Here is a 61,722-nt window from a genome sequence, read left to right as displayed (position 1 = left end):
TATTAAATCTAGAAAGATTCATAAAATTTATAATATCTAAGACTAAGACTGCTTTATTGATCCTTACGGAAATTTGTTGTGATTACAAGGACTCTTTTCTCATATAAAGACAACACAACAAAAAAAATACACATAAATACAACAGACAACATAAAGAGTTCATTCAGTGACTACACACAGGTATCTTGGTGCATTTCATGTTCCCTGATCAATGAGTGGCGGTGATAGAGTCTGACCGAGTGAGGTACGAACGAGTTTTGTACCGCTCCGTTCTTGTTTTGATTGACAGCAGTCGCCCACTTCGCGACGACCTGACGTAGGCCTAGTTCTGATGGAGCGGGTGGCCGTTAAATTGCCTTCCAAGATTTTTTAAAGTTCCTTTAAATGTTGTAATATTGTGAGTGTAATTTTTGATGCTTTTTAAATGATATTTTCTAGACGTCGCAACAGTTTAGATGAGGCGTTGCCTTGCCAACAAATTATTCCGTATGTTAGCATAGTCGCGCCGTAAAAAGTCTCAAGGATCTTCTTGTTTAGTTTAAAGCTATTGAGTTTGTATAGAAAAAAGAGTCGCTGGGCTGTTTTCTTTGTCAGATAATGCCTAGATATTTATATGCCTTTACTTGTTTTATAGATGTAATGTTTATTTGCAGTTCACGTATAGTTTTTTTTTCTTTCTAAAATCTATTATAAGTTCTTTAGTTTTTGTTACATTCAGTTCTAGAAAGTTGTCGGTGCAGCAGTTTGTAAACTCTTCGATACTGAGTTTCGTCTCCTGAAATAAGACCGACTATGTCAGTATCATCAGCGGATTTAATGAGTTTAACTGCTTCTTATGTCATTAGTGTAAAGAGTGTACAGTACAGGTGTACAGTACAGGAGAAAGTACACAACCTTGTGGAGCACCCGTACATAGTACTCGAGTTGACGATTTGGTGTTGTTGACTTTAACATACTGGGGCCGTTGGGTTAAAAAGTTTAGAATCCATGCTTGTACGTAAGGGCTTAGGCCTACATTTAAGTTACTGAGTTTGTTTATCATTAGATGTGGCTGTATGGTATTGAAAGCCGAGGAGAAATCTACGAAGAGGACTCGTGCATATGTTTTGGGTAGGCTATATCGAGATGCTTATAAAGCTGGTCCAGGTAGATCTATAACCAGAAAACAAAATCTAAACATCGATTTTTTCTTAATGTTTATATTCTAGATCTAGGCTCATAATATAAAAAAAGTAATAACAATGTCTAGGACGATAAATGGAACTTTATAAATGTATATAGATATAAAAAAAAAGACAACTTTGAAAATTTGATTTGTGGTGCTACAAAACGCACACAAATAATCATATAACTTTTTAAAACAATGACACTTGCTTTATAATCCTTTATTTTGTACACCTGATACACACACACAAAGCATGCTATTTTTTCCCTCAATGTATGAAAATCTAAGGCTTCGATCATATATGGTTCTGATTGAATAGAATATATTGCATTCAGTTTTTGTTTTTAAAGAAAACTCAGGTGTACGTCAACTCAAACAGTCTTATGCCATGCAGCTATTGTTTCTATGTACCGTACGTAAATTCTAATGACCTTTATATTTGCATAAATGCACAGGGACAAAAGTAAATTCTATTTGCAGAAGAATATGCTTTGATGTCAATATAGATCTACAAAACAATAAAAACAAACACTAATGGGAACTCGAAGAACGCAGAGGACATATGATGATAATTAACGCAGACAATATCGTTGTGTGGTGTTGGACGATTTAAGCTATTTTCTTGCCGTTTAAGCCTGTCTCAATTACTTATCCCGCAGCCTTGGTAAAAGATTCACAGTTGTCTCTTTTGGAAGCCACCATACATGCTGCCAGGTTTAGTTTCCCTCATCTGATGACACGACAGTCACGACCAAAATGGCTGGAGTTTTGAAAAGTATCTCGAATCATGTTTTAATAATATAGGATGATTAAATACAACTGGTGCTTTGGAAATTAATTTCAGTTAAGGAGTTTTTGGTGCTATTGGCGAAGTATTTCCCAATAGGCCTGCACATAGCCTCATTATGGCGCCTTCAAAGCTTCCATTGCGTTATACTGGGCGAGCTTTTCTTTTCTTTTTACCCTGTCTAACAAGTCCGACACGCCTTTCCACGAAGAGGGTCGTCATCAGAGATCCATGGTTGGAGTGGCGGCCCTGAAACGGAATTGTGGCAGTTTAAGTACAAGAATATGAAGAAACTTCCCGTTGTTAGCAAAAATGTAAATTGTTGGGTACCCGCAAGGAGCGGTGCCATTTTGGATTAATCGCTTAAATCGGCCTTAGGCCGGCCCTATGTATAGGGCAGCCTTATTTTGTTAATAATTACCTGGATCAGTTTTCGCGTAATCATGATTAACTTTAGTTAAAAAAGGGGGTATTGTTGATGTCGATAGTCATCGGTAAAAAAAGCGTTAGATAATAAGTTGAAAGTTGTATATGGACAGTAGCCCATTAAAACAAAAATAAATACGTCATCGTCAAAATTTCTGGATGCTGTTTGGCCGAAATAACCGTATAGCACATTAACTAGTTCAATAGAGACCAATCGTTATAATGACCTCAACTCGCAACCTGTGTAGACCAAAAGCTCGTTGCTATGTCACAGATCGTGACGTCAGAAAGAGATGGCATGTAAAGGTCATTGAGAGAATGGGAAATAGTTATTTAGGAGATTAAAGTGTTAAGGGATATCTTGTGATACTGTTCGTATCCAAAAATAGTGTACGTATATGACATTAAATACCGCAGAAATTTTAATTTCTCAGAAAGTATCCCCTTCGAAAGTCAAGAACACACTATATTTCTTTATTAATTTTTATAAAAATATTTTTTTTTAAAGTTGCATTTATGTAACAAAAATATAAATGAACTATAACTCTATCATGTAGAAATAACTTTAATCTTGCAACTGGTTCAAACTTGATCAATGCGCGTTTTCCTATTCGAATCCGATTTAGAAAAGAAATGATGTTTAATTGGTCGTATCCGGCTATTTAAAACCTAAAATGTCATGTTAAGAGCTTGCATAGTAAAAGGTATATAGATGCCGGCAAGGCTTCCAAAATATTGAGTAACAAGTCCTAGTTGATGAGATCTGATCTGGATTGCGAAGCTGAAGGTGACAAGGAAATCTACGATAGCGGGAATCAGGTGTGATTGCCCCACTAGCCACCTCCTAGGGCCGCTACTGCTCTGGTGGCTAAAAAAAAGGCAACCGTTCCTGGGTAAGCGAGATAATAGAAGCGACACTTACCATGACCTTGTGATAGAGGCGACATAGGCGGCTACAGTAAACCTTGTAGGAAAGAGAAGACATAGGCGGCTACAGTGAATTCTGCAGGCAATATTTTTAAGATCTAACAACCGAGTCTGACATGTAGGCCTATGTTCATATTAACATAAACATTCATTTTTACTTTGAGCAATCGCCTTCCTATAAAGTTAGTACAATGTATTCCCATCAGATTTAAACGCTTTAAACATAAAATAGGCATTAAAATTAAACAGGGCAGACCTCAGGATGTGGTAAGTAGACTCATGTAAGTTATATTACATAGCATTAAAAAAGAGGCAACAGAAGAAAAAAAAACGCAGCATACAACAATTTAGCTAAGGCCGCCCTTGTTTAATGTGGGCTTATCTGTAAAGGTGAAAAAAAAATGTTTAAAGCTGTGACAAGAATTGACACTTTGTATAATTAAAAGTATTACTGCGTGTCATTGTCATACAGTTACTTCCTAGTCCGACTGTATAGTTACAATTTATGAGAACGAATGAGAAAATAATGTATTTAGCAAAGCATTTTTATTTTATTTTGTTATTTTATGTAACTGGTAAGTGTCTGTTCAAAGCTATTGCTTTTAATTATTATAGAGAATAACAGATAAAATTATTTCATTTTATCTCAACCTCTTTTCTCCTCTCTCTCTCTTTCTCTATTATTCTTTATCTCCTTTCTCTCTTTTGTCTTACACTTTTCTTCCTCTAATATCTCTTTTTTTCCCCACATTTAGGTAAATCTTTCTTTCTCTTGCACTTTTTCTATTTTATTTACCCCGTGTTTCTTTCTATTCTTCACAACTGTCTATTTTTTTGTCCTTTTCTCTCTCCCTTTCTCTGTCATTTAGCCTCTCCCTTTCTCTGTTATTTAGTCTCTCCCTCTCTCTCTCTCTCTCATTTAACCTCTCCCTCTCTCTCATTTAGCCTCTCCCTTTCTCTCTCATTTAGCCTTTCTCTCTCATGTGTTTCTTTCTATTCTTCACAACTGTCTATTTTTTTGTCCTTTTCTCTCTCCCTTTCTCTGTCATTTAGCCTCTCCCTTTCTCTGTTATTTAGTCTCTCCCTCTCTCTCTCTCTCATTTAACCTCTCCCTCTCTCTCATTTAGCCTCTCCCTTTCTCTCTCATTTAGCCTTTCTCTCTCATTTAGCCTCTCCCTCTCTCTCTCACACTCATTTAACCTCTCCCTCTCTCTCATTTAGCCTCTCCCTCTCTCTCATTTAGCCTCTCCCTCTCTCTCATTTAGCCTCTCCCTCTCTCTCATTTAGCCTCTCACTCTCTCTTATTTAGCCTCTCACTCTCTCTCTTATTTAGCCTCTCTCTCTCTCTTATCTAGCCTCTCCCTTTCTCTCTCATTTAGGGCCTCTCCCTTTCACTCTCATTTAGCCTCTCCCGCTCTTTTATTCAGCCTCTCCCTTTCTGTCTCATTTAGCTCCTCCCTCTCTCTCTCTCTCATTTAGCCTCTCACTTTCTCTCTCGTTTAGCCTCTCCCCCTATCTCTCATTTAGCTTCTCCCCCCTCTCTCTCATTGAGCCTCTCCCTCTGTCTCTCATTGAGCCTCTTCCTCTCTCTCTCTCTCTCATTTAGCCTCTCCCTTTCTCTCATTTAACCTCTCCCCCTCTCTCTCATTAGCCTCTCCCTTTCTCTCTCATTAGCCTCTCCCTCTCTCTCATCTAGCCTCTCCCTCTCTCTCTCATTTAGCCTCTCCCTCTCTCTCTCTCTCTCATTTAGCCTCTCCTTCTCTCTCATTTAGTCTCTCCCTCTCTCTCTCATTTGGGCCTCTCCCTTTCTTTCTCATTTAGCCTCTCTCTTTCTCTAATTTAGCCTCTCCCTCTCTCTCTCTCATTTGGGCCTCTCCCTTTCTTTCTCATTTAGCCTCTCTCTTTTTCTCTCATTTAGCCTCTCCCTTTCTCTCTCATTTAGCCTCTCCCTCTCTCTCATTTGGGCCTCTCCCTTTCTTTCGCATTTAGCCTCTCTCTTTCTCTCTCATTTAGCCTCTCCCTCTCTCTCATTTAGCCTCTCCCTTTCTCTCTCATTTAGCCTCTCCCTTTCTCTCTCATTTAGCCTCTCCCTCTCTCTCTCATTTAGCCCCTCTCTCTCTCTTTTGCTTTAGTTCTCATCTTTTCTTAAGACTAGAAATAATTGTATAGACTTATGTTTTTATGCCCTATGCTAAGTGCAATTTCAATATTTTAATAGTCAAATACATTTAAAATCTACAAATCATATTTTAAATAACAATATACATTTGTAAATAAAAAAAATAGTGTCTTCTAACTAAACTAAAATTATAAATTCAAGATGCTAAAATATTGAGAGGGTAAAACTGTCTACACGTAACAGCAAAATAGAATCTAAGTAATTCATAAACTGCTCATTTTTTAAATAGATAATATTGTAAATACTTACATACAAATACAAATACAAAATAATATTGCAAGTAATGCTCTAATCAGATCAGTTGTCTTTATTAATAAAATGAAAGGATAATAAAAAAAAAAAACCTGCCAATAAAACAAAGAAAAAGTCATATTCTGTTTGTACGCTTTCTTTTTTTTTAGTTGTATCTCCAACTTTTCCTTTGTTCTTATAAATTATCTTATGTTGAGAAAAAACGCCGCTAGACCCACTGAGGCTTATCAGACACTTTCAAACCCATAAAGGACAATAAAAGAGACAAAGTGAACATTAAAAACTAGGCTTACAAAGTATTTAATGAAAAATGTTAGTAATTATATATTAATTATTGTGTTAACTACTTTATTTCATTGGCGAAGTATGTGTCAATATTTTAGACTAAAAATGAATTGCACTGAAGCCTTGACTACTATGATCATTTAATAATAATAATAATAATATGTATAATATGGAATGATAGATAGATAGCTAGATAGCTAGATAGATAGCTAGATAGATAGATAGATAGATAGATAGATAGATATAGATAGATAGATAGATATAGATAGATAGATAGATAGATAGATAGATAGACAGATAGATATAGATATAGATAGATAAAGATAGATCTAGATAGATAGATAGACAGACAGATAGATAGATAGATAGATAGATAGATAGATAGATAGATAGATAGATAGTTAGATAGATAGATAGATAGAAACATTCCTTCTGTTAATTCTTTACTTTTTGTCATTGTTATAGAAATCAGTGCTCTCAAAATAGAAGCAAACAATATTACTCTGGGTCTGACGAGATCTTTAGACGTCTCATGTATTTTAAAGAATGAATCAGTTCCTTCAATGTCTCGCCTGTACTCCCTGTCTCTGTTACACTCCAAGACGTCTCAAGAACCAAAGTTCCAAGAAATAGCTTCTGTCAACACCATAGATGGACTCATCGAATATATTGACGAAAAGTCATTGAACACTTCTGGACAAATTAACAGCAATGGTTTTTCGTATCTGAACTTGACCTTTAGAAACCCAACCAAAAACAATACTGGTGTATATAAATGCGAGGCCTATGGGTTCAACAGCAGAAGCCGACCCGTAGATATCTCATCAACAGCTCTAGTTCAGGCTGAGTCTCCAGATATCAATGAGGTTATTACTGAAATCAAAAAGCTCAGGGACAGTTATGAGTCTTTGAAAGGAGAATTAGGTCTATTCAACAGCCGACACAAGGCTGCCAAGAATGAATTCTTTATTGAATCCTCAGAACTAAACGGAAAGAAGTATCTGCTTACTAAGATGGCAACATTCTATTTCCCAAGTTTTGCACAGGCAATGTGTAGTCTCTACGAAGGATACTTAGCCGAAATAGACTCGTTGGCTGAATTTGAGTTTGTCCGAAATTTTATTATTTCCAAAGGATCCCATTTTTCTAATGTGATGACGGGGGGAACAGATGAAGAAACGGAAGGGATTTGGATCAACAGGCACAGTAAGACACCAGTTGCTTCATTCTGGGCTCCAGGAGAACCCAATAATCTGGAAAATGAAGATTGTCAAAATTTTTACAAATTTCAAAATTGGTACATGAACGACGCTCCATGTTCTGTTAGTAATTCGGTTGAAGTTGGTTTTGTTTGCGAGATACCAGTATAGTACATACTTATCTTTCATTGCAGATTTGATAGACAACTATGTCGCTATCGTAGGCTTCTTTTTATGTTACTTTAATTTTAAGGTATATGTTTGGTATTCACAGTAAGTTTGTACACATTATGGCTCTGACACCCAATCTAGCACAATTATTTATTTTACCTGACAACACAAGAATCAGTAAAAAAAAACAACAACCAATTAGTTAGTCAACTATTGCTAATAAATTAATTTATGTTGTATCTCAAGCAAGGGAATGAAATAGTAGTTGACTGAATTAGTCCCCTTTATAGTAGACCGCCGTCCCAGGCCTAGTGAACACAAACATGAAATAGAAACAACTGTACAATCTTCCATGTCCATAGAACGCTTACCTCATAAGCCTGAGAAGGTTTTAGCTTACAAGTTCGCATTCAGTTGATATAAGCTTTGTAAAAACAATCATGACAACATTTGTTAATACCTTGACTTTAAGGATGCGTGGGCTATTATTTGGGACTAGGAAGTTAGCCACAAAACATCTAAGTCCTTTTACAGAGTAGCTAGCATGTCCCTTAGTCCTTCCCTAGGCGACATGACTAGAGCAATGACAAGTCATGATGTCACTCTTTAGAATTCAGAAGTAAATGTCAATTTATCATTCGCCTTTGTGGACTAAACAAATTCCTGCTTTAAAAAATTCTAAACTTCCTTTGAGATTTTAGTTCGTGACCCTCGTTTAAGTATTAAGAGTGACCCAAGGTCTACACAACTATCGCCACTTTCTCCCACATTTATGTAGCCACTTATCTAAGGGGAAGAACTCAACATTTACATCCATATCTCACAATACTGTAAGATGCATTTCCCTTTTCGCTATCAAGTCAAAATTAATTAATTACCACTATTTAAGTCAACATTTTTTTTTACTGATTCACCTTATAATACAACCCCCCCCCTCACACACACTGTTGAGCACATGACCCTCTCATCTGCACCTTGGGCTACTTGAAAAAAAAAGACACCTAATTTCTACTTTGCATGTTTCATTTTCGGACATTTTCATTTCAACATGAACATTTATTAACTTAAAATAGAAAATACTAAAAAATATTAAAAGGCGATGTAAAAAAAATGTTTTATTTAGTGTACATAATTATAATACATTTTTATCAATATTTAATAAGAATTTTTTACAAGGATTGATAACGAATAGTAATAAAAGCTTGTCTTCAAGTCTGAGGATAAAGGAAGAGTGCAGTGTTTAACTTGGCTACACAGACCCTTCAATGATCTACATATATTGCCACTTGGCTACACAGACCCTACAATGATCTACATATTTTGCCACTTTGCTACACAGACCCTACAATGATCTACATATTTTGCCACTTTGCTACACAGACCCTACAATGATCTACATATTTTGCCACTTGGCTACACAGACCCTGCAATGATCTACATATTTTGCCAAATCTAATGCTGACAAAGAAATTAGAAATAATAATTTATAAAATATCTAATCATATAATGTTGAATTTCACTTTTTCATTGTAGACATTCTTTTCAATTCCACTTTTTCAAGTGGAGCCATTTGGCTCTTGCTATGACGTCGTTGCTGTAGTCATTACCGGTGGAGCCACTGTCAAGGCCTGCCCAAGACTTAACATTCTTTACCCCAAAGTTGTACGCTGCAACGCCACCTATAAAATAATTTGTGAAAGTTAACCCGGTATATAATTGAAATGTATGAGGTCAATATTGTCATGTCAGTCTAGCAGTTAGAATGGGAAACTTTTGACACACATCACTGACACACATCACTGAACTTTAAGGGCAGATCGGGACCTAGGAAACTAGATATGTACTGACGAATAAAATAAAGTTATCTTATTTCATAAGTTACAGACGTTCCTTTAAAAGTAAAGATTATCCTTGTCCATGTGTTAATCTAATCTTACTTACTTAGACTTAGGTCCTCCCGCGCCGTTCGGCGCATTGAACGCAAGCAGTCTCCATAAAGATCTGTCATTGGCAATGTCTGAAGCCTCTTCCCACCTGGTATCTACTGTTCTGAGGTCCTCCATGAAGGTGTGTCGCCAAAATAATACGAGGACGTCCCTGTTTGCGCTTTCCTCGCAACTCTTGGTGTGCGTAATTCATTTTGTCGTAGAACAGGGGTTCTCAACCTGTGGGTGGCGACCCCCATGGGGGTCGATTGACGATTTGCCAGGGGTCGCCTAAGACCATCCAAAATATGGATTGTTTTTGTCTATTCTCCTATTGCTGTGTGTGTGTGGGGGGGGGGGAGTCGCGGCAGAGTGGGGGATTGTAAAAAGGGGTCGCCGAGCTTAAAAGGTTGAGAACCGCTGTCGTAGAACATGTCCCGCAAACTTCATGCGACGCTCTGTCACAACCTCACTAAGTATTCGACTCCCAGTTCGGCATTGGATTTCCTTGTTTGAGACCATAAGACTTAAACTCTAATAAGGCAGTGGTTTTCCTGGCTGATTCAAGCAACCCGTTCCAAGCTTTAATGAAGAAAGAGGACTTCTACACATTTTCCTTAGCAATTGTGTCTTTATTTTTGTATTGTTCGGAACATTGCATTACTTTGTACGTTATATTTTAGTGTTATATATATACATTACTCATTGGCGTAGCTAGGGTGGGGGAGGATGGGGGAGAATTTGAAAATTTGAGGGGGGCCTCCAAATGAGTGTTTTTAAAATTAAATATTACGCAAAAATGCAGGGGCCCCCAAAGAGGTAAAGCCCCCCTCCCGGGCCCCCAAAATAATGGCGAATTCCTAGCTACGCCCCTGTTTTAGCTACTTTACTTTCTAGTCTTCTGTCCTGAAGACTGTGACAACTAACTTAATTATTGTATAAAAAAAACACTAAAACTGTAAGATTATTTTACAAAATGCAAAGATATTTCTCAAGCTAAATGTTTGCGTAAAAATGGTATTTTTAAGTTAAAAGTATAAATCTTTAGTCAAACCATAGAATTATCTTGTAGTTATTTAATTAAGTTAAGCCAAAGACTTGCTTTGTAGTTGATAAGTTATAGACTTACCTTGTAGTTGTTTAGCTGCTGGCCACTTTCTATGTTTCTTTTTAACCTTAAAGAAAGAAATGAAGAAACGATATTGACAATTATTTTCAGGATTACGGACATCTTTAACGGTATCTTAAGCATGTGGCTCATGTGTGGCTGATTTGCCAAAACCGCTAGGCTGTGACTTGGCTAATTAGTTCCAATCCAGACTCGAGCCGATTCAAAAGTGATTTGACCATAGCTCACTTAACATGCTGTTAGCATGAAATAAGCGTTTTATAAAAGCAATTATAACAAGGTTACAAAGAGAGTTTGTGTAGAAACATAAACTCATAATCGGCCACAGAAGTGGTCCGCTCAGGTAGATAAAAAGGCAGGTTTCAATATTTTCAGAAAGAACATCAGAAACTATGAACTATTAAAACTATCAATAACTACAACCTTATCTCCATCGAAAAAAAAAATACGTGCCGATACTGTTGTATTGATAATTCGAATAAATCAATTAGATAATCATTCTTATCTTCTTATCTTATATGATACAGACGTTACTTCAAAAAAGAAGATGATTACGTCCTACGCGTCATGCATTTAGTCATGCATGTTAACCAATGACTTAAATTCAGCCAAGTCACTGGTTTTCCTGGCTAGCTCAGGCAACCCATTCCATGCTCTAATAGCACTAGGGAAGAAGGAGTGTTTGTACAAATTTGTCCTAGCATCTGGGACGAGGAATGTGCCTTTATCTTTGTGTCTTTCAGAGTATTTTATTAAATTTTGTTTTTGTATTTGAAGATTATGGTTCAGTGTTTTATGTATGATTGCTACTTTACTTTTGAGCCTTCTGTCCTGAAGGCTTTCTAAATTTAGTGATTTTACTAAAGGTGTTACTCTAGTCAAATGTGAATATTCGTTTGTTATGAATCTCACTGCTCTATTTTGTGTCTGTTCCAGTTTTTTTAATGTTTTCTTGAGTTGAGGGGTCCCAAACGGAGGATGCATATTCTATTATTGGCCTAACCAAGGTTAAATAACATTTTAGTTTTATGTTCTTATTTGATTTATAGAAATCTCTTTTAATAAATCCTAATGCTTTGTTTGATTTTTTTGTAGTTTCATCAATATGTGGATTCCATGACAGTTTTTCATTTATTATAACACCTAGGTATTTTGCGTTTTTAGTCTGTGTTACTGGTTTGCCATGAATAAGATAAGTGGAATTAATTTGTTTTAGTTTTTTTGTTACTCTTAACAACTGACATTTTTCTGGGTGAAAAGACATGCTCCAATTTGATTCCCATTTCTGTAATTCATCTAATTCTCTTTGTAAAATATCTGTGTCTTGTGTTGTTTTTATTGTTCTATATATTATGCAATCGTCTGCAAATAATCTGACTTTTGTTCCTGAGGTAATGCAATTTGGTAAATCATTTATGTAAATTAAAAATAGTAGTGGACCCAACACTGTTCCTTGAGGTACACCTGAGTTTACTGTTATCGGTGTTGATTTAGAGCCATTTATTATTACAGTTTGTTCTCTCCCTATCAGAAAATCTTTAATCCACTGATGCAGTGAACCATTAATGCCGAAATATTTTAATTTTTTAAGCAAACTATGGTGGTGAACTTTGTCAAAAGCCTTAGAAAAATCTAGTAAGGTAGCATCTATTTGTTCACTATTATCTAAACCTTTTGAAAAATCATCAATTAGTCCTATTAGTTGTGTTTCACATGATCTATATTTCCTAAAGCCATGTTGGTATGGTGTGAGGACATTATGTTTGTCTAAGTGGTTTATGATGTTGCTACATATTATGTGTTCTAGGATTTTACATGTGATGCTGGTAAGTGATACTGGTCTGTAGTTTCCTGGGTCAGATTTTTCTCCTTTTTTAAATAGGGGGGTGACATTAGCTTCCTTCCAGTCCTTTGGTACTCTGCCCTGTTTAAGTGAAGCCTGAAGAGTATTTTGAACACTGGGGCTAGCTCATTGCTTAGTTCTTTGAGTAATCTAGCTGGAATACCATCAGGTCCAGAAGCTTTATTTGGTTTGGTGTTGGCTAATAGTTTTTGAATTCCATTTTCTTGTACTTCTATATCTTCTATGTTGTTTACTTGGTTCAAATTCAGTAATATGTCTTTGTCTCCTGGGGCTGAGAATGCTGATGCAAAGTATTTGTTTAAATAACATCAGTAAGGCCAGGTTCACATTGAACTATATCTTCATGACTATTATTTCATTGAACACATATGAATATAAACAATATAATAATAATTGTGCTGCTTCTATTAAATAAATTGTTTATTTGTTGATTGTGTCAATTAAAGGTGTACTAATTCAATTTGGGTATATACGATCATATCTTTAGATCAGGAATTTAGCTATCCTAGCTTAACGATTGTTTATATAAAACATGAGCAATAATGGAGGCTTTGTTTTACAACTTAAATCCTTTACATCGTAATGCTAACGGAACGCATCATCAGTAGGCTTTATTATATAGATCTAATGGTGGGGGAACATCAATGAAAACTCTTCATTTTGTCATAGAGGGAAGTCAATTAAAGCACTACATTGTTTCATTTTGTAGTGGGTGACGTCAATGAGAGCACTACTTTGTGTCATCGTGAAATAGAAAACGTCAATGAAAGCACTACTTTGTGTCATTTTGTAGTTGGAGACGCCGATGAGATCACTACTTTATGTCATCGTGTAGTGGGAGACCTGAATGAAAACACTTATCTTTCAATTGTGTGGTGTATTATTATAAACTTAATGCTTAAAGTTCACTGATCTACATGATGACCAAATATTTTTATTCTTCAGAATAAAAAAAAAAGTTTGTACCTGCTTCATAAATGGAATGATCAGTTGTCCAGTCATCATTTCAATGTGGGCACAGCTGTTCCATGGCACAGAAGTACAGTTCAGACCAGAGTATCTGATGTCACACTACGAAATAGACAAACACAAACAAACTTTATAGACAATTTTTTCCGCCCTAAACACTTTGCTATGCTACATTTGTTTAAATAGCATGAAACTGTTCTAATAGCTTTAGGAGGCAAAGATTTTAAGCATTGTTTGATTGAGTTGATTAAAGCTATACAAAAAGGCAATTGTTAGGTTATCTTACATGTCAAACTGAGTGTAGCGTAGCGGAAATGTGAATTATCTATTCTCTGAGTGTCAGGATTTAGGCAGATCTTATTTTCCCGGGAGATACGAAATTTTAAATTACAGTTCTAGATAGCGGCAAGATCAAGGGACGTAATCTTGTCTTGAATGTGTGACGTCATTTAAAAAAAAAAGTGGTGCGAAAGCCGGGACCATTGTAGCACGAGACGGGACGTCTGGAAAATTCTCAAACGATCAAACATGAAAGACGAATGGTGGCAAATAGACAGAATGGATCATCAATCTTGGTACGATTTCGTACGGGACACTGTCCATAGGAGCCTACTTCGCTAGGATCCGAGAGAATCACGATCCCAGATGTCGACACTGTCAGACAAAAGACAAGACAGTAGAACACATCCTCTACGACTGCAGGGTGCCAGAAACACAACTGAAGATACGACTAGTCTTGAAACAGAGAGAACTGGTGCATGTGGGGATCTAGCCTTGTACTGAGACAAGCGAACCCTACAGAACACTGCCAGATACCTTGACCGTACTGTCAGAGATTAATCCCAGTACGGAGCCTTAGTGCATGGAGGCTTTAAAATCTATCTATCTATCTATCTATCTATCTATCTATCTATCTATCTATCTATCTATCTATCTATCTATCTATCTATCTATCTATCTATCTATCTATCTATCTATCTATCTATCTATCTATCTATCTATCTATCTTTAGCTTGCTACGTAGATAGCTTTTAGCCTCTAATAGATATTGCCGACTTCACAAATTGGAGAAGGTCTGACTCTAGATCAGTATAAATACAATTCAGATCTGTACAAAGTATATTGGGATCAATATAAACAAGCATTTTAATGTCTTAAGGTTTCAAACAGCTCTTAAATAAACTGTGCAGTGCATAAGAGTTAGACTCTGAAGAACAGGCAGTTCTCCATTCATTTTGCTTTTCAAAGAGGCTTTCTGTTCGGCGGTCATTATTTGGTTGGGAACTTGTATCTTGTTCGGGTCTGTTGATAAATATTCTATAACGTTATTAATTATGGAAAATCGACGCCCAACCTGCATAATCCCCCACGCATTCCCTTTGTCTCCAAAGCCTTTAGTTTTATCCAGGAGAGCTCCGCCTCTGGATTCTCTGCTAGCAATTGCACCAAGAATCGAAGCCTGGATACCTGTAGAAATAGTGCAGCACTACGGCTTTAACCATGGCTTGTACATTTAAGAATCATGAAAAATGGATTTTGTGAAATATACACAATGTAAAACAATTAAGCAACATAAGTTTACTAAGTAAAACTATTGTAGTGAGTTTATTTCAAGGTAACGTATTTTGAAAAATATACCAACCCTTCAAGGTATGACTATATCGTCCATCTAACAATTCTTTGAAATAATCCATTTGTTTAGGCTAAAAGAGAGAGAGAGATGGAGAGAGAAACAGAGAGAGGGAGAGAGAGAAATCGAGACACAGATAGAGAAAGACAGAAACAGAGAGACAGAGTAAGAGAGAGTGAGAGATAGATAGCGACAGAGAGAGAGAAAGAGAGACAGAGAAAGACAGAGAGAGAAAGGCAGATAAAGAGAGAGAGGCAGAGACAGAGAGTCAATAAAGGGGGTGAGAGAGACAGAGGGAGAGATAGACAGAGAGAGGGAGAAAGGAAAAGAGAAAGGAAAAGAGAGACCTTGTGATCTATAGAGCAGATGTTATAAAGGTCATCTATTTTTTCTAATACTAACGGTTAACAAGGGTTTCCTAAAGTTTACATCATACAGCACTACATCCAAATGCCTTTACTTTATCCAACCAATGTCAGATACTCACTATCTTTACTTTATCCAACCAATGTCAGATACTCACTATCTTTACTTTATCCAACCAATGTCAGATACTCACTATCTTTACTTTATCCAACCAATGTCAGATACTCACTATCTTTACTTTATCCAACCAATGTCAGATACTCACTATCTTTACTTTATCCAACCAATGTCAGATACTCACTATCTTTACTTTATCCAACCAATGTCAGATACTCACTATCTTTACTTTATCCAACCAATGTCAGATACTCACTATCTTTACTTTATCCAACCAATGTCAGATACTCACTATCTTTACTTTATCCAACCAATGTCAGATACTCACTATCTTTACTTTATCCAACCAATGTCAGATACTCACTATCTTTACTTTATCCAACCAATGTCAGATACTCACTATCTTTACTTTATCCAACCAATGTCAGATACTCACTATCTTTACTTTATCCAACCAATGTCAGATACTCACTATCTTTACTTTATCCAACCAATGTCAGATACTCACTATCTTTACTTTATCCAACCAATGTCAGATACTCACTATCTTTACTTTATCCAACCAATGTCAGATACTCACTATCTTTACTTTATCCAACCAATGTCAGATACTCACTATCTTTACTTTATCCAACCAATGTCAGATACTCACTATCTTTACTTTATCCAACCAATGTCAGATACTCACTATCTTTACTTTATCCAACCAATGTCAGATACTCACTATCTTTACTTTATCCAACCAATGTCAGATACTCACTATCTTTACTTTATCCAACCAATGTCAGATACTCACTATCTTTACTTTATCCAACCAATGTCAGATACTCACTATCTTTACTTTATCCAACCAATGTCAGATACTCACTATCTTTACTTTATCCAACCAATGTCAGATACTCACTATCTTTACTTTATCCAACCAATGTCAGATACTCACTATCTTTACTTTATCCAACCAATGTCAGATACTCACTATCTTTACTTTATCCAACCAATGTCAGATACTCACTATCTTTACTTTATCCAACCAATGTCAGATACTCACTATCTTTACTTTATCCAACCAATGTCAGATACTCACTATCTTTACTTTATCCAACCAATGTCAGATACTCACTATCTTTACTTTATCCAACCAATGTCAGATACTCACTATCTTTACTTTATCCAACCAATGTCAGATACTCACTATCTTTACTTTATCCAACCAATGTCAGATACTCACTATCTTTACTTTATCCAACCAATGTCAGATACTCACTATCTTTACTTTATCCAACCAATGTCAGATACTCACTATCTTTACTTTATCCAACCAATGTCAGATACTCACTATCTTTACTTTATCCAACCAATGTCAGATACTCACTATCTTTACTTTATCCAACCAATGTCAGATACTCACTATCTTTACTTTATCCAACCAATGTCAGATACTCACTATCTTTACTTTATCCAACCAATGTCAGATACTCACTATCTTTACTTTATCCAACCAATGTCAGATACTCACTATCTTTACTTTATCCAACCAATGTCAGATACTCACTATCTTTACTTTATCCAACCAATGTCAGATACTCACTATCTTTACTTTATCCAACCAATGTCAGATACTCACTATCTTTACTTTATCCAACCAATGTCAGATACTCACTATCTTTACTTTATCCAACCAATGTCAGATACTCACTATCTTTACTTTATCCAACCAATGTCAGATACTCACTATCTTTACTTTATCCAACCAATGTCAGATACTCACTATCTTTACTTTATCCAACCAATGTCAGATACTCACTATCTTTACTTTATCCAACCAATGTCAGATACTCACTATCTTTACTTTATCCAACCAATGTCAGATACTCACTATCTTTACTTTATCCAACCAATGTCAGATACTCACTATCTTTACTTTATCCAACCAATGTCAGATACTCACTATCTTTACTTTATCCAACCAATGTCAGATACTCACTATCTTTACTTTATCCAACCAATGTCAGATACTCACTATCTTTACTTTATCCAACCAATGTCAGATACTCACTATCTTTACTTTATCCAACCAATGTCAGATACTCACTATCTTTACTTTATCCAACCAATGTCAGATACTCACTATCTTTACTTTATCCAACCAATGTCAGATACTCACTATCTTTACTTTATCCAACCAATGTCAGATACTCACTATCTTTACTTTATCCAACCAATGTCAGATACTCACTATCTTTACTTTATCCAACCAATGTCAGATACTCACTATCTTTACTTTATCCAACCAATGTCAGATACTCACTATCTTTACTTTATCCAACCAATGTCAGATACTCACTATCTTTACTTTATCCAACCAATGTCAGATACTCACTATCTTTACTTTATCCAACCAATGTCAGATACTCACTATCTTTACTTTATCCAACCAATGTCAGATACTCACTATCTTTACTTTATCCAACCAATGTCAGATACTCACTATCTTTACTTTATCCAACCAATGTCAGATACTCACTATCTTTACTTTATCCAACCAATGTCAGATACTCACTATCTTTACTTTATCCAACCAATGTCAGATACTCACTATCTTTACTTTATCCAACCAATGTCAGATACTCACTATCTTTACTTTATCCAACCAATGTCAGATACTCACTATCTTTACTTTATCCAACCAATGTCAGATACTCACTATCTTTACTTTATCCAACCAATGTCAGATACTCACTATCTTTACTTTATCCAACCAATGTCAGATACTCACTATCTTTACTTTATCCAACCAATGTCAGATACTCACTATCTTTACTTTATCCAACCAATGTCAGATACTCACTATCTTTACTTTATCCAACCAATGTCAGATACTCACTATCTTTACTTTATCCAACCAATGTCAGATACTCACTATCTTTACTTTATCCAACCAATGTCAGATACTCACTATCTTTACTTTATCCAACCAATGTCAGATACTCACTATCTTTACTTTATCCAACCAATGTCAGATACTCACTATCTTTACTTTATCCAACCAATGTCAGATACTCACTATCTTTACTTTATCCAACCAATGTCAGATACTCACTATCTTTACTTTATCCAACCAATGTCAGATACTCACTATCTTTACTTTATCCAACCAATGTCAGATACTCACTATCTTTACTTTATCCAACCAATGTCAGATACTCACTATCTTTACTTTATCCAACCAATGTCAGATACTCACTATCTTTACTTTATCCAACCAATGTCAGATACTCACTATCTTTACTTTATCCAACCAATGTCAGATACTCACTATCTTTACTTTATCCAACCAATGTCAGATACTCACTATCTTTACTTTATCCAACCAATGTCAGATACTCACTATCTTTACTTTATCCAACCAATGTCAGATACTCACTATCTTTACTTTATCCAACCAATGTCAGATACTCACTATCTTTACTTTATCCAACCAATGTCAGATACTCACTATCTTTACTTTATCCAACCAATGTCAGATACTCACTATCTTTACTTTATCCAACCAATGTCAGATACTCACTATCTTTACTTTATCCAACCAATGTCAGATACTCACTATCTTTACTTTATCCAACCAATGTCAGATACTCACTATCTTTACTTTATCCAACCAATGTCAGATACTCACTATCTTTACTTTATCCAACCAATGTCAGATACTCACTATCTTTACTTTATCCAACCAATGTCAGATACTCACTATCTTTACTTTATCCAACCAATGTCAGATACTCACTATCTTTACTTTATCCAACCAATGTCAGATACTCACTATCTTTACTTTATCCAACCAATGTCAGATACTCACTATCTTTACTTTATCCAACCAATGTCAGATACTCACTATCTTTACTTTATCCAACCAATGTCAGATACTCACTATCTTTACTTTATCCAACCAATGTCAGATACTCACTATCTTTACTTTATCCAACCAATGTCAGATACTCACTATCTTTACTTTATCCAACCAATGTCAGATACTCACTATCTTTACTTTATCCAACCAATGTCAGATACTCACTATCTTTACTTTATCCAACCAATGTCAGATACTCACTATCTTTACTTTATCCAACCAATGTCAGATACTCACTATCTTTACTTTATCCAACCAATGTCAGATACTCACTATCTTTACTTTATCCAACCAATGTCAGATACTCACTATCTTTACTTTATCCAACCAATGTCAGATACTCACTATCTTTACTTTATCCAACCAATGTCAGATACTCACTATCTTTACTTTATCCAACCAATGTCAGATACTCACTATCTTTACTTTATCCAACCAATGTCAGATACTCACTATCTTTACTTTATCCAACCAATGTCAGATACTCACTATCTTTACTTTATCCAACCAATGTCAGATACTCACTATCTTTACTTTATCCAACCAATGTCAGATACTCACTATCTTTACTTTATCCAACCAATGTCAGATACTCACTATCTTTACTTTATCCAACCAATGTCAGATACTCACTATCTTTACTTTATCCAACCAATGTCAGATACTCACTATCTTTACTTTATCCAACCAATGTCAGATACTCACTATCTTTACTTTATCCAACCAATGTCAGATACTCACTATCTTTACTTTATCCAACCAATGTCAGATACTCACTATCTTTACTTTATCCAACCAATGTCAGATACTCACTATCTTTACTTTATCCAACCAATGTCAGATACTCACTATTTTTACTTTATCCAACCAATGTCAGATACTCACTATCTTTACTTTATCCAACCAATGTCAGATACTCACTATCTTTACTTTATCCAACCAATGTCAGATACTCACTATCTTTACTTTATCCAACCAATGTCAGATACTCACTATTTTTACTTTATCCAACCAATGTCAGATACTCACTATCTTTACTTTATCCAACCAATGTCAGATACTCACTATCTTTACTTTATCCAACCAATGTCAGATACTCACTATTTTTACTTTATCCAACCAATGTCAGATACTCACTATCTTTACTTTATCCAACCAATGTCAGATACTCACTATCTTTACTTTATCCAACCAATGTCAGATACTCACTATCTTTACTTTATCCAACCAATGTCAGATACTCACTATCTTTACTTTATCCAACCAATGTCAGATACTCACTATCTTTACTTTATCCAACCAATGTCAGATACTCACTATCTTTACTTTATCCAACCAATGTCAGATACTCACTATCTTTACTTTATCCAACCAATGTCAGATACTCACTATCTTTACTTTATCCAACCAATGTCAGATACTCACTATCTTTACTTTATCCAACCAATGTCAGATACTCACTATCTTTACTTTATCCAACCAATGTCAGATACTCACTATCTTTACTTTATCCAACCAATGTCAGATACTCACTATCTTTACTTTATCCAACCAATGTCAGATACTCACTATCTTTACTTTATCCAACCAATGTCAGATACTCACTATCTTTACTTTATCCAACCAATGTCAGATACTCACTATCTTTACTTTATCCAACCAATGTCAGATACTCACTATCTTTACTTTATCCAACCAATGTCAGATACTCACTATCTTATAATGTATCTAGTTTTAAAAACACGAATATTTCATAACAATAAAAAATGTTCAATGTCCGTGGTGTAGACAACATTTCAACCATCATTGCAATCTAGGCCTAGCATTTCTTATAAACAATCAAGTCCGTAGAACTCACTTCACACTCAATAAATTGTTTGGATGAAATGGTAACGAACTTTGAACAAACACTTTTCACTATCTCCTTGAGTTGAGGATGCCCTATAAGGTTGCGAATGTATTTTAAGCCTTGGTGGAAGAAGAACTACTAGCTTGCGATTTGCGGATGCAATAGATGGTCTGGCAGGGACACAGGAAGAGATAGCTGACTTAATGCGGATAAACAAGACTTTCGCCAATCAATGCCAAAGAATAAAAAAAACCAATGACCTACAGCAAACAAAGCTTTCAATAGTTATCAGTATTGGAGGCGAAAGTGCCAGTTAGTTTTAAATACCTCGGAATTATTGAGGGAAGCGTGGTTGAAAGGCTAAGTACGCTTGAACTAGTCTTGTCTTGGCTACCTATGAAGGGGGCTCGACACCCGATTCGAGCAGAGTTGTGTTTATTGTGCACGGAAAACCTTCTCCCAGATAGCCGCCACCCCACTGGTCCATATATGAGATTGGACTATAGCGCTTTGAGTATACTATACGCATGAAAGTTGCGCTATATAAAAGCTATTATTATTATTATTATTATTATTATTATACATTATAGTTTCATATGAAAAAAACTAATCTGACATACTGGCCAGAATTGCACAGTTCACAGCAGCACTGGAAAATCTGGACAATCAGGCCTAGCACTCGGCACTAAAGTCAGACTTATTCATTCGCATAGTCATAATAACATTCTTGTATGCTTGCGAATCTTGGACACTAACTACCATGGGATAGAGATGCTTAAGAAGGATCCTAACTATCACATACTAAGACAGAACCACAAAGAAGGAAATTCGAAACAGAATCTTAATGACCATTGGGACCCACGATGACCTGCTGAGCACAGAAAACGAAAACGCAAGCTGTATGGTTATATCACGAGGTCCTTAGGGCTCAAAGAGACATTCCTGCAGAGTGTAAAGGAAACGAACAAAAGAGACATTCCTGCAGAGTGTAAAGGAAACGAACAAAAGAGACATTCCTGCAGCGTGTAAAGGAAACGAGCAATAGAGACATTCCTGTAGAGTGTAAAGGAAACGAACAATAGAGACATTCCTGCAGAGTGTAAAGGAAACGAACAAAAGAGACATTCCTGCAGAGTGTAAAGGAAACGAGCAATAGAGACATTCCTGTAGAGTGTAAAGGAAACGAACAATAGAGACATTCCTGCAGAGTGTAAAGGAAACGAACAAAAGAGACATTCCTGCAGAGTGTAAAGGAAACGAGCAATAGAGACATTCCTGTAGAGTGTAAAGGAAACGAACAATAGAGACATTCCTGCAGAGTGTAAAGGAAACGAACAAAAGAGACATTCCTGCAGAGTGTAAAGGAAACGAGCAATAGAGACATTCCTGTAGAGTGTAAAGGAAACGAACAATAGAGACATTCCTGCGGAGTGTAAAGGAAACGAACAAAAGAGACATTCCTGCAGAGTGTAAAGGAAACGAGCAATAGAGACATTCCTGTAGAGTGTAAAGGAAACGAACAATAGAGACATTCCTGCAGAGTGTAAAGGAAACGAACAAAAGAGACATTCCTGCAGAGTGTAAAGGAAACGAGCAATAGAGACATTCCTGTAGAGTGTAAAGGAAACGAACAATAGAGACATTCCTGCAGTGTGTAAAGGAAACGAACAAAAGAGACATTCCTGCAGAGTGTAAAGGAAACGAGCAATAGAGACATTCATGTAGAATGTAAAGGAAACGAACAATAGAGACATTCCTGCAGAGTATAAAGGAAACGAACAAAAGAGACATTCCTGTAGAGTGTAAAGGAAACAAACAATAGAGACATTCCTGCAAAGTGTAAAGGAAAAGAACAATAGAGACAGACAGAGAAACGAACAATAGAGACGTACAGAGAAAACGAACAATAGAGACAGACAGAGAAAACGAACAATAGAGACGGACAGAGAAAACGAACAATGGAGACAGACAGAGAAAACGAACAATGGAGACAGACAGAGAAAACGAACAATAGAGACAGACAGAGAAAACGAACAATAGAGACAGACAGAGAAAACGAACAATAGAGACAGACAGAGAAAACGAACAATGGAGTCAGACAGAGAAAACGAACAATGGAGACAGACAGAGAAAACGAACAATAGAGACAGACAGAGAAAACGAACAATGGAGACAGACAGAGAAAACGAACAATGGAGACAGACAGAGAAAACGAACAATGGAGACAGACAGAGAAAACGAATACAACGTAAAAGAATGAACGGAACCAGTGGCGTAGCTAGGGATTCGGGGGGGGGGGTCGCTTGACCTCTTTAGGGCCCTGTATTTAGACATTTGACATTATGACATGACATAATGGCGTAATATTTAATGTAAAAACAAATTTTGGACATTCGTTTGAGTCTCCCTCAAAGAGGGCCCGGGGGATTTTCAAATTTGGACACCGCTCCCTACCTTCCTACGCCTCTGGACGGAACATTCACTAAAACAGATTCTAGTCAAAGTAAAACACATAGAGGAGTGAAGAAAGTCGATCGACAGACCAAAGGACAGGTGAAGATATAAACAATGATCATGTAACAATGGCTACTGGAGATGCTGGCAGTATGACCAAGATAATTCTATATAAATGCCTTTTGACAACTTACAAAACTTATCCGCTACTTTTTGAAAGCATTCTCGGTATTTGGTTAGAGAAGCCATATCTGCTTGAATCATTTTGTTTGACGCTGCTACACCTTAATAAGAAAACAACAACATTTAAAATAAAAAATTAAATTAAAATTAATTCCTACTTTATTAAATTGTTGGTGGTCTTTGAATTCTCATTCTTTTTGGATTGGATCTGATCAAATCGAATCGAATACAATATTATCGTAATGGAACCGGGTGGGTTAAATAGAATCGATTCCAGAAATTTATTCTCGTAGCATGTACAACGCAATTTTTTAAAATACTTTTTAATTATAGTAAGAAGAGTTCATGTCAAAAAGATAAGTTTAAACAAGGTTACAAAGAGAGTTTGTGTGAAAACACAAACTAAAAATCGGCCTCCGAAGTGGTCCACCCAGGCAGGTGAAAAGGCAGGTTTCTTTCTCGGGGAATATGGGGAGGAGCGGGGTAAAGAAATGTTCCATTGTTTTTTGATCTAAGATTCATTAATTTTTTATTACACATTTATATACAATTTCTAAAAACAATCTTTCTAAATAAGACATTGTCTACTTTGCCTGACGCAGAACTAGTCATTCTATACAATGCCTACTCATTCAAAAGAATCCTAAAGATGGAACAATAAACATTGAATCGTAAGCATTAAGTCATATAAATGGAGTCAGATACAATGAGTCACATACAATGAACCAGATACATTGACTCATACATTTTTATATGTCCTCTTCAATAAAAACAAAAGTTATGTTAATTTATACATAACATCTGCATATATGTATGGGTGTATGCCCCTAATAAAAAGGAAAAAATATGTGAACGGAATATTCGCCATGTTTGAAATATCTCGAAATCCAACAAGAACATCAATAAGACAGAAATTAAGGCCCGCTTGCTGCGGGTAATATCCGGCCAGCATTGGACTAAATCTAGAATACTTGCTAATTTAATTTAAGTGGGAAATCAAGTTCAGAAAATAAAGATTTTATGAAAATCAATAACATCATGGTGTGAAACCTTCGACAGATCACGTGTGGTGCCCCAACGTTGTAACAAACTAAGGGATAGGTGAAATTGTAAGGGTGAAGGTGAACAGTTTTATGTACTACATAGTTATTATAGTATTTACCTCCCTTCTTTCTGCCTGTAGGCTTGAGATCGTTCACATCACCGTAGCAAGTCCTTGGAGCTGGTTTCGGGATGCTCTTTTTCTCTTTCTTATCAGCGAGACCTTGTAGATAAAGGGAGATTATTATTTCTTTTCAGCTAGAAACAAACTATATTAACAAATACAAAAGAATTAGAATTTATAGTTTAGGTCTAAACCTTGACTTAGCTATTAGTTTTTTCATCACCAATAAATATTATCCAATCCCATCTGAAACAAAAGGTGGGGCAGCAGGGAAAGGGAAGAGAAATGTTTGAGCCGGGAACTGCCGTAACGGCAAATGTAGAGAAATCAAATCTAATTCTTAACTTTATACAATCTTGGTTATTCTCTATAAGCATAGAATACCCACATTAACATTTTAATAAACAGTGTGTATACTAAAAAAAAATATCCACATTCCACAAATCTGATAACGGTTCGCATAAATATAAAGTTCATCTGATTCTAAGATCCACGGTTAACAAGGGAGTGATGTGGACAGCACAATGACTAACCGTCAGGTACTCTTTAGAGTTTGGTGGACTCAGAGGCGCCCTAAGGATCCCGAAGTTAAAAATCCCAGTTTTTATCAAGATTCGAACCCGTGACCCTCGGTTCGGAGATATTAGGGTTATAGTGTTTATATAAACGTACAATATATTCCCCCAGCACCTCTTTAAAATAAATATCTTGAACCAGAGACAAGAGCTCGAACTCAGGAACATTGACTTGGCAACACCATGTAATAGTTAACATCGTCACTGTTTAGCTGCTTAGTGACGATACCATTAATGATTAAATGTATGCACATTGCTAAGAACAAAGCAAGCTTAAATCTTAACAGTCTTGTAGAGAAGTTAACCCTTACTGTCCGAATCGTCCTTATTCAATATTACAAAGTCGCGGAGTGATTGTTCGATCACTTGTGATTCGTTTAACATGGCTAGCAAGAAAGTGATTTTAATTGACAAAATGCAGATTATGATTACAATTGCCCAAGCTGTGACCGCAGTTGTGTATCAAGGATCAGGCTCTTAAATCACATGAGAAGTTGCAAAGGGAGAGGAATATACTAAAAAGACGTAACATACTGCAGATGTTGCTGTTGTATTTATAAAAAAACAAAAAAACAATCAGAAATGTATTAAAGAGACTTAAGGCAACAGTGAAAACAAAGGCTTTCAAAGCAACATACCTGCATATGTAGCGACTACAAGCGTTGTTAATATTAGGAGCCTCATCTTTGATCTGCCAAAATCTACAGTGTGCAGTAGCCTACATATGCAATTCAAACACACTCCATTTAATAGGAAGTCCGGATAAACAAACAATAAGGAAGTAGAAAGCGCACTTAAATGGAAAACCAAAATAAACAACGCCCTAAACTCTTGAGTACATACTTTATGAACATATTTTATTAGGAGTTTATACTTGGCTAAGTATATATTTTTAGAAATGTAATTAAGTATAAGTTATGATTTCATCGAAGCCTCTTAAAGACCAGCAGACGATGTATCCGGCTCGCCTTTCTGCGTCGTATGTTACATAGTAGGCAGGGCGTCACTGGGGACGAGAATTCACTTGTAACATTGCATCATCTTTTTCCTGACTTGAAGACGATACCTTGTTATGTTGCTATTATCATACAATAATAATAATATCAAATGGACAAATGCCGAAAATGTGAAAATGTGGGTGAGTCAACTGAACACATAATGGCGGGATGTTCAGCCCTATCGGAATCTGTCTACCTAGGTCGCCATAACCAAGTTGCAAAGCTAATACACCAGCACTTGGCTTTGACACACAATTTGATTGGTAAGGATACTCCTCCATATTACAAATACTCACCACAAGAGGTTCTCGAGTCTACGGATCTACTGTACTGGGATAGGCCTATTTTGACTGACAAAACGATATATTTTAATCGCCCTGATTTCGCTACCATTATTGACATCGCCGTACCACTGTCTCATAATTAAAAAAAAAACTGAGCTGGAAAAACAACGAAAATATGGGAACCTTGGCTTGGAGATAAGGCGTTTATAGAAATTATCTAAAATAACAATATACCCCATTGTCATATCAACCGAGGGAATAATAACAACTGACCTCACAGATACCTTCAAGGCCCTTAACATTCCTAGGAACATCCTAGTTGCCTGTCAGAGGGTGGTACTGCTGCAGACCTGCCACATCACCAGAAAATTCCTCGGTGGAAACTGATAAAGAGACTACGACGAATTTTGTTTCCCTTTAACGAAACTCGACCCTGGCAGGGCCAGAGAATGAATACTCGTTCTTTTATAGTATAGATAATCATAATAATAATGATATTATAATAATTATAGTAATATGTAACGGATGCATGTGCATCTTAAATGTAGCTGAAGTATTTCTAGAAGATGCTTAATTAGACTAACTGCGTGAGTACCTTGTTTGATCGCGAATTATTGAAAACATGCACACCTTCACAAATATAGATAAGGTACTAACAGGAACACAGACTCAAGTGACCAAGTTGACTCAAGGTGAACTTCAAACAAATGTTTAATACAGAATGGGCCACAGTCTAGTCTGTCACTAATAAAGATGTTATCCCCTCCAGAGTCTAGCAGTTACTGATTAAAATAAAAGTCTATTCTAATCTCTAACCCAAAGTCTATGTCGTCACTATAAAATGTATGTTCACCGCCAGTCTAATAAAGTGCGCAACCCAACTAACTCAACTAGCTATCTAACAAATAATAATAATAATAATAGTAATAATGCATCCTCGTGCCCGAAGATTGATGAGGAATGTAGTATTTCCCGTGGCAACGTAGCCTCAGCTGTGACCTACATATTTTGCCACATCCAGGGCAAGCATGACCATTGTCCGCCGGTGGTCGATTCAGATTTTGGTTTCTCCGTCTACGTCTTTCCTCGGCTGCGGATTTTGTTTTGTCAAATGTGTATCCCGCGGCCTTTGTGAGTGACCTCCAGCTATCTCGTTCCGAAGCCGCATGCAACCAGGTGCTATTCAATCAGATAAGGCAAGTTGGCGCCTAAGCATGTCTTTAAAGCGTTTCCGTGGGGCACCTCTGTTACGTCGACCACCTTTTAGCTCACCAAAAAAGACTGCTTTCGGTAAAGGCTCGTCCCTCATATAATATAATATATACATACATTCACGTATATATATATATATATATATATATATATATATATATATATATATATATATATATATATATATATATATATATATATATATATATATATATATATATATATATATATATATATATATATATATATATATATAGGTGTGTGTGTGTATTTATTTATTTATTTATTGTGTGTGAGTGTGTGTATTTATACACAGAGTTAGGGTTAGGGTGTTTACTGGGCTTAGGGTGTTAGAGAAAAACAAAACACTTTCATCCCCCCACTACTTCAGCTTGTAGCACAGTTGGGTATATTATAGTTTTAGTTAACTTCCTTAGCGGCTAATTCTCAAGACTGACGTTTTCATAATTAGCTCTTTTATATCAACTCTGTCTGTCTGGTACAAAGTTTGTATATGTTTGAATTTTAAACTTTGCACAATTATTCATTGGCGTGGAAAAGACTCGAATCAATAATTTTTTTTACCAATTATTTAATAATTACTGCCAATTATTATTTTGTTGGATAACAACAGCGGAAATTAATCCTTCAGTATTCACAGGCAGAGCTAAATATGTTGGGTTTCTTTTCCTTAAATTTAGATAATTAAAAGAGTTAATTCTAACACACCTATTCTCGAATCATGTTGAAACTTTAAATTTACATTTATTGTAATTTACAAAGCACGAATCAATTTAAAAAAATAAATAATTGCTCAATTAATAATAGGTAATTAATTAATATGGTTGACATCGAAAAAGGGGAAAAATTCTACATTCTTAAGAGATATTGTTCTTGTTTTTTAGGTAAGCTTTTTTTTTTTTTTATGATTTTTTTTTTGTATTTTCATTGTTTTTAAAAAATTCATTTTTTTCAACAAAGCGTAAAATATATAAGTTTAGTTTAACCGTTAGCTGAAAGTACGAACGTGAAGTACAAATATAAAGTGCAAACAAAAATGTATATAAATGAGAAACAAATTCTCAACTCATTGGCCACAAGGTGAACATTTTTCATTATCGAAAAACTTAATTTTAGCTAGAATGTCTTATGTAAATTTCTCATGACGTCAAAGGGAAAAAAACAAACTTGACACCACTTATGTCACTACACTTACAACAGTACACTATGACATTGCTTTGTAAACAAAAACAAGTTTTAATTAACCAATAGACATAATTAATTAAACATTTGCGAACCATCTTATTGTAGATTGATTTATTATGGAACTTTGGAAGAGAAATAATGAAATTAAATTTGCCGAAGTATGATTAGTTATTGTGTTTTAAGTGTTTTATTAATTGTTTACACTTTAATTAGAGCCGTGTAGGTAACTTTGACTTGGTTATTATTTTGCTGGTGAATTATTACAAGCTACAAAGTCTACTGTCCCATACCAAAACAAAGGAAAGGGTAGTGATGGGCAAAAGTTAACTAAAAAGTTGCTAACTTTTAGTTTAACTAAAAAAATTTAGTTAAGGCCAAAGTTTAATTAAAAAAAAAAAGTTTAGTTAAAATCCTAGTTTAATTATTTTTTTTAAGTTACAAACTAAAAAGTTTAATTACAAATTGTACAAACTTTTTTAACATACATACCAATAAATATTTAGATCTATGTAATTTGGAGAATATATACAATCAAATATAATGAATAATAGAGAGGAGAATAAACAAGAGGGTGCACAGGTCACTAGAAAGCCTTTTGACCTTTACCCTATAATGGTCGCTATTCCCGCCTTTTCAAAAAAATACACGTGTTCATTATATTTCTAGCAAGTTTCACTGCTTGATAAATCCTGATTCTATAGATCTACATTTTGCTGCTTTTTATTAAACACCAGTGTGTTCCTGTATAGCTGCAGGCAAAGAATTTTGCTTTACTATAGATCTAAAAGAAATGTCGACTCTTTTTATCTAAAAACTTTTTACTAGATCTAGAGTTAGAGTCTAGTGACGTCTAAGTGTATTAGTATTATTAGTTTAGTCTATTACTACTGAATACTTATACTACTATTAGATCAATAGTCATAATAGTCTATTTATTTTATTATTTTAGTCTCTTAGTCTTAAGCAGAGTCTAACTCTTAGTAGTCTTAGTCTTAGATCTAGATGTAAATTTAAAATTATAAGTCAATAATATAGATAATTGAGATCTAATATATTACTTTACTTTATTAGACTAGATCCATTAGTTTAGAGATTCTTGTCTATAACTATAATATGTAACTATTCTAGAATTAGAGTCTAGATATATCTAGATTACTTATTATACTAAGACCTAAGATGCATAAATGATAGATCTATAATACTAATAATAGTCGTCACTATACTAGATCTAATACTAAATTAACTAAATCTAGACTAGATTCTAGATCTACATCTATGATTTACTTCTATTATAATTATACTTGATATATATACTTTTCACATGAAGTTTATGAGTGAGTCATGTGTGAATGTATATATTTTTTTTAATAGTTATCATTCCCATATGAAAAATAAAGATTATTATTATTATTACTCTATAAACGTATCAAACTGATAAACAGACTACGCAAAACTAATATCGGCTTTTGCCTTGACCGAGGTCGCTAAAATTGAAAATATGCATAGCTTACCATACTCATTCACTTCCTCGTTAAATGCTAGATATCATAAAAAAAAGCTCCCCATTGAATAGGTCAAAACAGCATATAGGCACCAGGTTACAGTCAACCTGATGTTTGTCGTTTCTTTTTAGTTGACCATCTTTTTAAGTCAACACTGTAAACATTCAATCGACCAAGTGAAAAATGCTAATTAAGAGGCTTCTGTCCTAACTCGATCTATTGATTAGAACAAAAAATACATTTCTTGTGCCCTGTTTTAAAACACAAGGTGAAATGAAAAGTTGGATAAGACACCTAAGCTAAGTAGGTAGGATGTTACTGTTCACTAGGATAGTAGTTAAGGGTTAATAGCTCTAGTGAAAGTAAGAAAGTTTGTGCTAAACATTAAATTACATTTTTGATATATATTTAATAATCATAAACATTAATAAGATTCATTGTGCACAATTACTAGCAGTACACACAGACTACGCTCGTTATTTTGTTACATTGTTTATTATGGTAGTAACATTACCCTATTTTTTAAATTTTAACGATTCCTCTGACATACTTTTAAGCCCATAAATTATTGTATCATTAAACTTGAAATGAAACAACACACTCTCTTCTGTCTCATTCTCTCTTTTTTTTTTATTTCTGGGACCCTCCCCCCCTTTTTTTTTGGTGTTTTTGATATAAATTACGCGTCGTTCTCTCTAGGACAACAAATGATTTGATTCGGAAATACCCGCTTTATAAAGCGCTTCCGACACTTATATGCACACATGCACTTTCAGACCTTTTGACAGTCTCTCAGATGTTTCACCTATGATGCTGCACCATCAATGTTTTTTTAATGGAGTGTAAAAAAAAAAAGATCACCTTTAGGATCGACGTTGTAAATTTGGTTTCAACTTTTTAAGTGGGTTGCGTGGTAGAGAGGCTGAGTACGCTTGAACTTGGCTTGGCTTGGCTACCTATGGAGGGGGGGGGGGGGCTCGAGGTTCGAACAGCAGAGGTTCGTCTGGAGCATAGCTGTGTTTCCTGAGCGCCTAAAGCAGCGGTTCTCAACCTTCTAAGCTCGGCGACCCATTTTTAATATCCCCCACTCTCCCCACACACACAGCAATAGAAGAATACACAAAATACAATCCATATTTTCGATGGTTTTAGGCGACCCCTGACAAATCGTCAATCGACCCCTATAGGGGTCGCGACCCACAGGCTGAGAACCCCTGGCCTAAAGGCAGCACAGAAAAAACAACAACTTCTCCCAGATCCCCCCTTCCCCCACCGGTCCACAAATAAGATTGGATCATAGCGCTCTGAGCATGTTTATAACAATGAAAGTAGCGCTATATAAAAGCTATAATTTTATTTAATATATAAGCCTACTAATTATTTTTTTATTTCCCCCCCCCTCATTTATTTGTAGAAATCCTCAGCTTGATAACAGAATGAATTAAATATCTACATGATTAAAACTTGTTATTGATATTTTAACGAAGTTACAAACATACCAATTGAACAACAGTGGATCACTTACAAATGAGCCTTTTGTTTTTTATAAATATTATTCTACAAATAAATGTTTTTCTTTCCGTGGCGATCCTCAATGCTTTAATCTAAAGCTGTGTACCTTATCTTTTCAAGAAACAAGTTGGTTGTATTTGCAATGTAGAATATATTTATGCTGAGTGTGTATGCGTGTATATATCAGTATCATATGGGTTGGCCTCATCTCAATACTAATAGACTACAGTAAACATAGTCTGTCACTAATTGTGGTGTGGTCTTGCCATTGTATGCTCATAATGGAGCGCAGACATCTTTCGGTTGTGTTGTCTTTATATGAGAAAAGAGTCCTTGTAATCACAACAAAATTTCCGTAAGGATCAATAAAGCAGTCTTAATCTTTGTCTTACTCTTAGTAAAAGCGTTCAAGAAGTCTTAATTCCTTTTTGTGTAGTACCAATGACTTTTATAGAGTTTGGTATATGAAGGCAGGCGAAGTGATTTATTCCACTGCATTGAAGACGTTCCAAAACACCATTGGCTCTAGCCAGACGTCAACTTTTCTTAAAAGTCATTTGATACTTTGATTCCCAGATGTGTAAAATGGTCCACCATCTTAAAGGGATGTCCATTCACACAGATTATTGGGGCTGAATAGAAATTATTGGCTGACTTATGAAACATAACGTTCCTAAGAAAAATGTACAAAACCAGGTCACACACTAAGCTTCATACACAATTATTTTCAAACCTGAAACACGGTTGTCTTCCCTAAATATAGTTTAAAACCAAAGCTTCTAGAAGTGCCAATGGATTGTAACATTTTTAATTCGAATTATACATTTACTGTTCATTGTGGAAGCATGACTTTACTGGCGGTATGGTATTATCAATGTATAAATAAACTTTCAGCAAAATAAATAAATAAATGAAGTAAAATGAGTTATTCTTAAATGCATAATTTTTTGTCCTTTAAGCTGGGTAAAAATTATTATTTGAATTGTTATTACATTCGACATTATCTTTCGCCCCACCTAGGTATTTATACCAAGATGAACCAACTCTGCCTTGTTTTATTTCTGTGCATCGAAATCACAATGGGACAAAAGACATGCCTTTATAAAGGAAAGGTATAAAAACATTTGTTGTCACAATGTACATATCTAATATTTTAAAGAGGAATGTAGGGTGTATGTATGTATGTATACATGTATGTATGTATGTATGTGTGTGTGTATGTATGTATGTATGTATGTGTGTATGTATGTATGTATGTATGTATGTATGTATGTATGTATGTGTAAATGTATGTATGTATGTGTGTATGTATGTATGTATGTATGTATGTATGCTTCACGAGTCGAGTCTGTGACCTATTTCGACCAGTTTCTAGAAGCTCGAGGTCAAACCAGTGCTGTCCAGCGTAAACAAGTTAATTTTAGGCATTAAATCAAAGAAAGAGTTTAAAGGAAAAAAAATAGCATACGTCAGCTTCTAGAAGGTCAAAATTACTAAAATAATTATTTGAGAAGTTTCCATGATTCTGGAATGTACGATTAAGAAAGGTATAAATTAAGGGAAAGTCAGTTAGACAGGGTCCTCGCATAGCAATGGTTTTAGTAGAGCGATGGTCCTCGCATAGTAACGGTTTTGTAGAGTAACAAGTCTTGTGAAGTTACATTAGTTGAAATTACGTTAGTATGAAGTTGAAGTTGAAGTTTTACTAGTTAAAGTTGTTGTGGTATCAAGTTTTATTTTATGAAGAATTAAGTCAAGTTGTTATTGAATTGAGAAGTTAATTATATATGAAAGTTGAAGAAGTATTGTTAAAGAAGTTTTTTAGAGAATACAGAGATTTCTTTATTTCATTGAGTTTTCAAGTTTGTTAATACAATCTCCGGAGTGTGATGATTCTGTTTAATTAACAACCAATATAAGAAGAATTAACCAGAATTAAATAAACAGACAACGTCACAGTATGTATGAATGTATGTGTGTATGTATGTATGTATGTGTGTCCCACTTAGAGATTAAAACCGTTTGACCAATCTTGATAAAACTTTGCATAAATGTTCCTTAAATCATGTTTAATGTCCCTCTCACAGCCGGAAGTGTCGAATTGCATTTCTATGGTAGATCGAGTAACAAATCGAGTTAACCCATTTTCACAGTATTTTATATTCGATTAGCTTGGTTAATCAATGTCAAACTTTGAAAATGTTCCCTTCACACTTTTTTAAAAATTTAGCAGCGAAAATAAAAGTAGAGATTGAAAATGGGTTTTGTGGCCCCCTTAGCCCCAAGTTTTTCAGCAACTCGTTGATTTATTTATCCGGCCCTGGAGCCTTGTGTAATCTGCTTTTCCTTAAAGCGTTTGTCACCTCCCTCAAGGTAATCTAGCCGTACTGAAAGTATTGGTCTCTGCCTCGCTGTTGGCTTAACTGCGTTTTTCTTTAGCTATCCTGATGCTGTCTAGAGCCATCGATATATGGGTTTTCTTGCTTGCTTTAGAGACACAAGCGAAAAATGTGTTCAGTGCCTCTGCCCTTTTGCCGTCAATTATTATGGGCCCGTTTCTAGTTTGTAGATATGTCGCGACCTACGGCACCCCCACATCGGTCAGATTCTTGCTCTAGATCTAGGCTGGCACAGAAATAGGCCCGCTTGGTCAGCGATTCTTCTGCAACTGTCTCTCTCACTAGCGTAATGACTTTGTTGTATTCTCTTCTTGTTACTGCCGTTTTGAGCCTGGCGTTAACTCCTTCAGGCAGCCTTTCTCTGTCTACTCTTAATGTCACTACCTGTAAGCTGGGTATACGTCTCTAATAGACTACTCCACCGGAAAGAATCCGACAAGTTCTATGGTCCATGCTGCTTCACCGCATGCTCAATGGACGCTAAACTCACAGAGATGACCATGCTCAATGGACGCTAAACTCACAGAGATGACCATGCTCAATGGACGCTAAACTCACAGAGATGACCATGCTCGATGGACGCTAAACTCACAGAGAAGACCATGCTCAACGGACGATAAACTCACAGAGATGACCATGCTCAATGGACGCTAAACTCACAGAGATGACCATGCTCGATGGACGCTAAACTCACAGAGATGACCATGCTCAATGGACTCTAAACTCACAGAGATGACCATGCTTAATGGACGCTAAACTCACAGAGATGACCATGCTCAACAAAGAAACCAGCGCGACTTTATTCGTGCTGATCAAAGACTCAGAAATATTTAGTAACGTGGCTTCCTTACATTCAATTTTAAGGAGACAGACAGGGCGGTACTAATCGCGTACGGATGCTTTAAAAGGAGCGATCCGCGACTACCCACATCGATATTAGTTAGGCATTGGAGTCAAAACTTTAATTATTCAATCATTGTGTAGGACGGAACATTGTCCTGTGGGGCTTACTTTGCCCGGTTCTGCCCGAAATATGACTCCCAATGCTATCTCTGCCTTTAAACAGTGTCGTATATCTAAAACGAGTATTCTCAGCACCGAGAACTAATGGGGACATGTCAACGATCACTATGAGACATTACGCCAGACGGTCCAGTTTCTTTCCAGAGCACAACGGGAGGATTAGTCGTCTGTTCCATTCGGAGTTCATCTCAGGTGACACCCTTCAGCAATTGGCGTAGCTGGGTTGGTGAGGGTGGTCCAAATTTTTTTCATAACAAAGAAGGGGATGCAGACCTTGAGCCTCATTAGGTTTGTTAATAGATCTTGAGAAATTATTATTATTACTATTATTATTAGGTTTACAAAGTCTATATCAACTATCTCTGTCTGTCTGGTAAAAAAGCCTGTACACGTTATTTCTCCCTCACCCATTTTCGGATCAGGTTGAAACTTTGCACAATTAATTATTGACATCGACAAGGACACAATCAAGACAAAGAAAACACACAACTGAATATTGAATTAATTGACTTGACTTAATCCTGTGCACTCCCAGGGGAGCATAGGGCCGCAACCACACCTCTCCACCGAACTTGGTTCTGGGCAGCTTTCTTCAACTGCTCCCATGTCATTCCAGTACCCTCAGCTTCACTGATGACTGACCTCTTCCAGGTTTGCTTGGGTCTGCCCACTTTCCTCTTTCCTTGTGGGTTCCAGTCAAGTGCCTGCCTTGCAACATTGGTAGCTGGTTTTCGCAGAGCGTGTCCTATCCAGCTCCATTTTCGTTTTGTGATGTCTTGGGCTATGGGCTTTTGTCTAGTTCTCTCCCACAAATCGATAGTAGTTATCTTTTCTGGCAATTAATTATTTTATTTTGATACCAACAAGGGAAATTAATCCGTATTCACAGATACGGCTGAATAAAATATGTAAGGTTTTGTCCCCATTGATCATTGAAGTCGCTGTTTCTCCTACACACAATCTCTGATCAAGTTGAAACTTGAAGCCATTTTTTTATTGTACCTAACAAAACATGAATCAATTAAAAAATTAACCAAGTAGTCAATTATTTATTGGTGATTAATTATTTCGTTTGATATCGAATAAGGGAATATTACTTTTACTTTTAATTTTGAAAAATATAGATGTAAGTGCGGAGTAAATTCCCTTAGATAGGCCTTGTTTTGTTTTTTTAATGATTTTTTTTTATTTTCCTTATTATCATTGTAAAGTCACGTGCTAAAAATGAACTATCTCTATATTTAGAAAAAAAATATGTTCATTAAGAACTTTAGTTGAAAACACTCTGGATCATTTTCATTTCATTTGATCCTTTCTTCTTCGCCAACTTTATCTATATGCATTGTTGCGTGAAAATCCTTATTGTGATTGGTTTTATCGATTATAATACTGCTCTGTTATAACAGAATCGATACACCCCTGATATATATATATATTTATAATACGAACTAACAATGGGCCCAATATCTCAAATAGCTAAGGGCCTTTTTAAGTCTAAATACATTTCTAAATCTCTCTCTCTCTCTCTCTCTCTCTCTCTCTGTATATATATATATATATATATATATATATATATACTTTTTGATAAACAGAGTTACAATAATGGTGAAGTGATGTCATCTGACGACTGCAAGACTTGCTATTGTGGTGTTTTCGGGATATATTGCTACAACAGATTCTGCATAAATCAAGGTAGTTTGTAGTTGACAACTCAACACTAAAGCCATAAGGCTATTTGATTGTCTTGTGGTTTAGAACCAAGTCCTAAAAGGAATAAAGAACGATAGAAATGTGTTGATTTGATCTTTCTAACTAAAGACGACGCAGACTAGAAGTTAGCTTAGGACAAATGTCCTAATACTATAGGACAATGAAGTGTAAAGCAAAGGGGAAATAAACCATGGTGAAATAATTCACAGTGAAGTAAATACTCCTTCTTCCCTAGTGCTATTAGAGCATGGAATGGGTTGCCTAAGCTAGTCAGGAAAACCATGAGACTTGGCAGAATTTAGGTCATTGGTAAATATGCATGACTAAATGTATGACGCGTAGGACGTAATCATCTTCTTTTTTTTTAAAGTAATGTCTGTATCATAGAAGATAAGATATAACAGTTAATACCTGACATTTTTAGCACAGGACGTCATTTGATAACTGTTCATCATCAACATTCCTTTGGGTTCCTCATGGAACAGAGGGCCTCGAGAAGAACACGCCACTCTCCACAGTCTCTTGCTAGTTTTTTGATGGCTTCCCAGCTCTTTCCAGTCCTCTCGGCTACCTCTAGTATATTGCGTCGCCATGTTCTTTTTGGTCTTCCTCTACGTCTTGTTCCCTGAAGGATCTACTCTAAGGCCTGTCTAGCTCTGTTGCTGTTATCTTTTCTAAGGGTGTGACCAATCCATCTCCACTTCCTCTCTAAGATCTGCACCTCTATATTTTTCTGCCCACTCATCTCCCACAGTTTGGTGTTTTCTTCTTTGTCGTACTAGTGTATTTTTAGGATATTTCTCGGGCATCTGTTGATGAAGGTCTGTACTTTTTTTTTTATAGTCGCTTCAGTTGTTCTCCATGTTTCAGAACCATACAGTAGGACAGCCTTGTAGAACTTAGACAAAAAATTTGGCTCTAATAATTCGTTCTGAAACTGGTTCCCATTCTAAAAGACTTTTGAAAGCTTCCTTGTTTAGTAGTAGTGCAACACCATTTTCATGTAAGTCATCTTCCTTTTCCTTTTTACAGAGAAGAGAAGGGTTTCCCCTGATTGCACTCTTGTTTCCCCGAATGTGTTCCATCGAACTTCACTCATTCCCAGGATCTGTAGTTTGTAGTTGGCCATTTCTTTGGCAACTTGTGCACATCTAACTGGTTCTAGTAAAGTACGGACATTCCATGTTCCCAAGTTAAATGCTGCCTTCTGAATAAGGAAGTGTTTCTTTTTCATTGGTTTAAGTAGAGTGGTCAGCTTCACAGGATTCGTTCGAGTTTCCCCTGCACAGCTTTATAAGTCTCCTTTGTGGAGCTCTACTCTCGCCGCTGACAATTTTAGTGTTTGTGTTTTCGCTCTGGTTTCTATAACACTATTTTTTTCCGTGGACAGATTGTTGGCCTATCGCACAACCCCTATGTCCCGGGGAGGGGAATGTACCTTTTGTCTGTCTCTTTCCTAACAGACCTGTCCGGCTTGGTAGTACCTGCCAGGAGCGATGAGCTCCCGCAGGTATAGCTCTGAGGGGCATTGAGGCAATCAAGCTGTCACACACGGCAAGGTATGTGCATCAGGTGACAGATTTGATAACTGTTACTGTGATAAAATTTAAGGAATTATTATCTTATTTCTGTACAAAAAAAATAATTTTTTAGCAAAGAAATTAACATTTGTAGTTGCTACCAATTTAAAAGTATATTTTTCACCAGGTATCTCATTAGTATTAGAACTCTGGGGAGGCTCAGTAGCTGAGCGGTAAAGCGTTTGGCTTCTGTAGCGAGGTCCCGGGTTCGAATCCTGGTGAAGGCTGGGGTTTTAATTCCGGGATCTTGGGCGCCTCTGAGCCCACCCATCTCTAATGGGTACATGACATTTGCTGGGGAAAAGTAAAGGCGGTTGGTCGTTGTGCTGGCCACATGACACCCTCGTAAAATCGTAGGCTACTGAAACAGATGCACTTTACATCATCTGCCCTATAGATGGCAAGGTCTGAAAAGGGAACTTTACTATTTTTTTTTAAATACTTTTCTTTAAACTTTTACTAGAACTCTGGACTTATTAAATATATATCTATTGAAACAGTTTTAGTGTGTGCCTCTAACTATGTGTCATTCTGTTCACAGTCACTTGTAAGATGAAGAAGAACATTAACAAGAACATACCAGAAACAAGTTCGATAACTACAAAGACCGAAGACGTATGTAATAAGAGTTACAACAACTTACTTAAAACTAGGGGTGCACCGGATAGTACTTTTTGATATCCTGCCGGAGCCGGATATGACCGGATAGTAAAATTTGATATTCGGCCGGAGCTTATGCAGTGTCGGATCTAGAGGGTGGAGAATCGTTCAAGAGGCGAAAGGGGGAAACCTTGACGTGTCATCACCTTTACCTTCACCTTCAGTGAAGTCCAGTAGGGCGTCGGCGCCTTAGGCGCCATCATCCCGTTGGTCGTTAGAGAGGCTTTTATCCAACAACCAGGCCTGGACATGGGGTTTCCTGTGTCTTGTCTGAGGACTCCCAGCGGTAGACAGCCATATTGGTTGAATGGGCACAACCGGGCCGTGCCGCGTACACAGCGCACCGTTCCAGTTCCTTAGACCCACTCGCTATAAGTGGCCGAGAACAGTGCTGGCTGCGGGGAGTTTGTCTTATATTCTTATACTGTTACCGCCACTATTCCTTGCGAGGGTCGCCACTCAAGGCTCCTAGTTCTAATGACGACCCCGTTTGTGGAACGGCGTGGGTGGACTTTTTGGACTGGGTTCCGGGCGTTTTTTCCATCCTAACCCCGAGTGAGAGAAAAAAAAAAGCTCACCCAGGGAAGCCCTGCAGGGCCTGGTTCACTACTCGTACTTAGCCTATCTAGTTCCACTACTAGACGTTTCCAACGGAGGCGCCACGCTGAGGCGACGTTTAGCTGGAATCCTCCGCATTACCTTCACCTGTCTGTTGTAGCTTTAGGGCACCAACATATCTCTCTATTTGTCAGGTCGTGCACTCTTTTTATTTGTCCTCCATCGTTTTTTTTTTATCCGCCTCTCTTTCTCTACCTTGGAACTGTTCCCTGTAGAAAGGTCTTACTCATTACAGGACGGTACATTCTTAACAGCGATTATGTTGGGGCCCGATCGCTATTGTGATCCTGCTTCCAATTTCCAAATTTGTCATACAAACAAATGGACTGCACAAGACTGCACGATAATAAGTGATAGATTTAATGATGTAGTCAATGAGTTTAGATTTAAAGATGTAGTCAATGAGTTTAGATTTAAAGATGTAGTCAATGAGTTTAGATTTAAAGATGTAGTCAATGAGTTTAAATTTAAAGATATAGTCAATGAGCTTAGATTTAAGGATGTAGTCAATGAGTTTAGATTTAAAGATGTAGTCAATGAGTTTAGATTTAAAGATGTAGTCAATGAATTTCGATTTAAAGATGTAGTCAATGAGTTTAGATTTAAGGATGTAGTCAATGAGTTTAGATTTAAAGATGTAGTCAATGAATTTCGATTTAAAGATGTAGTCAATGAGTTTAGATTTAAGGATGTAGTCAATGAGTTTAGATTTAAAGATGTAGTCAATGAGTTTAGATTTAAGGATGTAGTCAATGAGTTTAGATTTAATGATGTAGTCAATGAGTTTAGATTTAAAGATGTAGTCAATGAGTTTAGATTTAAAGATGTAGTCAATGAGTTTAAATTTAAAGATATAGTCAATGAGCTTAGATTTAAGGATGTAGTCAATGAGTTTAGATTTAAAGATGTAGTCAATGAATTTCGATTTAAAGATGTAGTCAATGAGTTTAGATTTAAGGATGTAGTCAATGAGTTTAGATTTAAAGATGTAGTCAATGAGTTTAGATTTAAGGATGTAGTCAATGAGTTTAGATTTAATGATGTAGTCAATGAGTTTAGATTTAAAGATGTAGTCAATGAGTTTAGATTTAAAGATGTAGTCAATGAGTTTAAATTTAAAGATATAGTCAATGAGCTTAGATTTAAGGATGTAGTCAATGAGTTTAGATTTAAAGATGTAGTCAATGAGTTTAGATTTAAAGATGTAGTCAATGAATTTCGATTTAAAGATGTAGTCAATGAGTTTAGATTTAAGGATGTAGTCAATGAGTTTAGATTTAAAGATGTAGTCAACGAGTTTAGATTTAAAGATGTAGTCAATGAGTTTAAATTTAAAGATATAGTCAATGAGCTTAGATTTAAGGATGTAGTCAATGAGTTTAGATTTAAAGATGTAGTCAATGAGTTTAGATTTAAAGATGTAGTCAATGAATTTCGATTTAAAGATGTAGTCAATGAGTTTAGATTTAAGGATGTAGTCAATGAGTTTAGATTTAAAGATGTAGTCAATGAGTTTAGATTTAAGGATGTAGTCAATGAGTTTAGATTTAATGATGTAGTCAATGAGTTTAGATTTAAAGATGTAGTCAATGAGTTTAGATTTAAAGATGTAGTCAATGAGTTTAAATTTAAAGATAAAGTCAATGAGCTTAGATTTAAGGATGTAGTTAATGAGTTTAGATTTAAAGATGTAGTCAATGAGTTTAGATTTAAAGATGTAGTCAATGAATTTCGATTTAAAGATGTAGTCAATGAGTTTAGATTTAAGGATGTAGTCAATGAGTTTAGATTTAGAGATGTAGTCAATGAGTTTAGATTTAAAGATGTAGTCAATGAGTTTAAATTTAAAGATATAGTCAATGAGCTTAGATTTAAGGATGTAGTCAATGAGTTTAGATTTAAAGATGTAGTCAATGAGTTTAGATTTAAAGATGTAGTCAATGAATTTCGATTTAACGATGTAGTCAATGAGTTTAGATTTAAAGATGTAGTCAATGAGTTTAGTTTTAAAGATGTAGTCAATGAGTTTAGATTTAAAGATGTAGTCAATGAATTTCGATTTAAAGATGTATTCAATGAGTTTAGATTTAAAGATGTAGTCAATGAGTTTAGTTTTAAAGATGTAGTCAATGAGTTTAGATTTAAAGATGTAGTCAATGAGTTTAGATTTAAAGATGTAGTCAATGAGTTTAGATTTAAAGATATAGTCAATGAGTTTAGATTTAAAGATATTGTCAATGAGTTTATCTATATCACAAACCTTATAAACACATCAGTTGAAGGAGTAGTAAGATAATTAATGGGAAAATATTCAAGAATGAGTTTCCTTTTAAAATCCAGCGTAGCTTCTGAAAGTGTCTCACAACTCGCAAATCAATACGCAGGCTGTCTTTATTATAAAAATAGAAAAAAAAAGTTCCCCTTTCAGATCCTGTGGTCTATAGGGCAGATGATTTAAAGGCCATCTGTTTATGTGGTCTACGGTTATATATTTATATTTATAGCTTTTATATAGCGCTACTTTCATGCTCAGAGCGCTTTGGTCCAATCTCATTTGTGGACCAGTTTGGGGAAGGGGGTATCTAGGAGTTGGTTTTCCGTGCTGCCTTTAGGCGCTCAGTAAACGCAACTCTGCCCGAGTCGGGTGTCGAACCTCGAGCCCCCTTCTAGGTAGCCAAGACAAGCCAAGTTCAAGCGCACTTGGCCTCTCGACCACGCTTCCCACCAAAGTAAAGAGGGTGTCATGTGGCCAGCGCAACGACCAACCGCCTTTACTTTCCACAACTAATGTCAGGTACCCTTAGAGCTGGCTGGACTCAGAGGCGCTCAAAGATCCCGAAATTAAAAATCTCAGTCTTCGGAAACATTCGAACCCGGGACTTTTGGTTCGAAAACCAAGCGCTTTACCGCTCAGCCACCGCGCCTCTTTATTATAAATGAAATTAACTAGGTCATAAATCTATATTATATTTTTGCAAGGACTCATCTATTAGAAATTCTCCAAATTTAGGCAGACTAAAAAATTAGAAAAACTTTCGTCTAGGACTGGTGAGATATTATATGGCTCCTTTTGTCTCGAAAGGCAATGGATGTGCCCAATTGAGTCACTGGTTTTGGCTTAATCTTGAGATGGGGATCCTCTCCGGGGCGCATTCCTGGGCCTTGGATAAAGGGGTCATGGGTGGCCCATGTGTCATGATCCCTCTCTCGACCTTGCTGATGTGATCCAAAGGAACGCATCGCATTACATTTGGCACCAACTCAGTTGCAGAAGCTGCCGGAGGGAATTTCATAGCTGATACTCCCAACGCCTAAAGGGCTTCACTCCTGATTTCTCCTCGAGGTTGTCTCCTGAAGCCTCAGTACCGCAAGGCAGCGTACCCCTCTCCTAGAGGAACTGCCTTACTAGGCTGACTAGCTCCATCTGCCCGAAGCTCCCGGTTTTGTGGCGCCAGTAATCCGCCTTCACCCCTTCACCTGTTAGTAAGAGCAGTTTCGCCGGGCTTAATATCTAAGCCACGCGAGCAGGCCAGGTGCTGGACTTAGTTGTCAGAGGCTATTTGAGACGCATGCCATTAGGAGTATTTTATAGACAAAATACTCCTAATGGTAAGATATTGTCATCATTAAAACCGCAGAGGCGAAATTACAATATACGACTCGTTATTCGCGATTTGAACCTAGTATGATTTTGGAAAACGACTGTTACTTTAATTAACTATTTGTAATTAATTATTTTGTTTGATATCGTGCAAGGGAAAGAAATTGTACTTGACAGATGTGTTGGTATAAGTTAAATTAGTCCCATTTATACTTGTGGCGAGAGTCAGGTCGTTGCCTTGAAACTATACCATCTTTTTTTCATAAGCACTTCGCTTTCGCAGTAGTTAGTGAGTTGGTTTGAGGAGGCTTGAGCTCTCGATTTTAAATTCAAGTCGCAAAACTTTTTTTTATAGTTATAAAATGCATTTAAAAAGCGATAGCGGTAACATTCACAATGGTACCCACTTTTTCACCTCCTCCTTTTCCCATCTAGTCCAGACAAGTAATAGGATCATAGCGCATTAAGAAGCTAAAAGCATGAAATTGCATTGAACAAAGACAATCGATAATAATAATTCAAGTTGGCACAGATTTATTATTGTCAGTCTAGTTCTATTACAAATTTAATTACATGACTGATCCAGACTAATTAACGCGTGCCATTGGAAGCATTTTATAGGTAATGGTGGGCTTAGAACCATTACCACTTCCGGCGTTAACAACCTTTCGGAACTAATTAATACAACTAAGATTAATGTAAGTTTTGTTTTTGTTTTTCTTTTAGCGCCCCCGAAAGGGGAAAAAACGCTATTAGTTTTGTGTGGTTTGTCTGTCAGTCCGTCCCGTTTAGATCTCCTAAACTAGAAAAGATTTTGTAGGGGAAATAAAAACATACAATATGATTAGCAATTTTGTGCAAACGGATTTAGATTTTTCGTCAAAATTTTTATTTTTACAATTGTATTGCACAGTTATGTAAGTTCTGTCATACTATTTACTACATTTACAAACAAATGTTTACTTTTATTTTTAAAGGGAAAAAAATCTATTTAGTATGCATATAAGTGGAACATAATGTAAAGCATCAATTAATAATTATTATATATTTCATATTATCGCGTGAACTGAACGAAACATCCCAACATATAGAAGTCCAAACTAAAGGATTCTTTTTATTAAGGACATGTTTTTTTTCTTGACGCTTCGAATAAGAGAATGAACCTTTACTAAACAATTTGACCATTAGATAATCATTATAAGACACCAGTTAAGCCAGGTTCAGATCTAACTTTACATTCACTTTCACCTAACCCTTGGTGTGCTGGACCTATGGGGCACCACACAAGATCTGTCAACCTTCTTTCTCCATTCTTCTCTTTTATATAATTTAATTCTGATATTCCTTCTGAAAATATTGAATTCCTGCCTTTTTACCTGCCTGGGTGGACCACTTCGGGGTCCGATTTTGAGTTTATTTTTAACACAAACTCTCTTTGTAACCTTGTTTTTTTTTTGGTTTCTGGAATAGGGATGACTAGACTTGTGAAAGTCTGTTAGCTTTATATTTATATATCAAATTTCCCAGTGGAATAGGTAAGACACACCCTTGGCTGTTGAAATAAAAATGTTATACTTTTCTTTTATCGGTATAATAACTTAAAACTTCTTTTTATTGGATACAGGAGTGTGTGAGTAAATGTCTAGCAGACTCAAAATGTCGACTTTCCAGATACGACGTTTCTCAGAGACTATGTGAGCTGGCCTCGGAGGAAGTACTCAGTAAAACATATTTTGAGTTTGGCGTCAATGTGTTCATCAAAGAGTGTACAGGTACGTACTTCTAAGTGTGGGATATTACATGTCAAGACTTTCAAATGTCTTTTAATATGTTTAAAATCCACTCTATGACCAGACACTACTTTACACTACAAAGAAACTTGGGCGACCTTGACCCACTTTCCGAGACTTTAACCCAACACATATTGCTACGATTGCATGTGGTTTGATAGTAGCCTTGACCTGTCAGCCTTGACTTTAGCCATATTTGTTTTATATGGGTTCTCTAATATGATCGCAGCTGTAGATAAAGAGCAACTCAAAAGAAGGATAGAAAGGTGTATATTAATTTAATATTATGAAAAGCGTACAAAAGAATGAAATGAAAAACTGTCATGAAATTCCCATACTGATGAAACTATCAAAAAATCAAACAAAGCATTAGGGTTTATTAAAAGAAATTTCTATAAATCCAATAAGAACATAAAACTAAAATATTATTTAACCTTGGTTAGGCCAATAATAGAATATGCATCCTCTGTTTGGGACCCCTCAACTTCAGAAAACATTAAGAAACTGGAACAGACACAAAATAGAGCAGTGAGATTCATAACAAACAAATATCACTTTTGACTAGAGTAACACCTTTAGTAAAATCACTAAATTTAGAAAGCCTTCAGGATAGAAGACTTTAAAGTAAAGTAGCAATTATACATTAATCACTGATCCATAATCTTCAAATACAAAAACACAATTTAATAAAATACTTAGAAAGACACAAAGGTAAAGGCACATTCCTCGTCCCATATGCTAGGACAAATTTGTACAAATACTCCTTCTTCCCTAGTGCTATTAGAGCAGGGAATGGATTGCCTGAGCTAACCAGGAAAACTAGTGACTTGGCAGAATTTAGGTCATTGGTTAATATTTTTGTATAATAATAATAATAATAACCTCTACCATTATCGACATCGCAGTACCACTGTCTCATAATTTAAGAAAAACTGAGATAGAAAAAGAAAGAAAATATGGGAACCTAGGCTTGGAGATTAAGCGTCTATAATAACTGACCTCACAAATACCTTCAAGGCCCTTAACATTCCTAGGAACATTCTCGTTGCCTGTCAGAGGGCGGTACTGCTGCAGACCTGCCACATCACCGAAAAATTCCTCAGTGGAAACTGTTAAAGGAACTACGATGAATTTCGTTTCTCTTTAGAGAAACTCGACCTTGGCAGGTCCAGAGAATGACTACTCGTTTATTTCTAACATAATGATGAATCTCCCCCAATCCCAATTAAAAGAGAAGAAAATGTAGGGCGGGTTTTTATGATACGTGTGTTGGTAAGTTTGTGAAAGCAACTTTAGATCAGCGAAACAAATTGATTTATTTGATTTCTCATGCAGCGTATAGTGGATTGGATGGGCACTACATGCAATAGAAGAATTGCACGTTCATCGTGAGGCGCCTTTTGGGAAAGAATATTTAGTGTTTATAAAAGTAGGCTTACATACTTCTTTACTTCTTTATACCTTACTATAATATTCAAAAAATATTCAAAATATATTCAAAATAATGTAACTATTCCTATGTGAATATTTACTTTTATATTTGAAATAAAATGTTTAGCACAATAACAGGTGCACACTAACAATGCTACTTAATCTGCTTATTCTCAAATTTTCAGAGCCCCCAACTAAAATTGCTACCACAGCAACGTCTACATCGGAAACAACCACAATGAGTACATCCACCAGGATTGAAGCGAAAACCACAACAGCTACAGAGCCGACTGCAATAGACGCTACATCTCCCGTAACAACGACAGAACCAACAACTACTACGACCATGAACACTTATTCATCCCTACCACCGAATACAAAGGCGACTCAAGACACACCAACATCAACAAATATAGTCAATATGGCGACTACAAATCCGCCCACTAAACTGAATCTTGACAAAACATCTTCCAAAACAATTAAAGGTAAAACCAAACAAATCTTGGCTTGACAAACGAAACGAGAGATCACGAGTTCAAATCCTGATTATACATTTTTTGACCTCCCAGAGGAGTCCACCAGCTATAATGATTAACTGATATTAGTAAAAAAAAAATAACAAAGGCTAGTCGTTGTGTAGGCCTTATGACACCATCGTTAAAGATCAGCTACAGACACAGATAAAGCTAAGTCTAATTATTAACATGTATTACCGCCACCAGTCAAGCCTGGCCGAGCAACTAATTGTCTAATTAAGTAGCAGTTTGAATCCCGCGTGAGCTTACAGATGTTACTGCCCACTCCGGGGAGTGTCCTCTCCCAGAAATTAGGTGATAACTATTAGACTGCTTAGAGAGGGGTCCCGGTTCGACTACTAGTGCAGACTGTGATTTTTAATATTGGGATCTTTGAGTCCACCCAGTTCTAATGGGTGCCTTATATTAGTTGAGGAAAAGTAAAGGTTGTAGTCAATGGTTGCTCGTTGTGCTGGCCACATGACACTCTCGTTAAACGTAGGCCACAGAAAGAAAAGACCCTTACATCATCTGCCCCATAGATCGCAATGTCTGAAAGGGAAGTTTTACTTTTTTTTATTCGGCTGCTTGGTCTTATCGTATACGATCTGGACTGTCGTCTCGATAGTTGCTAGTTCGAAACGTTCCAGAGGAATGTTTGGGCTAGGATGAAAACATCTTCAATTCTGAAGGAACTTCCGAAAGATAAAAGAAAAAAAAACAACGAAAAAAAGAAACGGAAAAAAAAAGCTTAAATTGACCGTCGACAAGGTATGGCTTTGTCTGAGCTGAGAGTGGCAAAATATGTAGGACATGGCAATGTCTGCGAATCTAAAAAAGTAAAATACTGTGTACCTTTTAAAACTACAGATCAAAGACACAGCTTTATATATACATAATTCTCTTCGTGGCCCAACCATGCGGGACACCACGATGAAAAAGTCATGGAAAGATAGCTCTTTTATTTCTTCCAGTCGGACTAGAGTTACCCCACGTAACTTTTTCGGTGAAAGAGAGCGAGGCTCAGAAAAAAAAGAGTGGAGGGGCGTATGCTACGCCGCGGGTCGGCTCGTAATATACATTGATTCTTTGTTCTCTCACTTCCCTATCTTCTTATGCAAATCTTCTTTCACCGTTTAAAAGTACAGAATTGACCGAGATTTTGTGCACGTTAAACTATCAGACAAACGTGCTCCGCATGGGCTGTAAACAGAAGCAGAGACAACTTTACGGTTGGTGTCTCCAAGTGCGGTCCGCATCTTTAGCAATCCTCTATTCACGTCTCTTAGACACTGGCAATTTTATTTAAAAGTTAAAAGGTCAATTCAATTTTAAACACAAGTCAATATCTAAATCTAAATAAAATCTAGTCTGAAATAACATTGAGGACAAAAATGAGCTGATAGGACAAAATTACTTTTTTTTTTTTACATTTTGACATTGGAACATTAAATAATTTGATATAAATATACTTTTTTTTACACCTCGCTAATATTGAGTCTAGTGTTTTGAATAAATTATAATAAAATAATTTAATTGATTTTATTTGAGGATCTTTTTTTTTTTCCTTCAGTGCGATATCTTCGATTGGCGGTTACACCATCTGCTATTGAACTAGGAAAAACGGAAGCTCTCTTGATCTATTGCAGCCTACCCGAATCTAGTTCAACACCATTTCAAAATTTGGTCTCACTAAAATTGTCTCATTCCATTGACAAAGACGTCTATCCGTTCAAAGATTTGGCCTCCATCAATGTAGCTGATGGTCGCGTTAACGCTCACAACAATGAGGGTTCTGGTGGAGGAGTCATTAGCAACACAGACGAGCCTTTCCTTAGTTTCCTGTTCCCTTTCCCTTACTTCCATATGGCAGGCGACTATAGATGTCTGGCTCAGGGGAACACTTCTGATAACCAACCATTGGCCTTAACAGCAATAGCAAAGGTTTTTATTGAATACCATTCGCTAGTATCTATAAGTAAAACATTAAGGTCACTTCGACTTGAACAGATACAAAGTGAAAATAAAACGAGGCAACAGGATGCCATTGGAACAAAACAAGGTAATGCTTATTCAATTCATTTTCCTATACAAACTCAATAGCTTTAAACTAAATAAAAGATCTTGGATAATTGTTACGGCGCGACTATGCAAAATCTGCTAACATACGGAATAACTTGTTGGCAAGGCAACGCTTCATCTAGAAAACATTATAAAAAAAGGCATAAAAAAATCACACGCACAACACTACCATATTTTTTATTTTTGAACAAAAGTGTCTAAGAAAAATCGGAAAAATCTTGGACAACAGCCACCCGCTCCATCAAAACTACGTCAAGTCGTCGCGAAGTGCCGACTTCTGTCAATCAAGACAAGAACAGAGCGGTACAAAAACTTGTTCGTACCTTACGCCGTCAGACTATATCAACGCCCCTCGTTGATCAGGAAACATGAAAAGGATCAAAATGTCTGTGTGTTAGTCGCTGAATGAACTCTTTATGTTGTGTCTGTTGTATTTACGTGTAGGTTTCTGTTGTGTTGTCTGTATATGAGAAAAGAGCCCTTGCAATCTCAACAAATTTCCATAAGGATCAATAAAGCAGTTTTAGTCTCAATTAGTCTTAGTCTTAATTAATCACGATTTAAAAACAGACAGGGTCGATGTAAATGGTAGCCCTTAAATCTAGCACACAGGGATTAATGAGTTAATATATCAGGTACATGTGAAATGTTGAGCTCCTGTCCTGTATAAGATTTTAAGACCCTGTCAAACTTTGCAGTGACCAAAATATCCCATAAAAATGTCTGCGAAATTTTTCATTGTAAATAAATTTTTAATAGCAACATTTCAGCCTTTTCTAAAAGCAAAATACTTTTTTTTTAAATTGAGAAACTGACAAGGACAAAATCCGAGGTAAATAACAAACCTTAGGGCTGGGTTAAAGTAAGTGGAAGCCCCATGGCAGGATTTTTGTGGAAGCCGTTACACTTTTTCAAATGCCTAAATAAAAATCAACTTGTTAAAAATAATATTATTATCTAAAAGCATGTCATATTTGAGAAAAGTGTCCTTGTAATAATGCATTTCCATAAGGATCAATATAGAAGTCTTAATCTTAGTACTTGTAAATTGAATCTCACTTTCCTTCATAATAAATAATAATAATAATAATAATAATTAATATGCATATTTTAGTGTTTTTTTTTTTTTAAAGTATATTTTTGAGTTTGTGGACGGTAAGGCCCGAGGCTGACTCACCGCCGTAAACCCTGAGCTACAAGAGAACATTTCATAACAACGACAGTGCTGCGAACAGTAAGATTAAAAAAATTGTTGGAAGAACGCCAAAAAAAAAATATACTGGAAAAAAAATATTTCTGTCCCGTCGGAATTAGGATTTTATTTTGGCTCTATTTTGAAAGTCCCTCTATTGTGGATGTTCCGGGGCAGCAACCTCGCCTGCACAATCTTAAACCTGGCTCTTAAATTCGCCGAAGCCATATGCAACAAATATATCCTCTAGTGGTCTATTTAATCTCTTTTTTTTTTCTGTCTCCACCTTTATTGCTATGTGTATTCCGCGGCTTTTATAAGTGCTCTCCAGCTTCTGTATCGGTAGCCATTTACTGCATTAATAACAACTCAGATATCATGCTTATCGTGCTTATATTTTTAATTAATGAGAATTATTTTATATGGTTGGATCTTCCTTCAGAGGACAAATTAACGGAAAATCTGGATTTTAATAAGTTGAATAATAATGCTAAATGCTAAGAGGTATTTTAAATATTTTTGCTTAAAAGTATATTTGAAAGTTAACTAACAATGTAATATTGTACCTTCTTTTTAATACACAGAAACATTTTTCTGTCCCTACAGAAGACGTAGGAGGTTACAATGTCATTACAAACAGGCAGCCCGTTTCATGTCGTGACGTCAACAGCACAGAAGACAGAATGGTGGTGACCTTAGCCTCCGGGTTAAAGGTCATGTGTGACACCAAGACGGACGGCGGTGGATGGATCATTTTTCAGAGACGAATCAACGGGAAAGTCGATTTTTATAGAGGCTGGAAGGAGTATCGTGACGGCTTTGGAGATTACAACATTGGGGAATTTTATCTGGGGAATGAGAATATTTTTATGCTAACTTCCGGAAGACAGTACGAACTGCGAATCGATATGGAATTTAAAACAAAGAAATACTTCGCCAAGTACTCCAGATTCAAAGTATTGAGCGAGGCCAATAACTATCAGTTGAATATAGAACAATTTTCCGGAAACGCCGGTGACAGCCTCACCTACCACAACGACCAATTTTTCAGCACGTTCGACAGAGACAACGACAGGCAGAACCGCAGCAACTGCGCGGTGACATACCTGGGGGCTTGGTGGTACAACGCCTGCCTTTATGCCAACCTGAATGGTAAATGGGGAAGCAGGGAGTACGGGAAAGGCCTCATTTGGCTCGGGTTCACCAGCCCTAAAGAAAGTGTCACGTTCAGCGAGATGAAGATGAGGGAGACGTCAAGGCAGTAACAAGTATTAAAACGTGACACAATCAGCGTCTGAATCTCACGAGGTCATTGAAATAAGGATAGAGATCAGACATTGGCATTACGACAAATAAACATAGACTCTGACCAATGAATAATTAAATAGATTTCTATCTCTTTCGATATCTATGCATCTATCTATGTATCTATCTATGTACCTATGTAATGTATCTATGTATCATTCTATCTACCTATCTATCTATCTATCTATCTATCTATCTATCTATCTATCTATCTATCTATCTATCTATCTATCTGTCTATCTATCTATTATCTCTCTCTCTCTCTCTATCTATCTATCTATCTATCTATCTATCTATCTATCTATCTATCTATCTATCTATCTATCTATCTATCTATCTATCTATCTATATCTATATCTATATATCTATCTACTTTATTTGTTTAATGTTTCTGTTTAAAACTAGAGTGTTACTATTTCTACATTTAGTGTAAAAGTAATAATTTTAAAATATTTTCTCTGACTAATAAAACAATGAAACAATATGATATATTTATATCATAAACTTTTCATCGAGAGGTGATGTCATCAATTTATGTTATCATTGTCGTATTTCGTTCAACTTTAAACAAAAAATTGTTACATTGATAAAACACAAATTTCAATTTATTTTTTTCTAAACTCCATTTTCATTATTTTTCTCAAATTTTTATTCCTACTAATGTAGCACTAACGTAGCCTAACTAATGTAGCACTAACGTCGCCTAACTAATGTAGCACTCCCGTAGTCTAACTAATGTAGCACTCCCGTAGTCTAACTAATTTAGCACTCCCGTAGTCTAACTAATGTAGCACTCCCGTAGTCTAAATAATGTAGCACTCCCGTAGTCCAACTAATGTAGCGCTCTCGTAGCCTAACTAATGTAGCACTCCCGAAGCCTAACTAATGTAGCGCTCCCGTAGTCTAACTAATATAGCGCTCCCGTAGTCTAACTAATGTAGCACTCCTGTAGTCTAACTAATGTAGCACTCCCGTAGTCTAACTAATGTAGCACTCCCGTAGTCTAACTAATGTAGCACTCCCGTAGTCTAACTAATGTAGCACTCCCGTAGTCTAACTAATGTAGCACTTCCGTAGTCTAACTAATGCAGCACTCCCGTAGCCTAACTAATGTAACACTCCCGTAATCTGTGGTCACACTTTGCCATTTTAGGCCTTCACCATATCCGCCATGCTGCTCTACATCCGTTGGGATTAGACTCTTGACCATTTCCCATACAACCAGCCTCCCGTGGAATCCATTGCAAAATTATTGTATAGTGCCTCGTCCTAGTCTCAACCGAAAGGGCTTCTTCTTCGTTCTCATTTTACATGTCGCAGAATTCAGATAGGTAATCTTATATCTGAGATGAACCGCGCAGTGGTTTCCAGATCAGGCAGTTCTCCGCAACGTTTTTGTTGTATAGGAAGGTTTTTCGGGCCACAGTCACTTTTGGCATCTTGAAAGTGCGAACTTTCTGTTGTTCTGGAGACCATATTGTCTGACATGTTCCCAGAAAAGTTCCCCTTGCAATCTGTTAGGGCAGATGATAAAAAGCTCATCTGTTTCTGTGGCCTACGGTTAATGAGGGTGCTTTGTGGCCAGCACAACGACCGCCTTTACTTTTTCCCAACTATTGTCAGGTACCCATTTGAGCTTGGTGAACTCAGAGGCACCGGAAGATCCCGAAATGTAAAATATTAAGCGTAATTGTTTAATATAAAACGTAAACGTTACCTTGATCGCCTTTTAAATGCGTCTTATAAAAAATGTGTACGACTTCAGTTCAAACTCGTGGGCTCAAGCAAATGAACTAACCACTGTGCCAGCAAAGTGCTCAAGAAAATAGAAGTGTTTATAGCTATCTATTGTTAGTTTCAAAAGACCTAATGCTCTAGACAAAGTAAAAAGAGGACTTATTCGGCTTATACTACTACATCTGTCAAGTTTAATTTCTTTCCCTTGTTCTATACCAAACAAAATTGTTAATTACTAATAGTTAATTAATTGACTGGTTTTTTTTTTTCGTTGATTCTTTTTTTTTTTTTTTGTCATGTGAAAGAATTATACAAAATTTCAATTTCATTCGAAATTGGATGTGGGAGAAATATCGTGTACACATTTTTTTTTATCAAAAAGACAGACTGAGTTGATATAAACTTTGTAAAAATAATGTAGTCCAACTCTAGACTTTCAGTATTGCAATTGTTATCTCAGGCAGTTAATGTTTGTCACGTTGGGTAATGTTTCAAATTTGCCAGAAGGGTCGTAAGCAAGAAAATGGGCCATTGTTTATTTAATAAAACTATGCCTATGTTGACATTGTTGGTTAAAGCGGAATGGGTCGTTGTCGCAAACAGTGACTCTAGTTAACACTACAGATCCAAAACTAGAAAAAAACAACAACTAAAAAATACTTTCAAAGAAAATAAAAAAAATTAATAAAATAAACAAAGCATATATGGAGTGTAATTGTATCAATTAGTTAGGGATCAGTCATTTAAATTTGTAATAGATCTTACACCAATGTACACATGTGCAATTAATAATATTTTTACCTGTTGTTTTTGCTTGGCGCTTTTCATGCTTTAAACTTTCGTAATACGCTATGATGCTATTTCTTGTCTGGACCAGTTGAGAAAATTGGAAGCGGGGAGAAAGAAAGAGATATCCGGGTGGATTTTACCGTAATTGGTTTTTACAAGAAAAAAAATGGAACGACCTGAATTCTAATTGGAGACTCACGCTTCCTCTGGCCGAGGTGCCAACAGCAGAGCTAGTGAGGTACTTGCATGACTATAACAGATTGAATAGTTATATATTTATATTACGATTTAGAGCTGCGACCAATCAAGGGGACTAGCTCCGCTTACACCAACACTTCACTCAAGTATTTTTTTTCCCTTTCTTGAGATACCTAACAAAGTAATTAATTGTCAGTAAATAATTAACTAATTGGTTAATTTTTATATTGATTCTTGTGTTGTCAGGTAAAAAAAAATCATTTATACAAAATTTCAGTATGAGCCGAGATTGGGTGTCGGAGAAATAACGTGTACAAACTGTTTTCCAGACAGACAGAAATAAGCTTTGTAAAAAAAAATTAGGAAGAAATCTGGATAGTCAAGTCATCTGTTCGCGTCGCCACTTTTCCAAATCAGAGCGTCTGTAGTTTATGTCCTGCTCCGGGCTGCTGATTATTTAGCTAGATTTAATTCGCAATTTTCTATTAGAAAAACATGATTTTGACTAGATCTACCATTATATACATAGATCTACAGGTTTATAGCCCGACTTTGCTAAAGCGTCAAGATGTTAGGAGTGACAATCCCCCCCCCCCAACCAACAATTTCTCTTTAAATATCAAGTTCCAAACTAAATAAAAGTGGAGTAATTAGAGAGAAAGATTGCACGAGGTCTTCACATTCGTAAGTTTCATCGCCGGTTTTCAAAACTCCAGCGCCCTTCGTATGATTCACTTACCCCAGAAAGTTAGGCTATTAAACCATTTTTAAATCTATCTATCTATCTATCTATCTATCTATCTATCTATCTATCTATCTATCTATCTATCTATCTATCTATCTAACTATTTATCTATCTATCTATCTATCTATCTATCTATCTATCTATCTATCTATTTATCTATCTAAAAATGACCTACTGACTGAAACGAACAGATGCAAAAAGGCTAATCGGGTAAGAAAAATCCATGAATGAAACTGTATGGACGATAGGCACTACATGAATCAAGACAATATAACATTTAGATGAAGACCAATCCATTGTGATGGGGCGCTGTGGTTGAACGGTAAAGCGTTTGGCTTTCGAATCAAGGCTCCCGGGTTTGAATCCCAGTGAAATTTCGGGACCTTGTGATCTCTAGGGCAGATGATGTAAAGGTCATCTGTTTCTGTGGCCTATGTTAACGAGGGTGTCATGTAGCCAGCACAACGACCAACCGCCTTTACTTTTCCCAAAACTAATGTCAGGTATCCATTAGAGATGGATGGTAGCCCAAAGATCTCGAAATAAAAAATCCAGAATTTGAATTCGGAACCCCTTGTTCAGAAGCCAAGCACTATACATCTGAGCCACCGCGCCTCCGAATCCATAGTTAGAATAATATAAAGAGGTCAATGTGGAATGTCAGAGGCAGCGATTTTGTTGCTATATGTTAAAGATCAACTGAAAATTATCGTCACAGCGGAACAGGAGTCTGCAGTTGCGCTGGTTATCAAACAGTTCGGCATTCGTACATTGGGTTTTGTCCAGTTTTTTTTTCCAGTCAATTTGTGGTAGTAGAAAGTATGTTTGTATTTTAAAGTACATCAAATATTGGTCACATGAAATGGCCTTACAATAGGGTTTTGGTCGAAAAGTATTTATTAAATATATAGATAAATCGTTGGTTGTCAGACTTTTAGATCATAATTTTTCTCAAACAAAGCGACTTTTTTGTTCAAAGTTTATATCAACTCTCTCTATCTGTCTGTCCGTCTGTCTGTCTGACATTTCCATCCACTTCCCATTCGTGATCAAGTTGAGAATTCATTCTACCTGACATAATATATGAATCTATACTAAAAAGGTAATCAATTGTTTAATTAACTATTTCGTTTACTATTGAAATATGGGGAACAAATGCTACTTAATGAGAGATGAGGGTGTATATATATATGGATTCAATCGTCTTATTACGTTTTGTCACGTCTTTCTCCCACTTCCCATTCTCGGAAATTTCGCATAATTATTCATAGTCAATGACAACACACAAATTAACAAAAAAATTAATTAGTCAACCAATTGGTAGTAATTAATTAACTTTGTATTATATAGCAGAAAGGGAGTTTAAACCTGCCTTCTTGAGACAAATGGCCAAAAAGGGGTTATTTCCCTTAGATAAGCTTTGATTTGTTCAGATATTTTTTTTGGTCCTTTCGCTTGTATTTTGCATTCCATCAAACAATGGTTGCGTGCGCGTGATATTGTATTCACAACGCAGTTTGTCACTCTCATTGAAACCAATAGAGTCTCATTCGTTTTTGTCAATTACGCATTTTTTTTTGTTGCGATAATTAGGTTGGTCTGTGTACGTCATTTATATGTCCCCTACTCCTCTCCCTCCCCCCCCCCCCAAATCATGAGTCGGAAAATGTAATTATAAACTTATTTTTAAAAAAGTTAAAGCAGTATGGAATTTGTCATTATGTATGATATATCACAATGCATAACTATCTATTTTTGCTTTCTAACATATAAGTAGTGCTATGGTGATAATATTTAATATATATATAATATGTTACAAGCTCTGTCATCTTATCACGAAATATGTAACTTATTTTTTTTTATATTTCGTTATGTAGTTTTAATGAAACTTTTTTATTAGCACAGATATTGCATATTTTTAAAAATGACAACAGATTGGACTAATGGCTCCATTATTTATTATATTACTGTTAAATAAATATCAGTCACCTTTTTAAAGTTTTCACAAATCTTTTTAGTAATACAATTGGATCTCGAAGTGAAATATCTAATACAATATAAACAAATAGCATTAAAAACAGTTTTTATTCAGAAGCAATTCCACCTTTATGCTAATAATGGTCACCAATTTCGTATTCTATGTATTTCTGGTAACTGTTTTTTTTTTAAACTAATATAAAGCAAACAGCGGTAATCCCAATATACATTGAAGTTTTCCCATTTTAGTCCACAAAATGTCTTTCCTTTACTACGATAAATAATGTACATTTTACTATTTTTCTCTAATTTTCATTTCAACAAAATTAGCACTTGAATTGTCTCCCGTCAAAGTGGCCCACTTGATGCCTTTCCCATATGCCACGCTCCCCCACAACCCGTTCAGATTGGCTTCATGACAATTTGAGAACCACCATCCTCCCGTGAACTCCACAGCACAATTAACTGTGCAATCATCATTGTCTCGGTCATAGGCGGTGAACGGTTTATTTTGATGGTAGAGCATGTGATCGGTCATGTTGCCCGAATAGCCTTGTATGTTTAATCAATAGTTGTCTTTTTCGCCAGCCAGTTTAAAGCTTGAGTATCGAGCATAATATTTAACGTTTTTATATTCCAGATCGATTCTCAGTTCGTACTGTCGGCTCGTTGTCAACCTATATATGTTCTCGTTGCCCAGGTAAAATTCACCACTAGTGAAATCACCAAAGCCATCGCGGTACTCATTGAAACTTCTCTGGAAATCGACCTTTCCGTTGATTCTTCTCTGGATGATAGTCCATCCTCCGCCGTCTGTCTTGGTGTCACACATGACCTTTAACCCGTAGGCTAAGACAACTACAGGACGGGGGTCAACACTGGTGACGTTTCGACATGAATCTTGTGCACTATTTTTCTTTATGCATTCTGTGAAGGTATATATATATAAATATATTTGATAAGAATGCGTAGATACACAATTTAAGTATATTAAAGTTACGTACATCTAACATATGAAGTAGAAAGTAAGGAGTATGTATATATTTATATATGTCCCATAAAGAAATCAAAGAAATCAAAATCAAAACCAATCTTAATAAAACTTGGCATACATGTTCAATAGATCATTGCGGAGAGCGTAGTGTATGTTTACTGTCCCAATCCATAGATTTATATATATTGTATCTAGACTGGACATGGAGATCTGTTAAAACTACAAAAAAATGTGATTTTTTTTTTTTTTTAAAGTTGAAACAAGACTTTATTTTGTAAAAGAAGTAACGTTCTTTTTTTTCAACCCTAACCTATGTAACATATAATTTAATTCTTAGATCTAGATCTTGTAATAGAACATCCACAATAAGAGTACTCTCGTCTCATAATTATTATTTTGCAATTTTTAGATACATAGTCTAGAAAGATCTAGGTAATCAATCTATTTAAATGTACATAGGACAGAGTTGCCTACAAGTACGCATCTTACGTATTTTGTACGCAAATGGACGCCAAAATAAGGGAATACGATTTGTAATATGAAAATACGCATTTCCCCTATAAAAAAAGTATTTTTTTTTGCTAATCATATATATATAGATCAGTGCGTCAATGCCTGGAAATGGACTATTCTTATTAATCAACCACAAGATAGACCTTGGAAATTTTTTTTTTTATTTTTCGCGCGCGCTGGCGCGAAGATTTAAAATGTTTGTAAAAAATGTTTGTAAAATGTTTTACATGTTTCGGATGTTCCTTCAGAGTTGAAGATTAAATATAAAAAAATATTTACTAGATCTTAATGATTACTGATCTAAATAAAGTTGAGTTCCTTTCAATGTGTCCGTTTATTTGAAGTCTTCAAACTGGTTGGGGATCAATTGATTGATTAGTTCTAATTAATCTACACTCGATCTAGAACTAGAGTTTACTAGAGATAGCCTATTTTACAATGTCAGACACCTATACTAGAGTGTACGTACAGCTAGATTTAGAACTAAGATCTAGACATTCTAGATCTGGATGTGTTTACTAGACTTAGATTTAGAACTAAGATCTAGACATTCTAGATCTGGATGTGTTTACTAGACTTAGATTTAGAACTAAGATCTAGACATTCTAGATCTGGATGTGTTTACTAGACTTAGATTTAGAACTAAGATCTAGACATTCTAGATCTGGATGTGTTTACTAGACTTAGATTTAGAACTAAGATCTAGACATTCTAGATCTGGATGTGTTTACTAGACTTAGATTTAGAACTAAGATCTAGACATTCTAGATCTGGATGTGTTTACTAGACTTAGATTTAGAACTAAGATCTAGACATTCTAGATCTGGATGTGTTTACTAGACTTAGATTTAGAACTAATCTAGATCAAAGTACATCTAATAATAGATCTAGATCTATTCAACAGCACAAATTTCTGCCATTTTATAAAGAGTTTTGTTAATTTCCTTTCTCATCCTTTATAGAATCTAAAAAAAGTTTAATTTAACAAGGGGCTAAATTCATTATGGGCTGTTCTAGCTTTGTATAGATCTAGATCATAGACATATATATATAGACTGGACGATAAAGAACAAATTATTATCGGAATTATTTGGGAAAAGATAAGTTTGTAGATCCACATCACAAACCTATATATATTTGCCTATGTCTATGATTATAAAACAAAGACAAAATATTGGGAATATGGCAGTTTTGCACTTTTCAAAACTAAAGATCAAAGGTATATATTGGCTGAAATGTTAGTCCTAGAATTTATAGCTCAATCGCCGCCATTTTTTTTTCACATAGATATAGTACATAAAACATATTGACTTCCCCCAAATAAAAATAACTTCCTACTTCCAGTCTATATTTATTTATGTCTATGATCTAGATCCAATATTTCACATTCAAGATAAAGCCTTCAATTCCACAGGATGGATAAATACCTTAAAATAGCCAACTGCAGGGGCGGACGGGCTATATGCGCTAACGGGCAAATGCACTGTGGGCCGGTACCAATTGGCCGGTTTGGTCGCAACCAAAGAAATTATTTTTTTTCAATGCAGACAACTTCAAAAGACAAAGTGACAGCAGCGAGACACAGATGTCCGAACACGTTTTTTTTTAAAAATTATTGTTACACTTAATTTTGTTTGAAATTCAACAAGAATATAAAAATATGTACACTATACACTGAAGCCTACATATTATCATTTCCAAAACGTTAGACCAAAACGTTGCTATGTACTAGTGGCATGAACTTCAACACTGCTTTGATGTCTTCGAGGTTGTGTTTTGGCTTATTATTTTGCTGGTCGGCATGGACGTTTGATAACACTCCCTTTTATTTTTCGCCTTCCTTCTTCCGTATTTTTATGGTTTCATTGTCAGTTAATGAAAAAGAGGGATGAGAGAGGTTAAGTTAGAAAATATTGATATAACGCAGAAAAAAGGGCAGACAATTAGCTCTTTAACGTATACAATTGATACCAGCACATATAGAACTAGAAGGAAATGAGAAGGCTGACACACTCACCAAGAGTGGGAGAATAAACTCACAATTAAACATTGCACTCTATCCAGAAGAAATGAAGAAACTAATAGTGAATAAAATAAATGAGAAATGGACAAACTCTCATCCGAATCACAAGAAAGATGATGCCTAGTATAACCTATCCCAACAAGATCAACGTCTAATCTTACGACTCTAGACTGGCCACAAAAGAATGAGACAAATGTCCTTCGAAACTGTTCTCTTTACCAAGCCACTGGCCCCAAAACACCATAATAGAAAGAAAACTATATGAAGAACTCCCTGATTTGAAACGACTCATCTCATCTCATATATTGGTCTAGTCATATGAACATAAAAATGAGAACGAGGAAGAAGAAGCTCTTTAACAATACTTAATAGGAATTAATTTCAACTCACACACAGCCGCGAAATTGCAAACCACCCAAATGATTTACAGCTCAATATGGGTATAGAGTTTTTCTTTCTGAGATCTGTACAGAAAAAGTAAATTTTCTTTTTTTTTTTAATATCATAGAACTAAAAATATTACACTTAAGGGTTAAAAAAAAAATTTATTTAATAAAAAAAAATAGATCTAAATCAATTTTTCACTATAATAACTTATAATT

At 35.8% G+C, this 61,722-nt stretch overlaps 4 protein-coding genes across 6 annotated transcripts in view; 2 read left to right on the top strand and 2 right to left on the bottom strand.

Annotated features, from left to right (window-relative positions):
• Window positions 1–3,735: 3,735 nt before the first annotated feature.
• LOC106053504 (uncharacterized) lies at window positions 3,736–8,250 on the top strand. The gene is made up of 2 exons (XM_013209065.2): window positions 3,736–3,880; window positions 6,487–8,250. Exons 1-2 carry the CDS (start codon window positions 3,811–3,813, stop codon window positions 7,389–7,391), a joined length of 975 nt encoding a protein of 324 aa, XP_013064519.2. The 5' UTR covers window positions 3,736–3,810; the 3' UTR covers window positions 7,392–8,250.
• A 236-nt stretch (window positions 8,251–8,486) lies between these two features.
• On the bottom strand, window positions 8,487–26,317 carry LOC106053505 (glycine, glutamate and proline-rich protein-like). The gene is made up of 7 exons (XM_056008215.1): window positions 26,163–26,317; window positions 24,947–25,048; window positions 23,796–23,885; window positions 14,633–14,745; window positions 13,276–13,380; window positions 10,446–10,491; window positions 8,487–9,070 (listed from the first exon to the last, which is right to left on the bottom strand). Exons 1-7 carry the CDS (start codon window positions 26,206–26,208, stop codon window positions 8,934–8,936), a joined length of 639 nt encoding a protein of 212 aa, XP_055864190.1. The 5' UTR covers window positions 26,209–26,317; the 3' UTR covers window positions 8,487–8,933.
• A 4,574-nt stretch (window positions 26,318–30,891) lies between these two features.
• On the top strand, window positions 30,892–52,631 carry LOC106065851 (uncharacterized). 3 transcript variants are annotated; one of them, XM_056009161.1, is made up of 8 exons: window positions 30,892–31,029; window positions 33,259–33,350; window positions 37,253–37,352; window positions 39,492–39,565; window positions 45,454–45,601; window positions 47,236–47,535; window positions 49,139–49,627; window positions 51,446–52,631. In XM_056009161.1, exons 2-8 carry the CDS (start codon window positions 33,273–33,275, stop codon window positions 52,102–52,104), a joined length of 1,848 nt encoding a protein of 615 aa, XP_055865136.1. In that variant the 5' UTR covers window positions 30,892–31,029; window positions 33,259–33,272; the 3' UTR covers window positions 52,105–52,631. The 3 variants fall into 3 exon arrangements, with proteins under 3 accessions (XP_055865136.1, XP_055865134.1, XP_055865137.1); XM_056009159.1 differs by having other exon boundaries at window positions 30,901–31,033; XM_056009162.1 differs by having other exon boundaries at window positions 31,007–31,088.
• Window positions 52,632–57,816: 5,185 nt separating this feature from the next.
• LOC106065981 (angiopoietin-related protein 1-like) overlaps window positions 57,817–61,722 on the bottom strand; it is a 10,707-nt gene continuing 6,801 nt past the window's right edge. Inside the window, exon 5 of the mRNA XM_056008671.1 lies at window positions 57,817–58,517. Coding sequence (XP_055864646.1) covers window positions 58,156–58,517 — 362 coding nt within the window. The 3' untranslated portion in view covers window positions 57,817–58,155. The remainder of the gene's footprint in view (window positions 58,518–61,722) is intronic.

Source organism: Biomphalaria glabrata, chromosome 13 (genome assembly GCF_947242115.1).
Source record: "Biomphalaria glabrata chromosome 13, xgBioGlab47.1, whole genome shotgun sequence".
Classification (NCBI taxonomy): Eukaryota; Metazoa; Mollusca; class Gastropoda; family Planorbidae; genus Biomphalaria; species Biomphalaria glabrata.
This window is presented reverse-complemented; position numbering and strand designations above follow the sequence as displayed.

Bases quoted from the DNA above. Each gene is read 5' to 3' on its own strand.
- LOC106053505 (XM_056008215.1), bottom strand. From the start codon at position 26,208: ATGAGGCTCCTAATATTAACAACGCTTGTAGTCGCTACATATGCAG. The intron at 10,492-13,275 runs GTACAAACTTTT...TCTTTCTTTAAG, and splicing joins TCATTCCATTTATGAAGCAG to GTTAAAAAGAAACATAGAAA. The intron at 9,071-10,445 runs GTAAGTCTATAA...ATTATTTTATAG, and splicing joins AGCAGCTAAACAACTACAAG to GTGGCGTTGCAGCGTACAAC.
- LOC106053504 (XM_013209065.2), top strand. From the start codon at position 3,811: ATGAGAACGAATGAGAAAATAATGTATTTAGCAAAGCATTTTTATTTT. The intron at 3,881-6,486 runs GTAAGTGTCTGT...TCATTGTTATAG, and splicing joins TTTGTTATTTTATGTAACTG to AAATCAGTGCTCTCAAAATA.
- LOC106065851 (XM_056009161.1), top strand. From the start codon at position 33,273: ATGAACCAACTCTGCCTTGTTTTATTTCTGTGCATCGAAATCACAATG. The intron at 33,351-37,252 runs GTATAAAAACAT...TTTGATAAACAG, and splicing joins CATGCCTTTATAAAGGAAAG to AGTTACAATAATGGTGAAGT. The intron at 39,566-45,453 runs GTATGTAATAAG...TATTGGATACAG, and splicing joins TAACTACAAAGACCGAAGAC to GAGTGTGTGAGTAAATGTCT.